This window comes from Schistocerca nitens, chromosome 2 (genome assembly GCF_023898315.1).
Source record: "Schistocerca nitens isolate TAMUIC-IGC-003100 chromosome 2, iqSchNite1.1, whole genome shotgun sequence".
NCBI classification, from domain to species: Eukaryota; Metazoa; Arthropoda; class Insecta; order Orthoptera; family Acrididae; genus Schistocerca; species Schistocerca nitens.
Window position 1 is genome coordinate 1,064,120,518 of NC_064615.1, and position 72,089 is coordinate 1,064,192,606.

At 40.0% G+C, this 72,089-nt stretch overlaps 1 protein-coding gene across 1 annotated transcript; it reads left to right on the top strand.

Annotated features, from left to right (window-relative positions):
* The first annotated feature begins 7,795 nt into the window (after positions 1–7,795).
* Positions 7,796–50,123, top strand: LOC126237438 (general odorant-binding protein 83a-like). Its single transcript, XM_049947554.1, has 8 exons — positions 7,796–7,910; positions 23,296–23,371; positions 30,799–30,851; positions 38,888–38,923; positions 41,636–41,738; positions 45,763–45,827; positions 49,515–49,562; positions 49,887–50,123. The coding sequence occupies exons 1-7, from the start codon at positions 7,839–7,841 to the stop codon at positions 49,530–49,532; spliced, it is 423 nt and encodes a 140-aa protein (XP_049803511.1). The 5' UTR covers positions 7,796–7,838; the 3' UTR covers positions 49,533–49,562; positions 49,887–50,123.
* The last annotated feature ends 21,966 nt before the right edge of the window (positions 50,124–72,089 follow it).

Genomic DNA, 72,089 nt, shown 5'->3' on the forward strand with positions numbered 1-72,089 from the left:
ACGATGAAACACAGAAACTGCATCGGGATTGAATACAAAAGTCACAATGCCGACTTCTGTCCAGGCGCAGTAACGTCCAAACAGTCTGTGTTGGAACCTTTCCCAGGAGTCGAGTAGTAAATTCCTATCCACCAGGGCAGGTTGACTGTAACCCTTGGACCTTCACATTGACCATGAAACACAGAAATTGTATCGGGATTGAATACAAAAGTCACAATGCCGACTTCTGTCCAGGGGGAGTAACGCTTCAAATGGTCTGTGCTCTGAACATTTCCTGGGAATCCAGTATTAAATTCCGATGCACCACGGCAGGCTTACTTGAACCTTTGGACCTTCACATTGAAGATGAAACACAGAAATTACATCGGGATTGAATACAAAATGCACAATGCCTACTCCTGTCCATGGGGGAGTAACGCTACAAATGGTCTGTGCTTTGCACCTTTCCTGGGAGTCCAGTATTAAATTCCGATGCACCACAGCAATTTTACTGTAAGCTTCGGACCTTCACATTGACGATGAAACACAGAAACTGCATCGGGATTGAATACAAAAGTCACAATGCCGACTTCTGTCCAGGCGCAGTAACGTCCAAACAGTCTGTGTTGGAACCTTTCCCGGGAGTCGAGTAGTAGATTCCTATGCACAAGGGCAGGTTGACTGTAACCCTTGGACCTTCACATTGACCATGAAACACAGCAATTGTATCGGGATTGAATACAAAAGTCACAATGCCGACTTCTGTCCAGGGGAAGTAACGCTTCAAACGGTCTGTGCTTTGAACATTTCTTGGGAGTCCAGTATTAAATTCCGATGCACCACGGCAGGCTTACTTGAACCATTGGACCTTCACATTGAAGATGAAACACAGAAATTACATTGGGATTGAATACAAAAGGCACAATGCCTACTCCTGTCCATGGGGGAGTAACCCTTCAAACGGTCTGTGCTTTGAACATTTCCTGGGAGCCCAGTATTAAATTCCGATGCACCACGGCAGGCGTACTTGAACCTTTGGACCTTCACATTGAAGATGAAACACAGAAATTACATCGGGATTGAATACAAAAGGCACAATGCCTACTCCTGGCCATGGGGGAGTAACGCTATAAATGGTCTGTGCATTGCACCTTTCCTGGGAGTCCAGTATTAAATTCCGATGCACCACGGCAATTTTACTGTAACCTTCGGACCTTCACATTGACGATGAAACACAGAAATTGTATCGGGATTGAATACAAAAGTCACAATGCCGACTTCTGTCCAGGCGCAGTAACGTTTCAAACAGTCTGTGTTGGAACCTTTCCCGGGAGTCGAGTAGTAGATTCCTATGCACCAGGGCAGGTTGACTGTAACCCTTGGACCTTCACATTGACGATGAAACACAGAAATTGTATCGGGATTGAATACAAAAGTCACAATGCCGACTTCTGTCCAGGGGGAGTAACGCTTCAAATGGTCTGTGCTCTGAACATTTCCTGGGAGTCCAGTATTAAATTCCGATGCACCACGGCAGGCTTACTTGAACCTTTGGACCTTCACATTGAAGGTGAAACACAGAAATTACATCGGGATTGAATACAAAATGCACAATGCCTACTCCTGTCCATGGGGGAGTAACGCTACAAATGGTCTGTGCTTTGCACCTTTCCTGGGAGTCCAGTATTAAATTCCGATGCACCACAGCAATTTTACTGTAACCTTCGGACCTTCACATTGACGATGAAACACAGAAACTGCATCGGGATTGAATACAAAAGTCACAATGCCGACTTCTGTCCAGGCGCAGTAACGTCCAAACAGTCTGTGTTGGAACCTTTCCCGGGAGTCGAGTAGTAGATTCCTATGCACAAGGGCAGGTTGACTGTAACCCTTGGACCTTCACATTGACCATGAAACACAGCAATTGTATCGGGATTGAATACAAAAGTCACAATGCCGACTTCTGTCCAGGGGGAGTAACGCTTCAAACGGTCTGTGCTTTGAACATTTCCTGGGAGTCCAGTATTAAATTCCGATGCACCACGGCAGGCGTACTTGAACCTTTGGACCTTCACATTGAAGATGAAACACAGAAATTACATCGGGATTGAATACAAAAGGCACAATGTCTACTCCTGTCCATGGGGGAGTAACGCTACAAATGGTCTGTGCTTTGCACCTTTCCTGGGAGTCCAGTATTAAATTCCGATGTACCACGGCAATTTTACTGTAACCTTCGGACCTTCACATTGACGATGAAACACAGAAACTGCATCGGGATTGAATACAAAAGTCACAATGCCGACTTCTGTCCAGGCGCAGTAACGTCCAAACAGTCTGTGTTTGAACCTTTCCCGGGAGTCGAGTAGTAGATTGCTATGCACCAGGGCAGGTTGACTGTAACCCTTGGACCTTCACATTGACCATGAAACACAGCAATTGTATCGGGATTGAATACAAAAGTCACAATGCCGACTTCTGTCCAGGGGGAGTAACGCTTCAAATGGTCTGTGCTCTGAACATTTCCTGGGAGTCCAGTATTAAATTCCGATGCACCACGGCAGGCTTACTTGAACCTTTGGACCTTCACATTGAAGATGAAACACAGAAATTACATCGGGATTGAATACAAAAGGCACAATGTCTACTCCTGTCTATGGGGGAGTAACGCTACAAATGGTCTGTGCTTTGCACCTTTCCTGGGAGTCCAGTATTAAATTCCGATGCACCACGGCAATTTTACTGTAACCTTCGGACCTTCACATTGACGATGAAACACAGAAACTGCATCGGGATTGAATACAAAAGTCACAATGCCGACTTCTGTCCAGGTGCAGTAACGTCCAAACAGTCTGTGTTGGAACCTTTCCCGGGGGTCGAGTAGTAGATTCCTATGCACCAGGGCAGGTTGACTGTAACCCTTGGACCTTCACATTGACGATGAAACACAGAAATTGTATCGGGGTTGAATACAAAAGTCACAATGCCGACTTCTGTCCAGGGGGAGTAACGCTTCAAACGGTCTGTGCTTTGAACATTTCCTGGGAGTCCAGTATTAAATTCCGATGCACCACGGCAGGCTTACTTGAACCTTTGGAACTTCACATTGAAGATGAAACACAGAAATTACATCGAGATTGAATACAAAAGGCACAATGTCTACTCCTGTCCATGGGGGTGTAACGCTACAAATGGTCTGTGCTTTGCACCTTTCCTGGGAGTCCAGTATTAAATTCCGATGCACCACGGCAATTTTACTGTAACCTTCGGACCTTCACATTGAAGATGAAACACAGAAATTACATCGGGATTGAATACAAAAGGCACAATGTCTACTCCTGTCCATGGGGGAGTAACGCTACAAATGGTCTGTGCTTTGCACCCTTCCTGGGAGTCCAGTATTAAATTCCGATGCACCACGGCAATTTTACTGTAACCTTCGGACCTTCACATTGACGATGAAACACAGAAACTGCATCGGGATTGAATACAAAAGTCACAATGCCGACTTCTGTCCAGGCGCAGTAACGTCCAAACAGTCTGTGTTGGAACCTTTCCCGGGAGTCGAGTAGTAAATTCCTATGCACCAGGGCAGGTTGACTGTAACCCTTGGACCTTCACATTGACGATGAAACACAGAAATTGTATCGGGATTGAATACAAAAGTCACAATGCCGACTTCTGTCCAGGGGGAGTAACGCTTCAAATGGTCTGTGCTCTGAACATTTCCTGGGAGTCCAGTATTAAATTCTGATGCACCACGGCAGGCTTACTTGAACCTTTGGACCTTCACATTGAAGATGAAACACAGAAATTACATCGGGATTGAATACAAAATGCACAATGCCTACTCCTGTCCATGGGGGAGTAACGCTACAAACGGTCTGTGCTTTGCACCTTTCCTGGGAGTCCAGTATTAAATTCCGATGCACCACGGCAATTTTACTGTAACCTTCGGACCTTCACATTGACGATGAAACACAGAAATTGTATCGGGATGGAATACAAAAGTCACAATGCCGACTTCTCTCCAGACGCAGTAACGTTTCAAACAGTCTGTGTTGGAACATTTCCCGGGAGTCGAGTAGTAGATGCCTATGCACCAGGGCAGGTTGACTGTAACCCTTGGACCTTCACATTGACGATGAAACACAGAAATTGTATCGGGATTGAATACAAAAGTCACAATGCCGACTTCTGTCCAGGGGGAGTAACGCTTCAAACGGTCTGTGCTTTGAACATTTCCTGGGAGTCCAGTATTAAATTCCGATGCACCACAGCAGGCTTACTTTAACCCTTGGACCTTCACATTGACGATGAAACACAGAAACTGCATCGTGATTGAATACAAAAGTCACAATGCCGACTTCTGTCCAGGCGCAGTAACGTTTCAAACAGTCTGTGTTGGAACCTTTCCTGGGAGTCCAGTAGTGGATTCCGATGCACCACTGCGGGTTACCTGTAACCCTTGGAGCTTCACATTGACGATGAAACGCAGAAATTACATCGGGATTAAATACGAAACGTACAATGCTGACTTCTGTCCAGGCGAAATAATACTTCAAACAGTCTGTGCTTTGAACCTTTCCTGGGAGTCCATAGTAGATTCCGATGCACCACAACAGGTTTACTGTAACCCTTCGACCATCACATTGACGATGAAGCACAGAAATTGCATCGGAATTGAATACAAAAGGCAAAATGCCGACTTCTGCCCATGGGGGAGTAACACTTCAAACAGACTGTGCTTTGACCTTTTTCTGGGAGTCCAGTAGTGGAGTCCGTTGCACCACTGCACGTTTACTGTAACCCTTGGACCTTCGCATTGAAGATGAAACACAGAAATTACATCGGGATTGAATACAAAAGGCACAATGCCGACTCCTGTCCATGGGGGAGTAACGCTTCCATCGGTCTGTGCTTGTAACCTACCTGTATGCTGGGGGACCAGTAGCAAATTCGGATGCACCAATGCAGGTTTACTGTAACCCTTGGACCTTGATATTGACGATGAAACACAGAAATTGCATCAGGATTGTACAAGCGATGGGTGGGGACACCCAACATTAATGTCTAATAATACTTTCGATCAGGTAGTTTAACTCCTTCAGACCTGGTTTTTTTCCGGAAGTAGGAAAAATTTTCTTTATGCGGTGATATTTAATAATTTTAAATGGAAGATTTATAAAAAATATGTACGCGTTTTCAAAATACACTTTGTAGACTTGGCTTTATTTTATGAAGTTAAATAACTAATTACCTGGAACCGCGCGGCTGCTACGGTTGCAGGTTCGAATCCTGCCTCGGGCATGGACGTGTGTGATGTCCCTAGGTTAGTTAGGTTTAAGTAGTTCTAAATTGTAGGGGACTGATGACCTCAGACGTTAAGTCCCATAGTGCTCATAGTCATTTGAACCATTTTTGAACTAATCACCTAATATTCTCTATTATAATAAATAGTAAAACCATCATTCAATAATTAGCACGCAAAACGTCAATAACAATATTCAATTATGCAGTGCACTGTAGCGAGCCAACTACAACCGTGCATTGTGGTGGTCACGACCCACTGCACACTGCTCCACTGACTTGCTGATACTTTCATAGTGATGCCCAACAGTTGGCATCATTTGCGCATGATAAAAACTATGAACATTTACAGAAGTGTACCTCGGGTTTCCATAGGGAAAAAAATATTCTTGTTGCAGCTAAGACAGTAAAATTTAATGTACACGGTTCAAGCCAGACGATCTGAAAGGGTGAAATTGTTCAATTTTCAGAAAGCGTGGTAAACTCAAAAGGACAATATTAAACTAGAGGAACAAAATGGGTCTTAGCAGGTTACAAGCCGACCGATGTGGCCGAGCGGTTCTAGGCAGTTCAGTCTGAAAGCGCGCGACCGCTACGGTCACATGTTCGAATCCTGCCTCGGGCATGGATGTGTGTGCTGTCCTTAGGTTAGTTAGGCTTAAGTAGTTCTACGTTTTAGGGGACTGATGACCTCAGATGTTACACTACTGGCCACTAAAATTGCTACACCACGAAGATGACGTGCTACAGACGCGAAATTTAAGCGACAGGAAGAAGATGCTGTGATATGCAAATGATTAGCTTTTCAGAGCATTCACACAAGGTTGGCGCCGGTGGCGACATCTACAACGTGCTGACATGAGGAAAGTTTCCAACCGATTTCTCATACACAAACAGCAGTTGACCGGCGTTGCGTCGTGATACGTTGTTGTGATGCCTCGTGTAAGGAGGAGAAATGCGTACCATCACGTTTCCGACGTTGATAAAGGTCGGACTGTAGCCTATCGCGATTGCGGTTTATCGTATCGCGACATTGCTGCTCGCGTTGGTCGAGATCCAATGATTGTTAGGAGAATATGGAATCGGTGGGTTCAGGAGGGTAATACGTAACTCCGTGCTGGTTCCCAACGGCCTCGTATCACTAGCAGTCGAGATGACAGGCATCTTATCCGCATGGCTGTAACGGACTGTGCAGCCACGTCTCGATCCCTGAGTCAACCGATGGGGACGTTTGCAAGACAACAATCATCTACACGAACAGTTCGACGACGTTTGCGGCAGCATGGACTATCAGCTCGCAGACCACGGCTGCGGTTACCCTTGACGCTGCATCACAGACAGGAGCGCCTACGATGGTGTACTCAACGACGAACCTGGGTGCACGAATTGCAAAACGTCATCTTTTCGGATGAATCCAGGTTAAGTTTACAGCATCCGTGTTTGGGAACATCGCGGTGAACGCACATTGGATGCGTGTATTCGTCATCGCCATACTGGCGTATCACCCGGCATGATGGTATGGGGTGCAATTGGTTACACGTCTCGGTCACCTCTTGTTCGCATTGACGGCACTTTGAACAGTGGACGTTACATTTCAGATGTGTTACGACTACTGGCTCTACCCTTCATTCGATCTCTGCAAAACCGTACATTTCAACAGGATAATGCACGACCGCATGTTGCAGGTCCTGTACGCGCCTTTCTGGATACAGAAAATGTTCGACTGTTTTCCTGGCCTGCACATTCTCCAGATCTCCCACCAATTAAAAACGTCTGGTCAATGGTAGCCATGCAACTGGCTCGTCACAATACGCCAGTCACTACTTTTGATGAACTGTGGTATCGTGTTGAAGCTGCACGGGCAGCTGTACCTGTACACGCCATCCAAGCTCTGTTTGACTCAATGCCCAGACGTATCAAGGCAGTTATTACGGCCAGTGGTGGTTATTCTGGGTACTGATTTCTCAGGATGTATGCACCCAAATTGCGTGAAAATGTAATCACATGTCAGTTCTAGTATAATATATTTGTCCAATGAATACCCGTTTATCATCTGCGTTTCTTCTTGGTGTAGCAATTTTAATGGTCAGTAGTGTAAGTCCCATAGAACTCGGAACCATTTTGAACCATTTTGAGCAGGTTACAATGACAGCACAGTGATGTTTCGTAAACTCATAAATGCAACACTGTTGCAAAATGTCTGGTGAGGGAAATGTGTTTCAGAGGAGCAATTTGATGTCTCATAAGTTCGCTTCTGTTCTTGGACAGAATGTCGTCAGTCTCTGTGTGAAAAAAATTGCGTGTTTCCATGAGCTTAGCTGCGGAGGTGGAAGGGCGTCGAGGACAGCGCGCCCTAAAGACCCAGTGGTAGCCTGTGTTTTTGAGAGCCGCTAATGCGGGCTTGGCCAAGTGCAAATCCGGGAAGCGAGGCTGCCAAGGACGCGCAGACGTCGATGACGATCATTAGCCGGCGAGCTGCCGCCCCCGAGCCTTTTTAAAAGTGTCGCGCAGTTGTAGCGCCGACAGCACATCACCATCACACCACAATGAAGGCACACGCGGCGTCGCTGGCAGCGGCTACGGTGGTGATACTGCTCCTGGTAGCGGCGGTGGTCCGGGTGAGTACCGAGCGCAGTAGCCGGCTAGTACCGTGTTACCTACCATGCGCACGTTCTTGTAACTCGATGTCCGCCTCCGTAGCGCAGCGGTAGCGCAAGGGGCCCCGGGTTCGTTTACCGGCAGGGGATAGGGTGTTGTGTGTTCTTCGTCATCACTGACACACAAGTCGCCGAAGTGGCGTCAGCTATAAAGACTTGCAATACGGCGGCCGAACCCCGAAGGGAATATCCCTGCCAATACACGCCATACGATCATTTCATTTTGTAACTACATTACTGGCCACTAAAATTACTACACCAAGAAGAAATGCAGATGATAAACGGGTATTCATTGGACAAATATATTATACTAGAACTGACATGTGATTACATTTTCACGCAATTTGGGTGCGTAGATCCTGAGAAATCAGTACCCAGAACAACCACCTCTGGCCGTAATAACGGCCTTCATACGCCTGGGCATTGAGTCAAACAGAGCTTGGTTGGCGTGTACAGGTACAGCTGTCCATGCAGCTTCAACACGATACCACAGTTCATCAAGTGATTGGCGTATTGTGACGACCCAGTTGCAAGGCCACCATTGACCAGACGTTTTCAATTGGTTAGAGATCTGGAGAATGTGCTGGCCATGGCAACAGTCGAACATTTTCTGTATCCAGAAAGGCGCGTACAGACCTGCAACATGCGGTCGTGCATTATCCTGCTGAAATGTAGGGTTTCGCAGGAACCGAATGAAGGGTAGAGCTACGGGCCGTAACACATCTGAAATGAAACGTCCACTGTTCAAAGTGCCGTCAATGCGAACAAGAAGTGACCGAGACGTGTAACCAATGGCACCCCATACCATCATGCCGGGTTATACGCCAGTACGGCGATAACCAATACACGATTCCAATGTGCGTTCACCGCGATGTCGCCAAACACGGATGCTGTAAACAGAACCTGGATTCGTCCGAAAAGATGACGTTTTGCCAGTCGTGCACCCAGGTGGGTCGTTGAGTACACCATAACAGGCGCTCCTGTCTGTGATGCAGCGTCAAGGGTAACCGCAACCGTGGTCTCCGAGCTGATAGTCCATGCTGCTGCAAACGCCGTCGAACTGTTCGTGCAGAGGGTTGTTGTCTTGCACACGTCCCCGTCTGTTGACTCAGGGATCGAGACGTGGCTGCACGATCCGTTACAGCCATACGGATAAGACGCCTGTCATCTCGATTGCTAGTTATACAGGGCCGTTGGTATCCGGCACGGCGTTCCGTATTACCCTCATGAACCCACCGATTCCATATTCTGGTAACAGTCATTGGATCTCGACCAATGCGAACAGCAATGTCGCGATACGATAAACCATAATCGCGATAGGCTACAATCCGACCTTTATCAAAGTCGGAAACGTGATGGTACGCATTTCTCCTCCTTACACGAGGTATCACAACAACGTTTCACCAGGCAACGCCAGTCAACTGCTGTTTGTGTATGAGAAATCGGTTGGAAACTTTCCTCATGTCAGCACGTTGTAGGTGTCGCCACCGGCGCCAACCTTGTGTGAATGCTCTGAAAAACTAATCATTTGCATATCACAGCATCTTCTTCCTGTCGGTTAAATTTCGCGTCTGTACGACATCATCTTCGTGGTGTAGCAATTTTAATGACCAGTGGTGTACATAGTCCTCTAGGAACAGAGAAGTCGGTGAGCAGTCGGATGATTTCGGTCCGTACGGATTGTTTCCTCCCGTTGCGGAACTTAGCTAGGAAACAACACAGGGTGTTTCAGAAGTGGTGGCCAATATTCTGGGACATAACAGGAATGATCATTCGAAACAAAAAAGGCAAGTAAACATGGGGTCTAAAACGCATAATTTAAGAGCTATGAGCAATTCTTGATCTTCGATACTGTGAAACAAATCTCTTCTACTGCAAGCCATTTCCTTTCCATATTTTAGGAAGTGGTAGTATGGTCCAAACAAAGAAAAAATGTCCAGTAAACATGTGCTCGAAAATGCATGCCTTAAAAGTTATGAGCACTTGTTAATTAGAAGAGTTGTGTTTCAACATAGCGAAGATGAACAAGTGCTCATAGCTCTTAAGTTATGCGTTTTAGGGAACATGTTCACTGGACTTTTTTTCTTGTTTTAGTCCATACTACCACTTCCGAAAATATTGAAAGCAAAGAGATTGCAGTAGAAAGGATTTGTTTCACAGTATCGAAGGTCAACAATTGCCCATAGCTCTTAAGGTATGTGTTTTAGACCCCATGTTTATTTGACTTTTTTGTTTCGAATGATTATTCCTGTCATATCCTTGAATATAGAGCATCACTTCTGAAACACCCTGTTTAGCTGGTGAGAGAGCGTTACGGAGATGCTAAACAATCTCCATAGACATTACCAGAGAGGCGTTGTGCATCACGGAGAGAGCTACTACTGAAATTTTGAGACAATACTTTTCAGGAGGAGTCGAACAACATGTTACTTCCACCCACATACATCTCGCTTATTGACCACGAGGAGAAAATTCCAGAAATTAGAGCCATTACAGAGGCTTACCGGCAATCACTCTTCCCACGCACTATTCGCAAGTGGAGGGATCAGATAGTCGTACCGAAAGTACCCTCCGCTACACATCATTAAGTCGCTTGCGGAGTATGGTGTAGATGTAGCGCGCCATAGCAGTTACACTGATCGAAAGTGCCGTCGGCAGCTCGTGATCTAGTGGAGCCGACATGGTAGCTCAGCGTGTTCGGTCAGAGGGTTAGCTGCCCTCTGTAAGAAAAAACTGAGCGAGCGGAACAACGCCGCACACTCCCCCCCCCCCCCCCCAGTCCCACCACCCCTCCTTAGCTCTCAGGGAAAGGAAAAAAAAACGCAGTATAGTCAGCTTCCTTTTCTTTCAATAAAATGATTTTAAAGCGCAGATTTTTTACAGGGTCGGAACTGGAACTTTTTTATCACTTCTTAGAAGTCGCCATCCGTCTTCCAAAATATTAAAAATAATCCATACCTCCAGGGCTAGCATCCCCCCCTCTCACAAACTATCGTATGGGCGCCCTTGGCGAAAGGGATGCGAAAAAGCGACCTGTCGAAACAGGCACCGGTATTTTAGATATGAAAACCTGGTATTTTTCGGTACCGTATTTGTTTTGCCATGGTTATAAGAAGTGTTATTTTATTTTATACTAACAACTGGGTAAAAATACCGAAATATCAGTTAGCCATAGCAGCAGTTCTGAAATATTTGGTTTTGAAATAAACCTTAAAAAAACGAGTAGTTTTTATTCCTAAAATTTCCATTCATTTGAAATATTGCGTTATAATACAAAATGGTAAAAGCGGTCAATGCTATTTTGATAACAATAACGACAGAAACGATCAACGGAACACATGCCATAAAAACTGGCACAGCGTTGTTGAGACAATATCGTATTTGTTACCATGTGGCGTAGCCTATCAGAGGATAGGCGAATAAATGCTTTGTCCCATCTGGCCTATAAGCTATCTTCTGACTGTCGTCGCTCGGGCATCAGTTGTATTGCAGAATGACAACATCTCTATTTTCGAACTTGTCCAACATCTAGGGTATAGTATATGTACCTCAAAGGTTCAGGACGTAAATAAATAAATAAAAATAAATAAAGTATCCATCAAGTACAATGCTCCATTTCTTTTGAAAAATTAAAAACGGGAGGAGCCACAACGAAATTGCGGCATCATATGAGGAGAATAGTTCATAGTTCAAAGTTTACGATAGAAATAGAAAGCGGCTGATCTGCTGCCTGCGTCTACATAACATGCTTTTATCCGCTTGTAGCCCTTGAAATCGAACAAATTAACTCGGAAAAACCTGTTTTCATCCTTTAGCACTGACCTCATAACGCCCAAGAATTGATATGACACTCGATTACAACATGATTTTTGAGCAGAGTTTCAAAAAATTAGAATGAGTAGGAGAATACTGGTGATTTTTTCTAGTATTCAATCACTTATCACTTTTCGAGAAAAGCAGAGAACGTTGGACGCGCCAAGTTTCCTTTCATTTGCATATTTAATTTAATGTTTTGATTCTACGCATCACGAAACTAAGACAGTCAAAATTGTTCCATCTATGTTGTTGTTCCGTTTGTCTATTTTTTTACAGGAAATAAAAGGAATACAAAACCGAAAATCTTTATTTCAGAAATCTGTTATTTTAAGTGGTTTTAACAGTAGGGTCAAATCGGCCTTGAAGAAAACCTATATAACCGTAAACAAGTTATTTCAGTGATAACCACCATCCCTACTTGATAAGCGATGCTTGATGTGGTCTCAAGAGCGCCACCAGTGGACAGAGGGTGACTCGAAACGAGTGATGTGGAGTGATGAATTACCCCGTGGCAATCCGATATAAAGGTTTGGGTTTGCGAATATCTGCAGAACATTACCTGCCATCACGTGTAGTGCCAAAAATGAAGTGGTGTCACAGTACGGGGATGTTTTTAGTGGTTAGAATGTGGACCGCTTATTGCGCTTAAGAAAACACTAAATGGGAAACGGTATGAACACATTTTACAACATTGTTTACTGTGTATAGTAGAGGAACAGTTGTTTGTATCAGCACGACAATCCACCCTGTCATAAAGCAGTACTCGTGAGGACGGTAACGCTCCTGAAATGGGCTGGCCAGCCCAGAGGCTCGATCTGAACAAAATGAAACACCTTTGGCATGAGTTAGAACGTCGACTTCGACCCAGAACACAAGATCCATTATAACAACCTTCTACAATTTCGGAGCCTGAGCAAGAATGGTCTGCCATTCTTCAACAAACATTCAGAAACCTCGTTTAAATTGTCGTCAGCAGAGTTCAAGCCGTCACAAATGCGAAGGGTGGAGACAGCCCATATTAATGTGGTGGAGACAGTTCATATTAATGTCCACTAACAGCTGTCCAGATGCTTTTGGTTAGTATATATATACTATATGATCAAAAGTATCCGGACACACCCAAAACATACGTTTTTCATACTAGGTGCATTGAGCTGCCACCTGTGGTGTCACCGCCAGACACCACACTTGCTAGGTGGTAGCTTACATCGGCCGCGGTCCATTAGTACATGTCGGACCCGCGTGTCGCCACTGTGTGATCGTAGACCGAGCGCCACCTCACGGCAGGTCTCGAGAGACTGACTAGCACTCGCCCCAGTTGTACGACGACGTTGCTAGCGATTACACTGACGAAGCCTTTCTCTCATTTGCCGAGAGACAGTTAGAATAGCCTTCAGCTAAGTTAATGGCTACGACCTAGCAAGGCGCCATTTGTACCTTGCATGTATCTCAAGATAGTCTCACTTGTATCATCAAGAATGCTGTATACCAAAGGACGATATAAAAGTTAAGTGTTCTAGTAGCTACGTTCTTTTCTTTATCACATTCATCACGTATCCTGTTCCAGACTTCGCGCCAGTCGGCGTGTGTGTACGTGTGCCCTTTCGGCTACCCGTCTCTGTGGATTGGCTGCCTTGTCAGTCCACTACACCACCCACTACCAGATACTCTATATCAGCGACCTCAGTAGTCATTAGACATCGTGATAGAGCAGAATGGGGCGCTCCGCGCAAATTATCGACTTCATACGTGGTCAGGGAATTGGGTGTCACTTGTGTCATCCGTGTGTACGCGAGATTTCCCCACTCCTAAACATACCTAGGTCCACTGTTTCCGATGTGATAGTGAAGTGGAAACGTGAAGGGACACGTACAGCACAAAAGCGTACAGGCCGACCTCGTCTGTTGACTGACACAGACTGCCGCCAGCTTAAGAGGGTCGTAATGTGTAATAAGCAGACATCTATCCAGACCATTATACAGGAATTCCAAACTGCATCAGGATCCACTACAACTACTATGACACTTAGGTGGGAGGTGAGATAACTTGGATTTCATGATCGAGCGGCTGCTCATACGCCACACATCATGCTGGTAAATGCCAAACGACGCCTCGCTTGGTTTAAGGAGCGTAAACATTGGACGAGTGAACAGTGGAAAAACGTGGTGTGGAGCGACGAATCACGGTACACAGTGTGGCGATCCGATGGGAGGGTGTGGGTATGGCGAATGCCCAGTGAAAGTCATCTGCCAGTGTGTGTAGTGCCAACAGTAAAATTCGGAGGCAGTAGTGTTAATGTGTGGTCGTGTTTTTCATGGAGAAGGCTTGCACCCCATTTTGTTTTGCGTGGCACTATCACAGCACTGGCCTACATTGACGTTTTAAGCACCTTCTTGCTTCCCACTGTTGAAGAGCAAATCGGGGATGGCAATTGCATCTTTCAACACGATCCAACACCTGTCCATAATCCAAACCCTGTGGCGGAGTGGTTACACGACAAAAACAGCCCTGTAATGGCCTGGCCTGCACAGAATCCTGACCTGAATCCTATAGAACACCTTTGGGATGTTTTTGAACGCCGACTTAGTGCCAGGCCTCACCGACCGACATCGATAGCTCTCCTGAGTGCAGCACTCCGTGAAGAATGGGCTGCCATTCCCCAAGAAACCTTCCAGCACCTGATTGAACGTACACCTGTCATCAAGGGCAAGGGTAGGCCAACACCATATTGAATTCCAGCGTTACCAATGGAGGGCACCATTATTATAGTAATTGGGGAGAAAAGGAATTTGTGGCACAACTTGACTAGAAGAAGGGATCGGTTCGTAAGACACTTACTGACGCATCAAGGTATCCCAATTTAGTACTGGAGGGAAGCGTGGAGGGTAAAAATCGTAGAGGGAGACCAAGAGATGAATACACTAAGCACATTCAGAAGGATGTAGGTTGCAGTAGTTACTTGGAGATGAAGAAGCTTGCTCAGGATAAGCATACTCCGCGAAACATGCCGCGCTACGCAGGATTACTCCTGAATACCTATGGGATTTTAGAAAACGACTGCCCGAAAACTACAAGACATATGGTACAGAAAAATGACACATACCGGACGGATCCAGCCCGCGATTGGTTTCAGTCTGGGCCACGGTAGAAATTCACGGAGAGTGAGCAAGGCGATTACGTTATATTCCGACTGGGACGCACTTTCGGATATTTCCGCCGACTCTCGGCTAGCCTTGAGGTTTGTAGCTCATAATGCAGACCTGTGGAAGTTTCGCTTACTCTGTGCATGTGCAATGCCACTCCGCCGTAGCCGGATTTGAACAACGAAGAGAAACATGTTTCCAGTCTAAGTGCGACGTTATGGCCCATGTGCTAATGTGTGTGAGGAGAGTGAGAGGAACAGCTCACTACCTTAAAAGGGTCCGGGGTAAGTATTTTCACCTCTGAAATTGTGTTGACTCCATCGATAGGCCCCGGCAGCCCCTCGGTAGAGTCCGCGAGCGGTACGGTGGCCAGTTTTTGTCCAAAGCGCTGGGTGAGTTCATTCGTTTGTTCAGAAGGGAAGGACGGTAAGTGTTGTCCACCTTTCGGCCGGTCAGCGATGACAAACTCAATGCGCACGACTTGTAATCTTTCTCAAACGATTTTACAGAAGATATTTGGTAAGGGAAAAAAAATCATTTTTGTTTCACATGTCAGATTCATGATAAAGTGCCCGTCACCTCATTAATGGTCGTAGTTATTGTGATATTTACGTGGAAGTAAGACTGAGCGAAATTAGGAAAAGTTTGCAATGAAAACTATAGGTCACTATGATTTTGCGTTTGGTGCATATCATATAATATGTTGTCGCATATGAAATTTAGCTTTAGTATTGAATTTTTCTTTAGAATTGTCACCAATCTAGAGGAATCTGATCTGACGTAGCACACACATTTGCGGTAGCGCTGCGCCATCGATAAAGCCAGAGTGAAATACCCACAACATTCCTCGTACCGGTATTTCATTAACAGTTTCAGATATCGAAATGAGATTTTGGCAAATGATAGCACGCAAAGAGGAGAGTATTTTGCCATGCCATTTACGCAAAACTTCATTATCTACAGTGTCATTACACTGACTACAGACTTTCTCAATAAAAGAATATAATTTTTAAGGACCATCGACAGCTAGTGAAAACGAGAAGTGCTACGGGTTTCGGAACAACATAAATAAAGAAATTTGCACGTTTTTTGTACCAAGAATATGCGTTTTCATGAGTTACTGACCTTACTTCTCCTGGGTTCCTCACTAAATAAACTTAATAAACCACTGGCTCAGAATTCTCTCACAATTGTATCTACACAACATGTTAGTGAGGGGAGACTGTGTCAGCTCCGCTGTGTTTTGCCAAAGAAGCAAATCTTAACATGGCAACAAAAGGAATTTGTAGGTTATACTCAAAATTCGCAACTCTTGACACTTCTCTGAAAGTTACAAATGGTTAAAAAGTCAGACGAAAACAGATCGCGGAATTCTTTTTAGTTAGCGTACTAACCAAAGCAGAAGTGACAGATATTTTTGAATGGTCACCATTCAAGTGTGGGCATGGAAGGACCCCACTTAACATTTACAAAAAAATGTGAGGATAGGCTTCAGTTGTTCTAAAAAGCATTTTCCCTGCCTGTAAACCCCACCATTACTGTTCTCCCCATGCATGCCTTGCCGTCTGTGTAGTGTGCATTTGTCGGCCACAGGATGCTGTGTGAAAGCATAGTCGTGAAACCCTCTGCCACTGGTGTCACTGGATGCAGTATGGAGGGGCGTAGGATCAGCATACCGCTCTCGCGACCACTGTTATTTTTCATGACCTGGAGCCGCAACTAATCGCTCAAATAACTACAGAACTTGCCTCACGAGGCTGAAAGCACCCCATTCCAATCCTGACACCAAGAAAATATCCCAGGCAGTACCAAGAGCAGTCAGCCGCATTGCCCGCGCAGCTACAGAGACATACGCTAACGACACCAAAACGTTATTTACTGCTTACTGCCTACATCTGCATTACACCTTCACAGATCACGAATGTTGATAGCAGACGACAATGGCACAAAAATTATCGACTACCCCTGAAATGCGCCGATGTGAACAATAATAGTAGGGAGCTATAACTTATCAATTTTGCCGTCTTCCAGGTGAACATAAAATGAATGTACGCTTGAGAAAGAGAGTTTTGAGGCATAATTTATTAGTGTGACATGTCGGGAAATGGACGTTATTCATATCTTTACGTTTGTGGTACCCCATAAACATTAACGTCACAGATGCTATAGTTTTGACTTTATGCACTAGAAGCGTTGCTGCCACATCACATGATGAAGTGGCCTGCAAACTTAAGTAGTGCATGAATCGCGCCCACAGCTCACCAAAAGTTGCCCATGCCTGATATAGAGCATTTCTTCAATTTTCAGCTCATAACAAGCACTATGACATAGTAGAAGAGTGCACCAGTTGGGGCAGGTGTGTCAGAACATGTAGACAAATCATCTACTAATTACAGTCAGACTATGGTATAGTGGCATCAAATTATTTCGTACCTGCGAGTAGAGATGAACTGATTTCCGGGTGTTGTTGCACCTCCCTGAGCAGAAGTAGTGACTTCAGTGAATTGCACGCACATACTCTTCTGCCGATATTTATGTTTGCCACTTCACAAACAGTGCCCAATTTGAGCATCTGTAGTGTGAATTAAAAACTTGGATAGATGCTCTATCCACTGATACGCGCCTATTTTCCAAACCTGAATTTACATATGAGTAATCCTATATTGTGAGTATTGTAGGGGGTATATGTGCACAATGTTGTGGTCCCCATCTTTCAACTGCCTAGTCTGCTAGTGACTGTGAATTCTACAGAGTGGAACATACTTTGAAACATTTATTCAGATTGTGTCGCACTTTCATCTTCCTGGTTTCTACAGTGTCAAGTGCTGCTCATTTGGAGAGAAAAAGTTGTTATGTGCCAGACTTTGAATCCATAGGTCCTGGGTTTGACCCCTAGTTAATTCTAGGATTTTAATCCGTCACTTACCACTTATTTCACCTCTGGCAATGTCTGTTAGTGTAAAAAAAAGCCAAATTGAACTGTGGACTACATTAAACTGCAAGTCCCTTTATAGCTGGCTATGAAAATCTGATTAAAGCTCAAAGAAAGGCAATAGTGTACCCACTCCAATAAGACAATCCTAGTAAAGCACTGTGGTGTTCAAAATGACTTTCAGTTTGAAATTTCCTGGATGATTAAAACTGAATGTTGGACCAGTCTCAAAGCTGAAACCTCAGGCAAAGGAAAAATTATATTCTAGTCAGGTGTTTTCCTTGCAAGAAAATTATTTAAAGGTCTGTACTATGTAGGTTTTTAACTGGGTCACAAATGGAACTTTTTCATGGCTACTTTCAAGTTGCCGTTCATCTTCCACAATATTCAAAATACTCCATACCTCCAGGTCTATACCCCCAACCCTGCAAACTGTCAATGGGTGCCCTTATTACCAAATGATCTACCTGACCACAGTTCATGAAGTGCACTCACAACTTTATTTCCACCAGTACGTCTCTCCTATCTTCCAAACTTCAGTCCCATAGATTGTGGCTAAACCATTTCTTTGCAACATTCTTTCTTCCAGAAGTGCTAATCTCACAAAGTATTCAGGAGGTTGTCTGTGAAGCTTCAGAAGTAGGAGGTGAGGTACAGGTGAAACTAAAGTTGTGAGGACAGCTTGCAAGTTTTGTTTAAGTAGCTAAGTCGGTAGAGCACTTGCCTGTAAAGGTCTCACATATGAGTCACAGTCTGGCACACAGCTTTAATCTGCTGGAAAGCTTCAAATTGGTGCACACTCTTCTGCAAAGTGAAAATTCATAATGAAGCACTTCACTTGATGACAGCTTTAGCTTTATTTTGCCATGAATATGGCACTATGTTAGTATGAAGGGAAAAAATTCATTTAGACAAGCCTGAAATGGTTCAGTCAGAGATCACTGTTTCTCTGTGGTTATTTGCAGTCATGCTGCCTGCAGTACTTCCCATAGCTCAGCTACTGAAAAGTGTGTGTTGGAAGATCCGTACAAGTGACATAGCAGTTAAGATGATCTCAAAGATGTTGGCTAGGACCATGAAAATTTGAGGTCCAGGATAATATTAGGAACTGTACTGCTCCAGCCATTTGAGGACATTTCTAGCTGGCTGACAATGTCACAGCATAAAACTGTTGAGGCTTTCACAACTGCTTGACATGTTCCCTGTTGGCATTCATCTTGGGACCTTCAGCCAATAGCCATTTAGCAGTTTTTTTTCTGATGTTCTGCCAGCATAAGTGGCTACCATTCCAATCTGTCACCAGCAATGGAGAGTAATTCTTGGACAATGCTATGCACTTGTGATGCCAAAATACTAGAAAAATCACAAATTAATCATCAACCAGAGATCCGGAGGTGAACACTTCAACATTACTACATTTCATCTTGGTAAAAGATTACATCAATACCAAGGAATACAATCAGCATATACATACACATAATTGTAATCTCTGGAGATGAAATTATAATAAAATCAGTCATCAGTGTCTTCAAAGTAGGTAAATGATTCTAGAGAATGGGTTTTAAACAATGCCCTGACCACAAAGTTGTCATCATCACCTCTCACCAGTCACAGCAACTTCTCTTCATCCTATGATGAAGTAAACTTGACTCACTGCAGAAAGCCGCCAGTTGCCTATCACCAACAGACCTGTTTTGGTGCTCCATCAGTGTACAGCCCCTAGCATTGGAGAGAACACCATCTATGTGCTCAGAGCCCAAATGCAGCATGACTGACTGAAATACTGTGATGGACACAATACTGGCCCATACCTGATTTATTTATGTGGCAAGATGTTACATTGTAGTGCTTTGGTTAGCCTCCAAACATCATCATAATCATTATCTACTTCAACCATCAATTTACCCATGGAGTTCAGCAGTTAGCATGATGTTAGTTGCAATTGTTCCATTAACCCACTCACAAGAACTCTCACTGTTCAAGTATGCTAAATGATTACAAATTTTGTTGTTTCTACATTACTGCCTGCCTCCATCATCTGAAAATTGATGCAATATAGATAAATATGTCTGACCTTGCACATTATTATTATTATTATTATTATTATTATTATTATTATTATTATTATTATTACTTACCACAGTATGGAGGAGGAACTGGAAAGAGAGTGATGACTTCTTAATTGTGCTTTTAGCCCCCTCAAGACAAACTTTCATTTTTCAAGCATAGCAACAGTTCACACATTTGGCAATATTAATAAAAATTGTCCAAAACTGTGTAACTAAGATGTTATTTTATTTTATCTTGATGACAACCAGTTTTGGCATTCCACTATGCCATCTTCATGCCCCATATGCATCTTTTTTTTTAAAAAATGATAATGCCATACAGTGCCATATATCCCTGGGTTTCATGAATTCAAACTGTTTCACAAGTTCTTCACCTGAAGACTTGATAGCAACTCAACAGTTTCTTTTTTTTTTTTTTTTTTCCTTTTCTTTCTCTACTGTCAGTCAACATGAACTCCAACTTTGGCAATATTCTTAATTTCTCCAAAATGTGAATTAGCATTATGATTTGGATTCCATGTTGAACTCTGTGTCTCCAGTGATAAGCTGTGTGAATCAGTTCACAGGTTCAAAGGAACAAAGGGACCATTCCTCTGGAAAGAACTGTGATTTTCTAAAGCAATGTTAAGGAAGATGACTTTTAGATTATCATGTGGACTGTTTGCTTGTGCAGTCAGATATATTTTCTCCTTTGTTTTATATGTTTTAAAATGTGATTAAAGTTCATTAAGAAGTTTCTGGGGTACTACAGACGAAAGCTATCGGTTTTCTGGTCCTGATCCCTCCATCCTAGTGAATATATACAGACTGAGTAACCACTTCCTTTCCAATTAAGCACCACCTTCCTCAGATCAGAAAACAAGCAATCAAAATAATTCACTATTGAAGATTGCTGTTGAAGGAAATCTTAATAGCTCATAATGCCTTGTATCAAACCCAATTCTTTTACAGTTTATTTTATTCTCATGATTAAGGGTCAAAAATTTAATCCTGAATTAAATTTTCTGTTGATGTCTGCAGAAAGGGCCTCATGGTCCAGGGAAGACAGGCTTGAAATTAATATGAATGGAGACAATTTGTTGGTTGATTTTTTTCTTCATGCTGTCATCAACTTTTAGTCTCATATTTGCACAAAATTAAGCTCAGTTGAAACAGTATTTTTTCAACATAACACGAGATCACATTCATAAAAAGCTTCTTATTTATACATTTGAACAAAATTCAGCTTAGTTGAAACAATCACATTTTTCAGAATAATAGGAGATAACATTAACAAAAAGCTTCATATTTATACACAAAACAATGTGAGAACAAAGAAGCTGAATAAAGAACAGTATCTGTCTATATCAAATGTGAACTAAAAACTTACTTATGAACTGTGTTCTGGCTCACTTATTATAAGTATTTATGACATGTGACTGCCTGACAGAATATTCTCAAGATCTCTAATGTCATTACAGTTATTTTTGTTATACTTAGTTTTCACATAAGTTCAGATTTGAATGAAAACCGTTGTTTTCTTTGATAGAAAAATCAAAGAACTAAAATAATGACAATAGATATGTTAAATAATTATGATTTAAAGATAAAATGTTGCAGAATGGCATGCCTATGAAATTTTGTTTACATTTTGCAGTTAGAAGATTGTAAATTAAATAAAAATGTGCCTTGCAAAGTCACATACATTTTCATAATCAAAAGGTACCTTTTTTAAAAAAAATGATTAATAAATTTTAGTATGAACAACTTAAATGAAATGTCATGCTTTTGCAAATGTTGGTAGCATTTATTATTATGTGAACAAATTAAATACTGGAGAGTTACAGTGTTTCGAGAATGTCCCCACTTGTTCTCTTGTGTTTTAATGTGAAATGATAGTATGAACAACTTTGTGAAATATTATGTTTACCTGTTGGGACTGACAGAAACGTTGTTACTAATCACAAACACTAAATGGGATTACTGTTCTGAAAGAGCTGCAACTACCATGAGCTTCATCATAATCCAAGTGTCATAAGTTTACCCTACGAAGCTCAAAAAATGGCATCAGATAGTTAATTTTATCAAACTGGTCTAAATATTGTTCCTTTACAGCTGTTTCCTGTCTTTATTTATATTCTGGTCAGAACAGAACCTAAAAAAGGTGATATCTATGTCTTGTTCTTGTTGTGTGGGGTATGTTAAAAAAGTAATTAATGACACTGGCAACACTGTGCTTGTACTGACAATGCTGTTGCCTTCCCCTTTCCAGTTAGATTCAATTATCCTTTTGACTCATCTCAGTATCAATTTTAACTTGTTGCAGTTGCAGCATGGGAAGTGAGAGGAATTGAATTGTATTTGTCAAGTGTATTATGATCATGACTGACAAAAGTATGAGCAATGCTAAAGCATCAAATTTTTGTGCAAAGCTTGGCAAAACCAATACTGCAACTTACATAATGTTACAAAAGACATATGGTAACCATTCCTTATCCAAGGCACAAGTAGAATATGTGTCTGGGTCTTTTGGACAACCTTTAGAAGAATGCAGCATTCTTCGGTTACATCATTACAGATGATGAATCATGGATTTTTTAATATCATATCAAGACAAAATACCAAAATCAGAAGTGTCATTCAGCAAAATCTTCATTCCCATGAAAGCAAGAATGACTAAACTCAGAATCAGATAAATGCTCATTTATATTTTTTACAACCATGAGATCATCCACAATGAAATTGTGCCTGCAGGATAAACTTTCAGTCAGTCCTTGAATGACTCCGGGAATGAGTGGTATGAGTGAAACTAGGGATTTCAAGTACTTGGATGATCCACTATGACAATGGCTCTGTTATACAACAATCTTTGTTTATGAATTTTTGGAAAGAAATAGCATTTCTGTAGTTCCTTCCTGGATTCCAGTCCCTGTGATTCCTCTTTGTTCCCTCATCTCAAAAACCACTTAAACATACGTCAGTTTGGTTCTTTGGATAGTATCCAAAAGAGCACAACAACTGAATGGTCTTCAACCGTATGGATCCAAGAACTGCAGCAAAGATGGGAAACAATGCTACCATCAAAGTATAGCTGCCAATGTAACAGTTTTGAAGGGTAAAAACATTGGCATGTAAAAGGGATGAAATTCATACTTCAGAACAAATAAGTCTCATTACATTTCTAGCACATTTCATATGTAATGTAACTGATGATAAATAAATATCCAGTTCTCAATGTGATTTTCCTTTCATTACTGTGTTACATATATGATGCAAGGACATCATCTCATGAACTGTATCAGAATAACGATGATGTTTCGACAATTTTGAAAATAATCCATTATTGAAGTGACTATAAACTATTATTAGCCAAATACATCCTGAAATTAATTTTTTTTCTTGAGTAGGGTCAAGATGATGAGATGAAGGAAATGATGGAGCAGCTTCACCAGTCATGTCTTGGTGAGAGTGGTGCATCAGATGGTACGTTATTACCTGTGCAGTATACTTATAAATTGTTTTGTGTATTTTAAAGGAAAATAAATGTGACTGTATAAAAGAGTCTTGAACCTCTTATCATGTCAATTCAGAGTAAAACCTCAAGCTTTTGAAGATTAAATTCATTGTCTTTGTTAAGATCAACTAACTGTGAAAACTACTGCTGCAGTGGCTTTTTATAGCCCATAGATGACTTATGATTAGTCAGTAATTATGTAATGTCATCGCAGATAGTGTCAATGCCTGTGCTGGTGGTGCCACACTCCAGTCATAGCAGAAAACATTGTGACAAAAACTTTTGGTTCTTCTCTGCATCGAGAGCTTGCCTCCTAGCACAGCTATGATTATATCTTCTGTCACAGTTGAATATCTCCTCACATGTTATTTCTGCTCATTTCATCAAATAGTATTTTATGTTTGTTTGTGAGGCCGTGCTCAGCAAGTGCAGATGTGTCCAGTTCTCGATTTTTGACATGCTGTTGATGTTCTGCACAGAGGTCAGAAATCATCCAGCTGGACTGACCTATGTAATTGCTTCCGCACTCACAAGGTATGTTGTAAATCTCAGGGATCCTGAAGCCGAGACTGTCCTTAACAGGGCATAGTACCTCCTGCATCTTCTTAGGAGGTCAGAAAACAGTTCTTATGCCTTGTCTTCCCAGGACTCTGTCCATTTTTCCTGGATGTAGTGCCACAGAAAGGAAGGAATTCAGTCAGTACCTTATCACGAAAATGTTCAACATTTTCACATTTCCTTTTCTTGGAGAATGCTTACTTCATCTCATGTGACCCATAGCTCATCTTTTGGAACACATACTTTGGATGATTAATTTCAGAATCCAAGTGGTCTTTGTCAGAAACTGTTTTGCTCTGTATGCCAGTGTATTTAAAACTGCTCTTTTCTGGATTAGGTGCCAAGATATAAATCAGTATGCATCAGCTTATGGGACATCCATCAGACTTTTGTTGTACCACAACATCTAAAAATGGCAGCCTTCCCTTTTTCTCTGTCTTGACAGTGAACTATGTGTTTGGGTGCACACTGTTCATATGTTTATGGTAGTGGTCAAGAACTTCTACACCAAGTGGCTGGACCATAAATGTGTCATCAACATAATGATAAAATGAAGAGGAATGAAGGGGAGCCAAATTTAATGCACATTTCTCAAAATTTTCCATTAAAAAGTTGGCCATTGCTAGAGGCTGTGGTGAACCCATAGCCATTCCACCTGTCATTTCATAAAATTTACCACCAGACAGGAAGCAGATGGTCATCAGAACATGTCAGAACAAGTTTATCATTTCAGGAGGAAAGTGCTCTGCCAACATTTTTAATGCGTCCACTTCAGGAACTATTGTAAGTAGTGAGACTGCATCCAACATGGCTAAATATCTCTTGGGCCAATGGACCAACCCTAATCTGTTTAATTTTCTCAATGAACATCTGAGATTTTTAATGTAGTGTTCACAGTCACCAGCCATCAAAATCATCTTAACTTAGTTAAATATTTAATCAACCTGTAGGTAGGAGAACCAATAATGCAAACAAATGGCCTCCTTGGAATACCTTCCTTGTGGACTTTAGGTAAACCATTCAGCCTAGGAGGTCTAAGAGCTCATGCTCTAAGATTTTTGATGATGTCCTGTGGTGGACCAGAATTCTTCAGGAGCTCCACCAGTTTTCTGCTGTATGACAAATTTGGGTTTCATTTCAGGCATTAGTATGTACTATTTTCCAACAGTAGGCCACTTTGTTGTCATATTCAGTGGTATTAAGAACAACTGTGTCATTTCCCTTGTCAACCAGAAGTACCACAAGTTCTTCATCTTTCTGCAATGCATGCAGCCCTCTCTGTCTGCTCTGCTGATGTTAGCACTATTAGTTCTCTTGTCTAAAGTGTGGCCAAATATTTAACTAAGTTGATGATTCCAATAGTTGATCACTGTGTACATCACGTCAAAAACTCTTAGATGTTCATTGAGAAAATTAAATAGGTTAGAGTTGGCCCAAAGAATATCTTGGCGTGGTCTCACTAATAGCAAGTGTTCCTATGGAGGACACATTAAAACTGTTGGCACAGCATTTTTCTCCTGAAAATATAAAGTTATTCCAATATCACATGACCACCATTTACTGCTTGTACAGCATTACATTTTGTGTAATGATAGATGGAAAGGCAATCAGTTTTTCACTGACTCCAACAATGGTCAACTTTTTATGGAACATTTTGAGGTATGTGCATTAAATCTGACCCCCCTTTTCATCCATCTTCATTTTATATGAGGGTTGGAACTTAAATAGTCGCAACTATTTATTCACAACTGATACAAAAGAGTTACATGTTTGCACCTGTTACTGTCCTTCAAAGTACTCACCAGCATTGTGTAGAGCCCATTGCCAGTGATGTGGAAGGTACAGTATACTGTTAGCAGAGCTTGTTCTGTTGATGCTGTGAATGGAACGGTCTACTGCTTGTTGAATCTCTGGAACAGTTCTGAAGCGAATGCCACGAAGTGGTTCCTTCATCTTTGGAATCAAAGTCACAAGGACTTACGTCTGTGGAGCATGGTGAATGGTACAGTACTTCCCAGCCTCATTGACTGAACAGAGCAGCCACAGTTTGCGCTGTATGTGCCAGTGTATTGCCATGTAAAATGATGGGTAGGTTGCACAGGAAGTGTCACTACTTCATTCACAAAGCTGGTTGCAGGTGATGCTTCAAAAATGAACAGTACTACTGTTCATTGATGGTCTGCCATGGAGGAACATAATGCATTAGGATAACACCATCACAGTCATACACAAGAATCACCATAACTTTAGACCACTCCATTCAAACCATCAACAGAACAGGCCTGACTAATGGTTTACTACGCCTTCCTCATTGCTGGCTATGGGTTCTACACAATGCTGGTGTTTACTCTGAAGGACAGTAACAGGTGCAAACATGTACCAGTAACTCTTTTGTATCGGTTGTGAATATATAGTTCCCCACTATTTAAGTTCCAACCCTCATAGTTATGTTGACAACACATTTATGGTCTGGCCCCATGATGTAGAAGCTCTTGAGCACTTCCATAAACTTATGAACAGAATGCACCCAAACATCCAGTTCACTGTGAAGACAGAGAAAGAGAGAAGGCTTCCATTTTTAGATGTTTTGGTATAATGAAATGTGGATTGACATCTTGGCCACTCACTGTAGTGCAAGTCGATGCATACTGATTTATATCTTAGTGCCCAGAGTTTTCACCATTCACTCCAGAAGGGAGCAGTTTTAAATACACTGGTACACGGAGATAAAACAGTTTCTCACAAGAACAACTTGGATTCCAAAATTAATCATCTGAAGTATGGTTTCTGAAAGAATGGCTATGGCTCACACAATATGAAATCAGCATGCTCCAAGAAAAGGAAATATGAAAATGTTGGACATTCATGGGATAACCTGCCAATTGCATTCCTTCCCTTCTGTAGCACTACATCCAGCAAAATTGGCAGAGTCCTCGGAAGATGAGGTATGAGATCTATTTTCTGGTGTCTTAAGAAGATAAAGGAGATGTTATGCCCTTGCAGGATACTCAAATGCTACTATAATTATAAACATGGGAATAACTGACAAAAAAGGACAACTTGGTAAACAAAAACATCTACATACAAATATCACAGTAGACAGAACTTGTACAGTAATCTAAGACTGCTTTACACTAACTATATAGGTACATAAAAACTAAATTGGTGTATAACTTATAGCTAGTTAATCTTGATACGAGACCAACTGAGGCTGGAAGATAATGAAAAGAGAGTACTCAACAGGTGTTGGCCTCTGGATCCCTGGGGTTTGCAAGCAGAGCATCAATGGCATATAAAGATTGAGAACTGGAGAAACTGCAGTTGCTGAGCACAGCCTCACAAACAAATACTGTTTGACAAATCAAAAGTTTTTTCCCAGGTTTCCACATACTGGAAATCTAATTAAAGAGTCTGCAGAAATAAGAATGTGTGAGCAGATCTTCAACCGTGACAGCAGATGTAATCTTAGCAGTGCATGGAAGCAAATTCTCAATGCAGAGCAGAGCCAGAAATATTTGCTGCAATGCATACACTTGGCTGGAGAGGCGACACCACCAACACACATGTTGACACCATCTGCGATGGCATTACATAATTATCAATTAGAAGCTATCCATGGGCTATATAAGGCCACCACAGCAACAGTTTTGACTGTCAGTTGCTCCTGATAAAAATAATAGAGGCAATCATTGAAAGCTCAAGGTCTTACCCTGAACTGACACAGCAAGAAGTCCAAGAATCTTTTATACGACAGTGTTATCATGAAAAACTTTGTTCTCAAGAAATGTGACTGTCTTTCATACTTTCTAAATCTTCTGAAGGGCTGGTACCTATGTTTCAAAATTTTTAATCAACATATTCTCCACAAATTGTTTTAGATTTATATTTACTACAGTAATTTATTTACTCAGGAATGTTTGGGTTAGACATCTATCTCATAGCATGTAGACTTCCTTTTACCTTGATGATGATGATAATATGTCATGGCATGGTACCCATGACACACAAAATGCACTGGGGAGCCATTCAGATCCATGAACATTCACCCATCTCCCCGAAAGTTAAGAAATTGGTTGGAGACAAATACAAAGAGCATACATATGTTTGATGGCACCCAGCTGTGCTCAATGGGACTGATGTCAGGTCATCTCATGGCCCATATAAGCAGGCACATATCTGTGTTCTTCAAATGGTTCTGATACAATTAAGGAACAAGGACATGGGTCATTGTCTTGCTGAAGGTACATAGACTATAGACAAATAGAGCAAGGGAAAATGGCTGTTCGTATGCCTGAAGTCATGTTACAAACTAATTTGGTGATATCATGTACCTTGGCTATTAAGATGACAACCATTACAAGATAACTGAAGAAAATTTTACAAGCCAAGATCACTAAAAATGCATCTTGTCAGGTGACCAGTTTTTACAGAGCTATGTTGTCATCATTGGATCTGCAAGAGACGAACAGAAGTTGATAAGAAAATATTCTACAATCATTACACTACAACTTGATAAACTGTTTTGTTAGACAACCTATGGAATTATAACATACCTGCTTCAAAAATTATACAATATATTGTACATTAGTGTTGAAAGTCACTTCACAGTACATACACATTTCCCACTGCCATGAAGATCACTATACATCAGCACGTCAAATATAAAGGTATTATGTACAAACAGAAACAGAACTATATGGTGCCATTTACAAGTGTTCTTGTTCACCAGCAGCTGGCAACTGACAGAAAAGTGATATAAGCACAATGACCATTATTTACATCCACCAGCTGGCACTGTGGTGGTTGACTGGATTATTGTCTTGCATACAGCATAAAACATAGATACATAATTCCATATAATTGGTAATACATTATTAAGGATCATTTTTATTTACATTGTTATACAATCAAACTCAGAGAAATATAGAAATTTTACACATAATTTTGTGTGTACCTATGATAATTTTATAGGATAAAATATGTGTGATGTATGTTAGGTAACAAGAACTAGACTCACAGTGTGCTGAATATAGATGAGTATTTAAAAAGAAATGCTTCTGGTAGGATGTCAGTGTTCTGGTATACTCTGTGTCCTGTTTATAAGTTACATCTGAATTTCCATAGTTATGTTATGAATTTCTCACCATAATAGGTAGACAATGTATTTTTCTATTTTTTATTCTTAAAAAAACAATTCTATAAGCATAGTATTACAAAAAGATCACTGTTTAAAAAAAAACCTTATATCATTTTAATCATGGAATTACAATATTCGTCTACACCATGTATGTCACCCAATGTCAATGGAGGTATGTTGTTCAACATTCATCATGATCTGTCTCATCAAATGAAATTAAAATGATGTTGACTTGTACTTAGAATTTATATAGTAAATAATATAAATCTAAATGATACATCAAATTCAGAACAATTTTTATCAACAATATCACACTGAAGAAGGTTCTCAGAAACTGTTTAATACATTTTATAAATCTAAAACAATAATCCAGAATTACTCCATTATATTATCAAAATTAATTGGGTTATTATAAGTATTCCTTGACATCCAATGATGTGATTTAAATCAAGAGCAACATACGATTGCTACCTTCATTACATCTTATATACAAAAGAAATCATGTAAAAAGATGGATGTTAATCATATATTTAGAACATCAGCATTTATTGTTTACAACAAATATTTTCCAGTCAATTTTTGTTCATCTTCTTGCAGATCCAATGATGACAGCATGCTTTTTTTAGTGATCTTGGCTTGTGAAGTTTTCTCAGTTAACATACATTACATATCACCCATAAACTGACAATGTGAGGAATATATAACCACTACAAGATCTGACAACATTCCTGTTGCATACCAAGCTGAACTATTTATTTCAGTGTGACCACAAGGGCACTCTCTGTCTAATAAAGCAGCAATCTTGAACTGAATTGCTCATGCTTGAACATCAATGTGTATTTACTATTAATTTCCAGAAAGACGACTTTCTATATTACCATATGCCAGGAAACCAGACAGTAAATTAGATTTATCAATATTTTGCGTGGATCCTTAACTGTGTAGTTCAAAAAAATGGTTCAAATGGCTCTGAGTACTATGGGACTCAACTGCTGAGGTCATTAGTCCCCTAGAACTTAGAACTAGTTAAACCTAACTAACCTAAGGACATCACAAACATCCATGCCCGAGGCAGGATTCGAACCTGCGACCGTAGCGGTCTTGCGGTTCCAGACTGCAGCGCCTTTAACCGCACGGCCACTTCGGCCGGCTGTGTAGTTCATACTCGGTTAAATTTTAACATTGTGGAGTACATACATAACTGTTTTGTTTGTGTAGCCATCTTTCATGGTTACAATAAGTGAGAAATAAATCATAATTTTATTGATTTTCTGCAACAAATATTTACTAACTGAAAAATCATATCGCTACACTGGGCTGCCACATGTAAAAATGAATTTTGACAGATAGTCACTGTTCATGTCAAAACATAAGTCATAGTATGCCTGCTGTGTTACCAGTACTTCCTTTTATATAATGGCCTTGATTGTCATTTCATATTTCAACTGTGTTTCTTATATGTGAGTCTAATGATTTAACTTCGTAATCATCAGTGCTATCACTGATTATCCCCACTGTATATTCCTCAATTCCAAATTTTACTTGAATTGTATATGATCTAAACATTAATGTATTTTCAATCTTCGTGAATTTTGAAACATACTAGTAAGCAAATAGAAAGTTAAAGGGTTATTAATAAATGTTTTTACAGTTATGTCCTACTTATTTATAACAAAGTACTAATTAAAATATTTGTCACAGCTAACATTGATGAAGCTAGGAAGGGGAATTTCATTGAGGATGGCAATTTGAAGGTATGTAATCATACACATATTTTAAATAACTGATTTCTGCTACAAGTCAACAAGACAGTTTTCTCTTTCTGCAGATGAAAAGCACATAGCACATGTACTTGTTTAAAACTCTTCAGGTCTCTGTCAATGAATAGAGCCCAAATAGAAATTGTTTAGTATAAATCTATGACACTGTAAAGATGGTTATAAATACTGAAATATGTCAACAATAACGCTACTTTCGAGGAAATGGTTTATTATTGAGCAAGATTAAATGTGTACTATACTTAACTGTCATGTTCACAAAGTTTGTTTCATATCTACATTTAACATAGGACAGAGGACTGAAATCATCAGTGTTGAAGACTTCAATTTATTCCACTAACTAATACCTTTTCCTTCTTTTGTCTGTGTGTGCTTAATATACTCATTTATATGAATACTAAATTAATCAAATGCTGCACCTTTTGCAACAACTATTCCTTCAGAATAATCATAATTTGGACTGTGAGCTGGTGTGGATGGATGAGAAGTACTACTGAAATTTGATCATCTCTTGTGTATGTTGTACCCCCTCACAGGGCAACATTACATGCTCCATGACATGATGACAGTAGCCTTCACTATTTGCACCATTAAAACACTGCAGCATGATATATCCAGACAATATTCAAACCCACTAAGAGATAGAAATATGGCCAATCTCTGCAGCTGTGTATACATTAACAATGGAAAACTAGCACCAGTTTATTAGTGAGGCAACATTTTGCAAGATAAAAGCCAGAGCATTTTACAAGTGTGTCAGTTTAATTTGCTTCCAATTTCTAGATTCTTATATTTTTGCATCATTTCCCCATTATCTTTCATTGATTCTGTCAAACCTTATGCATGTTATGATAAATTATATATTTTCAAACATGTATGACTACCATCAAATTCGTATTACACACACATCAAAAAAAGTTTTACATCACCCCAGTTCCCAGAACTCCTGAAGATATACATTGACTGTGGATATTGTATCTCAGAGAAAGTCTCTTTGACTGTTCAGAGATTTCGCTAAACCTGCCCAAAGATGTAAACAATCAAGCATGAGCAGCACCTATTAGACGAAGAGGTTCTGACAGCCAATCAGTTCCAGTCATTCCACCAGGAACGAGGTACATGGCTTGTGTTGTCTGTAGTTCAACCATACCTAGATGGTCAATACCGAAGTTCGATTGTGTCCACATTGTTACTTTGTACCAGGAAGGGCTCTCAACAAGGGAAGTGCCCATGTGACACGGAGTTAACCACAGCAATGTTGTTCGGACATGGAGGAGACAGAGCCAAGAACTGTCAATGACATGCCTCGCTCAGGCTGCCCAAGGACTGCTACTGCAGTGGATGACCACTACCTACGGATTATGACTCAGAGGAACCCTGACAGCATTGCCACCATGTTGAATAATGATTTGTGTGCAGCCACAGGACATCTTGTTACGACTCTAACTGTGTGTAATAGGCTGCATGATGTGCAACTCCACTCCCGACGTCCATGGTGAAGTCCATCTTTGCAACTATGACACCATGCAGCTTGGTACAGAAAGGCCGAACAACATGCCGAATGGACCGCTCAGGATTGGCATCATGTTCTCTTCACCGATGAGTGTTGCATATGCCTTCAACCAGACAATGGTCAGAGAAGTGTTTGGAGGCAACCCAGTCAGGCTGAATGCCTTAGACACACTGTCCAGTAAGTGCAGCAAGGTGGAGGTTCTCTGCTGTTTTGGGGTGGCATTATGTGGGGCTGACATATGCCGCTGGTGGTCATGGAAGGCGCAGTAATGACTGCATGATACATGAACGCCATCCTCCAACCGATAGTGCAACCATATCAGCATCATATTGGCGAGGCATTTGTCTTCATGGACGACAATTTGTGCCCTCATTGTGTACATCTTGTGAATGACTCCCTTCAGGATAACAACATCTCTCAACTAGAGTGGCCAGCATGTTCTCCAGACATGAACCCTATCGAACATGCCTGGGATAGATTGAAAAAGGCTGTTTATGGATGATATGACCCACCAACCACTCTGAGGGATCTACGCCGAATCACCATTGAGGAGTGGGACAATCTGGACCATCAGTGCCTTGATGAACTTGTGGATAGTATGCCATGATGAGTGCAGGCATGCATCAATGCAAGAGGATGTGCTACTGGGTATTAGAGGTACCGGTGTGTACAGCAACCTGGACCACCACCTCTGAAGGTCTCGCTGCATGGTGGTACAACATGCAATGTGTGGTTTTCATGAGCAATAAAAAGAGCGGAAACGATGTTTATGTTGATCTCTATTCCAATGTTATGTACAGGTTCCGGAATTCTCAGAACCGAGGTGATGCAAAACTTTTTTTGATGTATATATATTGTCAGTTGCAAGCTACATTTGTTTTTTTCTAAATTTTTGCAGTAGTGTTGCGATGATTTCTGCAGTATTTCCAGCTTTTTATGTACATGGACTAGTTTTATTTCTAAGAATGTGTTCAATAATTCAAGGCTACAATGAAAATATAACCCATATGAAGTCAACTGCTGTGTTGTATTATTGTGTCTGCAAGTATTATAACCTGTCACGTCATGTCTTAGCTAGTTTATCCCTTCAACGCTAGAGTATATGGTCTGTTTATCATATAAAATTCTGCTTTGTATGTATTTCTTATGATGCCTGTTAGGGAGTTTACTTCCATACCCAAACTCATGAACCATTTCAGAGAGTCAGTAAATTTTATGCCTGAATTTTCTCTTGTTATAAAACAAATCAGTTTCTTGGACAGTGTAGCGTCAGATCTACAGAGATCTGTCAATTCTGAAATAAAAAAATAGCAAGGCTCATTTTAAGTTAGGCCTTAGTTCTTAACTGTTTAAAATTATACATTGAACTAGTCAGCATGCAAGAACCACTGTGAATTCTGCTCTTGGATGCGGGAAGAGTTAGTAGCTGTTTGTAAGCAACTGGAAATCACCCAGACAGCTCTTAAATCATTGTAAGTTGCTGCAAGTGGGTGTGCTGGGTGAACTATTGAGATCCATGTAGCAGAGATACTAAAGGTACCTCACATACTGTCTTCTCCCATGAAAACTGTCTCCTCTCCAGGAGGTACAGGACTATCACTGGACTAAGAGAAGTCAGTGAGAACTCACTGTACTACATTTGACCCTCTTACTTACAGGTTTTGGATGCAGTCTCTAAAGAATATTGAAACTGAGCTAGTGTGACACACTGCAGCTGTAGCGAAGACTTCTGTGTTTTGTGTTGGGGGAAGCAAAGGCAAAAGGGTTGGATCTGTTGACTGTTAACAGTTCAGATATGTATTTGAGATGTAGCAAGGTTGAAGAGCTCAATTTGGTACAATTCTATTCCTCAAATAAACATTTTTGCTGTTTTCTATTATATATATAATGCATATTCTATGAGTACCTTAAATTGCTAAATTCTTTTTCATTCTGTGTTTCATTAAACTTTATTATTCACAGGAAAGTTTTCTGATTACTGACAATAAAGGTGTATTTAATTAATATGGAAGCAGTTCATTAAAGGGAATATTTACAATTTTAAAGTTATGAGCCCACTAATAACTTTTTATTTTAAGATTGATATAACTTATTCCATTTCCTAACAAATATTTTACTTTTCCAGAAACTCAAGATTTCAAAAGTTGTTGTTTGTTGTTGTGGTCTTCAGTCCTGAGATTGGTTTGATGCAGCTCTCCATGCTACTCTATCCTGTGCAAGCTTCTTCAACTCCCAGTACTTACTGCAACCTACATCCTTCTGAATCTACTTAGTGTATTCATCTCTTCGTCTCCCACTATGGTTTTTACCCTCCACGCTGCCCTCCAATGCTACATTTGTGATTCCTTGATGCCTCCGAACATGCCCTACCAACCGGTCCCTTCTTCGTGTCAAGTTGTGCCACAAACTCCTCTTCTCCCCAATTCTGTTCAATACCTCCTCATTAGTTATGTGATCTACCCATCTAATCTTCAGCATTCTTCTGTAGCACCACATTTTGAAAGCTTCTATTCTCTTCTTTTCCAAACTATTTATTGTCCCTGTTTCACTTCCATACATGACTACACTCCATACAAATACTTTCAGAAACGACTTCCTGACACTTAAATCTATACTCGATGTTAACAAATTTCTGTTCTTCAGAAACGCTTTCCTTGCCATTGCCAGTCTACTTTTTATATCCTCTCTACTTTGACCATCATCAGTTATTTTGCTCCCCAAATAGCAAAACTCCTTTACTACTTTAAGTGTCTCATTTCCTAATCTAATGTCCTCAGCATCACCCAACTTAATTCGACTACATTCCGTTATCCTCGTTTTGCTTCTTGTTGATGTTCATCGTATATCCTCCTTTCAAGACACTGTCCATTCCGTTCAACTGCTCTTGCAAATCCTTTGCTGCCTCCGACAGAATTACAATATCATCAGCGAACCTCAAAGTTTTTATTTCTTCTCCATGGATTCTAATACCTACTCCGAATTTTTCTTTTGTGTCCTTTACTGCTTGCTCAATATACAGATTGAATAACATCGGGGAGAGGCTACAACCCTGTCTCACTCCCTTCCCAACCACTGCTTCCCTTTCATGCCCCTCGACTCTTATAACTGCCATCTGGTGTCTGTACAAATTGTAAATAGCCTTTCAATCCCTGTATTTTACCCCTGCCACCTTTAGAATTTGAAAGAGAGTATTCCAGTCAACATTGTCAAAAGCTTTCTCTAAGTCTACAAATGCTAGAAACGTAGGTTTGCCTTTCCTTAATCTTTCTTCTAAGATAAGGCGTAAGGTCAGTATTGCCTCACGTGTTCCAACATTTCTACAGAATCCAATCTGATCTTCCCCGAGGTCGGCTTCTACCAGATTTTCCATTCGTCTGTAAAGAATTCGCGTTAGTATTTTGCAGCTGTGACTTATTAAACTGATAGTTCGGTAATTTTCACATCTGTCAACACCTGCTGTCTTTGGGATTGGAATTATTATATTCTTCTTGAAGTCTGCAGGTATTTCACCTGTCTCATACATCTTGCTCACCAGATGGTAGAACTTCGTCATGACTGGCTCTCCCAAGGCCGTGAGTAGTTTTAATGGAATGTTGTCTACTCCCGGGGCCTTGTTTCAACTCAGGTCTTTCAGTGCTCTGTCGAACTCTTCACACAATATCGTATCTCCCATTTCATCTTCATCTATATCCTCTTCCATTTCCATAATATTGTCCTCAAGTACATTGCCCTTGTATAGACCCTCTATATACTCCTTCCACCTTTCTGCTTTCCCTTCTTTGCTTAGCACTGGGTTTCCATCTGAGCTCTTGATATTCATACAAGTGGTTCTCTTTTCTGCAAAGGTCTCTTTAATTTTCCTGTAGGCTGTATCTATCTTACCCCTAGTGAGATAAGCCTCTACATCCTTACATTTGTCCTCTGGCCATACCTGCTTAGCCATTTTGCACTTCCTGTCGATCTCATTTTTGAGACATTTGTATTCCTTTTTGCTTGCTTCATTTACTGCATTTTTATATTTTCTCCTTTCATCAATTAAATTCAATATTTCTTCTGTTACCCGAGGATTTTTACTGCCCTCGTCTTTTTACCTACTTGATCGTCTGCTGCCTTCACTATTTCATCCCTCAGAGCTACCCATTCTTCTTCTACTGTATTTCTTTCCCCCATTCCTGTCAATTGTTCCCTTATGCTCTCCCTCAAACTCTGTACAACCTCTGGTTTAGTCAGTTTATCAAGGTCCCATCTCCTTAAATTCCCACCTTTTTGCAGTTTCTTCAGTTTTAATCTACAGTTCATAACCAATAGATTGTGGTCAGAGTCCACATCTGCCCCTGGAAATGTCTTACAATTTAAAACCTGGTTCCTAAATCTCTGTCTTACCATTATATAATCTATGTGATACATTTTAGTATCTCCAGGGTTCTTCCATGTATTCAACCTTCTTTCATGATTCTTGAACCAAGTGTTAGCTATGATTAATTTATGCTCTGTGCAAAATTTTACCAGGCGGCTTCCTCTTTCATTTCTTACCCCCAATCCATATTCACCTAATATGTTTCCTTCTCTCCGTTTTCCTACTCTCGAATTCCAGTCACCCATGACTATTAAATTTTCATCTCCCTCCACTACCTGAATAATTTCTTTTATGCCAACATACATTTCATCAATTTCTTCATCATCTGCAGAGCTAGTTGGCATATAAACTTGTACTACTGTAGTAAGCATCGGCTTCATGTCCATCTTGGCCACAATAATGAGTTCACCATGCTGTTTGTAGTAGCTTACCTGCACTCCTATTTTGTTATTCATAATTAAACCTACTCCTGCATTACCCCTAGTTGATTTTGTATTTATAAACCTGTATTCACCTGACCAAAAGTCTTGTTCCTCATGCCACCGAACTTCACTAATTCCCACTATATCTAACTTTAAGCTATCCATTTCCCTTTTAAAATTTTCTAGCGTACCTGCCCGATTCAGTGATCTGACATTCCATGCTCCGATCCGTAGAACACCAGTTTTGTTTCCCCTGATAACGATGCCCTCCTGAGCAGTCCCCACCCGAAGATCCGAATGGGGGACTATTTTACCTCCAGAATATTTTACCCAGGAGGACGCATTCATCATTTAACCATACAGTAAAGCTGCATGCCCTCGGGAAAAATTACGGCTGTAGTTTGCCCTTGCTTTCAGCCGTTCGCAGTACCAGCATAGCAAGGCCGTTTTGGTTAGTGTTACAAAGCCAGATAAGTCAGTCATCGAGACTGTTGCCCCTGCAACTACTGAAAAGGCTGCTGCCCCTCTTCAGGAACCACATGTTTGTCTGGGCTCTCAACAGATATCCCTCCGTTGTGGTTGCATTTACGTTACGGCCATCTGTATCGCTGAGGCACGCAAGCAAAAGTTATTTATATTTACAGCTGTAACATTCTGGAATATTCAAATATTAACATGTAATCCTTTCCAAAATCCAGTGTTATAGTTTTTCAGCCCCAATTTTTCTGTTTCCAAAAATGTATACCTTTCATAAAACAACACCTTAGTTTATAAAATATTCAAATTATAGTAATTAACTTCCTAGAAATTTCTTGGTGGGCCACTGCTCATTAAGATGTCATACAATAATACCTACAATTTTGCAAGTTTCTAGTTATGCAGCTTATAGCTAATAAAGACAACTTGACCAACTATTTTTATTTATGTTTTACCTTTTCTGCCTTCTGTGTTAATATCTAAATTGTAATAGCTTAGGCTGTCAATATTTGGTCATTTTTATACTTTTTGCATCCTTACATAGGCATACATAGAAAGCCATAGTCAGTTGGAAGTGAGTATTCAATCAGTTGTAAACAATGTTGATCTATGACATCATTATGCTATTAATCAATCTTTGGTGTGAATTCAGTCAGTAAAAGCTGTTTCATTCAGTGTCATTTGCCTCTTGTGGAATTGTGTGAGACTATTTAGAGTGAATGTAACTTACTAATGTGCATTTGCAAAATCTGTATTAATGCACTGCAAGAAGGCTGATTATTGTTTGCCTAGTATCAATAAATAAGAAGAGAATGAAAATGTGAACTCAGTTGTGTTGCATTCATTTACTTAATAACTGTTTATGATTCAAATAACCATAGAATGAAAATTTGTGTAGTTGAACATTCAGGATATTGAAGAGGCACAAAACTAGGTTGATTACATTATATGGTGAATAATGGTACTCCTGAGGGTTGTTTTTTCTACACTCCATACACAGGTGGAGGGAGGGAAAACGTTCTAAATCATGGTAGAATGCAAATACACTGTGCCATGTTCATCACAGTGGTATAGATGTACACAGCTTGTTTTTATTTGTTTTGAAATCTGTGTCAGTTAAATCATATCTCTGCATTAAACAGGAAAGCTGAAAAATGAAATTTTTTAGTTTTCTGAACAGTAGATGTCTAAGACCATTTGTTTTTGTACAGTAAATTTATTAAAAATGTACATTTTGTTCCAGTGCTACATGAAGTGCATATTCGTCCAAATGACGTGTGTAAGTAAAAATAAAATTCAAAAATTCTTTTTATATTATGAACATTTTTCAAATACTTACATATATTATTCTAAAAACAGTGGGTTACTTTAGTGATTAATGATCAGTCTCATGGAACAATTTCCTTAATAGTAATGATGACATCAGCAGTAGCCAGAAGAAGTGATGACTTTCATAGAGGTCTAGTAAAAGCATTTTCTGTCTCTTCCAGTATGATATCTTAGTTGAAAATGCATAAATGGGCAAACTGCAACTAATCCAAATATCATACATTTCAGTCTAAAATCTTTTGAAGTGTTAGATCATGGCATCATGTGAAACGTCTTCTCAGTCTTAAATTGTGCCTATCAGTTATAATTTTTTAATTATATGCTTGTGCCTAGGTAAGTACGAAGTATTAGGCCTACTTTTTAATATATACCTAAAGGAGGTAGTATTGGTCAAATCTAGAAGAAAAGTTTCATAACGATAGGTCTGGAAATGTAATCCTGATGAGATATGGGCCATTTCACTTGTGACAAGTAATATCTAGTATTTGGTGGTACAGACATCCTACTGTTGCAGTTCATTGCAAAAAGTAAATTATTACAGTCCGCAAATCCTCAAGCAATCATGGAGGTGAGGTGTGTCATCAGGATTGCTTCAGTTTGAATGTATGGACAGGAATTGTCGGTGACTGACTAGTAGGGCAATACACTTTACCAAACACATTAACAAGTGCTGTGTATTACTGGTTTCTATGCATTGGATTATCAGCACTATTGGTGAATTTACCCATGCAGGAAGACTACAACTGTTGCTTATGCACTAAGGGGTACCACCTCATTTTCTCTGGATAATGCAAAAGTACCTCACCACAAACTTTCACCCATTGAATTTCTGGCTAAAGAAACATATAAAAGTATTGGTATATGCCTAAGCCACTGACTCTGTGCAGCTGTTACAGGAGAGTTTGACAAACGAATGTGGCACAATTTGAATGGAGATAAGTGCATTTGAAAGAGTGTTTTATTCACTGTGATGAATGGCTGAAGATTTTGTCAGGACATATAGTAACCACACACAGCATTCCATATCATATCTACTTCTACTTAACACACAGATTGGAATGAGAGGACAGATTGGTCCATGTCTCAACAGGTGTACCTGCAAATATCATTTTTGGAACTTTTCTTCTAGTTTTGATCAGTACTACCTTCTTCTGTAGGAATACTTGACATCTATTTTTGAACATCCTGTATACAGTAATAAGGACAATTAATCACTCACCAGCAAATGACTTGTTGGTGATACATAGTCAAACTTTGAGATCAAATAACATAACTAACTTTCAAATTTCCACTCCTTCTTCAACTTTCAGTACAATAATTAAACACACACACACACACACACACACACACACACACACACACACACACACACACACACACACACACACAGAAAGAAAGAATACTCTTTCAGTTGTGATAACTCTAATTAAGTGGTTGCTGATTTAATTTCTGTGTTTTGTTTCCACACTAGGATATCCACTATAACAATATTTGTTCTTAGTTTCATATTAATGTTTAATTTTTTATAGATGTGTATTTACTTAATTGATATGTAAGATTTGTGGACAATAAATCTGATATACCATAACTGAAAAGCTCTGTCAGTAGCTGACGTTGTTATAAAGTTATATGACGTGTAATAATGTGCTATAACCAAGTCTCAGTATTTATAGATGTAAAAAATATTTCTTTGAAAAATAAAATTGTAATCAAGTAAACATTAATCTACTAATACCAGATAAACACCAGCTATAAAACAAAATAGAGGAGGAAATAAGTTTCTCTCCAAGTAGCAGTTTCTTACTGGTTTACTCAGTTATATTTAACTAGCATAAGTGTGAAAAGCATTGAGCAGTATAGTCATAGTTTATTGTTAATATGGTACTGTATATAGATTAAGTTTCTGTCATGTCTTTGTTTTTTATTAATGTATACACTGATTCATTCCACATTCCTAAAGGTTCTCCTCCTTGATGGAATCTGAGGAAGACAGTGGGTGAATGATTTAACTGTCCTCTACAACACACTACAAACTGTAACTTTGCTTTTACCATAATACAATATTTTCATGATACTTACTTTACTATCACATGTTGCATTAATTTTATGTTTCTTAATATTTTCTCTGTGGTTCTGTGGCAGTTATATTCATCCTTTGAGTTATCTTTATGGCAGATTACATCCAATCTGCATTCTGCTCTAGGGCCATCTACTTTCCTATAAACTTGTCTGTCTAGAAGCTTCATGAATTTACAAAAGTATGGGGTGGTGTCTATATTAGCAGCTTGTATATAATTAATGTGGGGAGGAAACAGAAACACATACTGTTCCTCACAAAAAATGCAAGGAAAGTGTTTGTACTTGCAGCTTATATTCATTTAACGTAGGGACAAAACAAAAAGACATGCTGCTCAGAGACTTTTTGTATATTTGAGTATGCTTTATGATAAGACATTTATCATGAAAGGATAAGTATATGAAGCATGTTAAACAAGTGCTTACAGAAAAAGAGAGAGAGAATGTTCATAGTTTATCACATTCTCTCACTATATTCTCAACAATCAAGTACTAATAAACAATATAAGATAATTTTATTATCTCTAAAATGCAAATATGTCTATAATTATTCTTTAATTATAAAATAGCAAATTCTGTGTTGCAGATGTCAGATGATGGAGTCTTTGATGCTGATACTGCAATTGCAATGTTGCCTGATAATCTCAAAGATGTTGCATCAAAGGCACTTACTGCCTGCAAGGATGAAAGTGAGTACATACATCAAGTTACTTTTATTATTTGCTCCTCACAGTATGTCAGAAAAATACACTGCCAACAATGTAGACACAAGCAAAACTCTACACTCTTGCTGCTTGACATCTTTATCTTTATGTACCATACTTACAAAGACCTCATCATGTTTCTAAAATGTACAGATAAAGATAATTTTACGGAAGTATTAGAGTTTACAAAACTTACTGCAATGACTGTATCATGTCAGACACATTTCAGCTCACATATGTAGTTTATTTCATCTGTTCAGTATCAAGATGCATTGATAACAATGAATATATTCTCCAGATATGCATCACATGAAATGATGTGATGTGAAGGGTAGACCTTGACAATGCAGCCTAAGGCCTTTAACAAGCAAAATGAATGCATACATTGTTGGCACATGATCAGAGGTAGATACTACCCTACATCTCCATGCAACTGATAAAATCTCAGAAGCATAAAAGGTGGAGACATTCGTGAGCCTTGAGATGGTGCTTTCTGACATTACACAGGCTAAATATACAGCAAATGAAGGAACCTCACAGCAATTACAGCACAGTTATGCACTTTTGAAGGAAACCTTGCAAAATAAAGAAATGATGATGAGTGATTCACAACATGGCTTCAGAACTGGCAGATCAACATAAACAGCTATTTTTGCCTTCCTAGCTAAAATTCTAACTGCAACAAGTAATAAACAACATGTCCCGACAATTTCCTTGACCTTAGCAAAGCTTTTGATGTAGTTGGCCATGACATCCTGTTTCAGAAGCTAAGTAATATGGAATACGAGGCCTACCCAACATGTGGATCCACTCTTACCTCTCAACAGATTACTCAAATAAAATACAAAGATATAAATGCACAAAATTTCTAACTTTTATAGTAATGCACAAAAAAATCAGATATGGAGTCCCTCATGGGTCAGTTCTTGGGTCCAGTACTTTCCTTCTTTATGTTAATGAGCTATCAGAAAAATTTACTAAAGAAACAAATGTACTTTTTGCAGACAACACAAATAGCCTAATTATATCATGTGATAAAGACAGCCTACAAAAAACAGCTGCTGATATAATAGAAAATTAACACAATGGTTCAGAACAAACAGGCTAATAATAATTTCTGAAAAAAGTGTCAATCCATTTCCACATTTCACAGAAACTCCACCTGACAAAACCAATTTTTAAAATTGACGGAAATAACTGTCTCATCTATGAATGCAACAAAATTTTTAGGCATACATGTCCAGAATAACCAGAAATGAACACCTGAATAATGTAAATAAAAAGTTAAATACACTTATATGTGCTGTAAGGATCCTCTCACAAAATACAAGCCATGCATCAGTGGTCAGAATGTACCATGACAGTATCCATTCACTACTGATGTACGAAATTATCTTTTGGAAGATTTCCATATGTAGCAGAAAAATATTTACGCAACAAAAAAATATTGTTAGACTTTTAAAACATGCTAAGTACAGAAACTCCAGTAGACCAATATTTAAAAGTCTTAGTATACTGCCCCTTCTTTTTTTTATATTCTATAAAGTACTAATCTTCATAAAAGCAAGCACACCAAAAGAAGAAAATATCTTCAAGCATATTTGTGGTTTCCACTCATGATACATGGCAGAAGCATTACTTGCATGTCAGTAGAGTAACATTTCGTAGGCTGTCTTTATCACAAAATTTACTTAAGTCTGAATTAAAACTAAAAGGGTACTTGCTGGAGCACTCCTTCTATTATGTATTTGAGTTTGTGGAGATCTAAGAAAATATAGTGTAATGGGTCACCTATTCTTGACCACACTATTGTTTCAATCATCTTACTGTTTTTATAATTATATTACTGACATTCAGCATGTATCGAATGTTGTTTTCTAGATCACAATATGTATAAACTTGTGCGTACTATTTCAAACTTGATTTACGCTATTTCATTTGTACAAACTATGTACTAAATCACAATTTATGGGATGAATAAAGCAATACAAACTACAGTACATTTACAGTAGATAAGATATTAGCCATAAAGAAATGCAAGTGGTAAACAATAACATTAATGTAGCTGACAGCTTTGTAAAGCCTACTGTAACAATTTCAAATCATTTACAGAAAATAATGCTATCATTAGTCTGAGTACATTTGTGGTACATAAATTAAGTAGGTGTCTTCTGAAAGATGAAGTATACTGACACTGCCATTGTTATTGGGCAACAGGAAGTGTTATTTATCTGACTAGAGAAGTTGTTTCTGCTGATCCACAATCATATTATTACTCTTATTGGTAATGTTGGGTTACTGTCTGTGCAGCTCTATTTACAGCGGTATACAACAATAAATGGTATCTTTCAGACCATTTTTACCCTCCCTAGTGCCTTATCCCACTGTCAGTTACAATACAAACTGTTGTGTGTATACCATAATCATTGAGACTTTCATTGTCAGTCCTTGATACATTGCCTGGCAACATTTGTTTTGAGTTCTTCAACCAAGAGCTGTTTGATTGATAATCTGTTGCTTCGTCTGTATGACTGAGTGACCCAAAAGAATTAGTCTCCATTGTTGCACCACAAGTAGTGGACAATAATTATTTGAGAATATCATTATGAATACTGCTGCTGTTTCTGCAGTCCTCCTTCCCAGCTACTGACTCACTGCAATTTACTGCTTGTGAAGTTTTTTATATCAGCAGTTCCCATTTCTTTACAGTTAGAATCATCTGACTGGTTTTTCTGTAGCCCCAAAATATTTTATATCCCATTCTCAATTATTCATGTAATCACTATGTCGCTGAAGTGTGCCCATTTATATTGGAAATTGGTGATCATAATGAAAATTTCACACAATTGAGAACTGTGTTCTTTATTGGGATCTGACCTGGAACACTGTATTTCAAAGATAATTTGCTATCAGTTGTGGCACCTATGTACATGTCACAGTCTGACCTAAAGTTCCAATGTGTCACTTGTTTCTCTCAATATCTCTCAACTTTGAGACAGTTCGGAGGCATGCAAGCAAAGCACAATTGGGAGAGCAGCAAGAGCTACCCAGTCACCTAAGCTGGGGGGGGGGGGGGGTGGTGAGGTTTTTCACCTTAGTGTTTTAGGAAAGGGAGGGAATGACTGAAGGAAACAAAGCACAACATCATTCAGAATAAAACTCAAAATACATACTAACACTGACACCTTATAATAGATACTATCTGCAAGGTATTTAACTGACCGAGTGTAATTTCTGTAAAATTTGTATGTAACATTTTGCTGCCAGGCAAGTAATGTTCAGGTACTTCTTAAAGATTTCTGTATTATCATTTTTAGTAGTTTTTGATACTGGCTCATAACAAGAGAAAAAAATGTGATTTGAAGCTATAGTGCTACTGGAAGCTTTTAACATACAGAGTCACCTGGAATTTTGAGTTTCAAGGAGAATAGTGGTCAAATGTGAAGTAGTTTTGAGAATTCATAACAATGGCACCTAGGTACACCTGCAACTAGTCATTATTCATTACATGTTCTGGCTTTCTTCAGTATTTTGCTAAACTGGTAAGATGTTTGTGTGGCTGGGCAGGATGCAAGTTCTGTTTGTAAATTTCAAACCTTTAAGGGGGGAGGCAGGCAGTTACCTACTGCTGCTGCTTGCTGGATATGTCCCTGGAGTGCAGTGCTTTTGAAAGGAAGTTCAAGTCCCACAGTGGCATTTAACTGGAATGTGTCACAGTTGTTCATTATGATGTATGGCCTGCTGGACTGGAAAATTTTTATCTAACTTTATTAGTTATTTAAGTAAATAATGCACATATTAGGCTACACAGAAGTGATACTGGTTATCTTTTGACCGTAGACATGCCAGAAATCAAATCAAAATTTTCTTTTTCAGCATTTTTACAAACGCAGCAAGTAGACACAGTCCATTTAACATGAATAAATTATAAACAATTTTACTAAAATATTTAACATAGAGAACTATAGAACTGATATAATCAATATATAAAACTACTATTTGTTCACAGAGGGCAGTGATGCTTGTGATACAGCATTCAAAATAAATCAGTGCCTCTTCAAGCAAGCACCAAAGGTAAGAATGCTGCTTCCTCAACTAATTGCTATTTAGTGTAAACTCAAGAATTTATTACCCAGAATTACTACTTTACTGCTTGTTTTTGCTTTCCCTTTCATTGACTACATGATCTAGCTAATAATTTGAATATCAGTATTCCCCCCCCCCCCTTCACCCCCATGAACCATGGACCTTGCCATTGGTGGGGAGGCTTGCGTGCCTCAGCGATACAGATAACCGTACCGCAGGTGCAACCACAACGGATGGGTATCTGTTGAGGGGCCAGACAAATGTGTGGTTCCTGAAGAGGGGCAGCAGCCTTTTCAGTAGTTGCAAGGGCAACAGTCTGGATGATTGACTGATCTGGCCTTGTAACACTAACCAAAACGGCCTTGCTGTGCTGGTACTGCGAACTGCTGAAAGCAAGGAGAAACTACAGCCATAATTTTTCCTGAGGGCATGCAGCTTTACTGTATGGTTAAATAATGATGGTATCCTCTTGGGTAAAATATTCTGGAGGTAAAATAGTCCCCCATTCGGATCTCCGGGGGAGAAAGAAAACTGGCTTTTTACGGATCGGAGCATGGAATGACAGATCCATTAATCAGGCAGGTAGGTTAGAAAATTTAAAAAGGGAAATGGATAGCTTAAAGTTAGATATAGTGGGAATTAGTGAAGTTCGGTGGCAGGAGGAACAAGACTTCTGGTGATGTGAATACAGGGTTGTAAGTACAAAATCAAATAGGGGTAATGCAGGAGTAGATTTAATAATGAATAGGAAAATAGGAATGTGGGTAAGCTACTACAAACAGCATACTGAACACATTATTATGGCCAAGATAGATACGAAGCCCATGCCTACTGCAGTAGTACAAATTTATATGCCAACTAGCTTCGCAGATGACAAAGAGATTGGTGAAATGTATGATGAGATAAAAGAAATTATTCAGATAGTGAAGGGAGATGAAAATTTAATAGTCATGGGTGACTGGAATTGGATAGTAGGAAAAGGTAGAGAAGGAAACGTAGTAGGTGAATATGGAATGGGAGTAAGGAATGAAAGAGGAAGCCGCCTGGTAAAATTTTGCACAGAGCATAACTTAATCATAGCTAACACTTGGTTCAAGAATCATGAAAGAAGGTTGAATACATGGAAGAACCCTGGAGATACTAAAATGTATCACATAGATTATATAATGGTAAGACAGAGATTTAGGAACCAGGTTTTAAATTGTAAGACATTTCCAGGGGCAGATGTGGACTCTGACCACAATCTATTGGTTATGAACTGTAGATTAAAACTGAAGAGACTGCCAAAAGGTGGGAATTTAAGGAGATGGGACCTGGATAAACTGACTAAACCAGAGGTTGTACAGAGTTTCAGGGTGAGCATTAGGGAATGATTGACAGGAATGGGGGAAAGAAATACAGTAGAAGAAGAATGGGTAGCTTTGAGAGATGAATTAGAGAAGGCAGCAGAGGATCAAGTAGGTAAAAAGACAAAGGCTAATAGAAATCCTTGGGTAACAGAAGAGATATTGAATTTAATTGATGAAAGGAGAAAATATAAAAATGCAGTAAATGAAGCAGGCAAAAAGGAATACAAACGTCTCAAAAATGAGATTGACAGGAAGTGCAAAATGGCTAAGCAGGGATGGCCAGAGGACAAATGTATGGATGTAGAGGTGCATATCACTAGGGGTAAGATAGATACTGCCTACCAGAAAATTAAAGAGACCTTTGGAGAAAAGAGAACCACTTGCATGAATATCAAGAGCTCAGATGGAAATCCAATTCTAAGCAAAGAAGGGAAAGCAGAAAGGTGGAAGGAGTATATAGAGGGTCTATACAAGGGCGATGTTCTTAAGGACAATATTATGGAAATGGAAGAGGATATAGATGAAGATGAAATGGGAGATACGATACTGCGTGAAGAGTTTGACAGAGCACTGAAAGATCTGAGTCGAAACAAGGTCCCGGGAGTAGACAACATTCCATTAGAACTACTGACAGCCTTGGGAGAGCCAGGCCTAACAAAATTCTACCATCTAGTGAGCAAAATGTATGAGACAGGCCAAATACCCCCAGACTTCAAGAAGAAGACAATAATTCCAATCCCAAAGAAAGCAGGTGTTGACAGATGTGAAAATTACCGATCTATCAGTTTAATAAGCCACAGCTGCAAAATACTATCACGAATTCTTTACAGACGAATGGTAAAACTGGTAGAAGCCGACCTCTGGGAAGATCAGTTTGGATTCTGTAGAAATGGAACACGTGAGGCAATACTGACCCTACGACTTATCTTAGAAAATAGATTAACAAAAGGCAAACCTATGTTTCCAGCATTTGTAGACTTAGAGAAAGCTTTTGACCATGCTGACTTGAATACTATCTTTCAAATTATGAAGGTGGCATGGGTTAAATACAAGGAGTGAAATGCTATTTACAATTTGTACAGAAACCAGATGGCAGCTATAAGAGTTGAGGGGCATGAAAGGGAAGCAGTGGTTGGGAAGGGAGTGAGACAGGGTTGTAGCCTATCCCTGATGTTATTCAATCTGTATATTGAGTGAGCATTAAAGGAAACAAAAGAAAAATTAAGAATGGGAATTACAATCCATGGAGAAGTAATAGAAACTTTGAGGTTCGCCGATGGCATTGTAATTCTGTGAGAGACAGCAAAGGACTTGGAAGAGCAGTTGAACGGAATGGATAGTGTCTTGAAAGGAGGATATAAGATGAATATCAACAAAAGCAAAACGAGGATAATGGAATGTAGTTGAATTAAGTCAGGTGATGCTGAAGGAATTAGATTAGGAAATGAGACACTTAAAGTAGTAAAGGAGTTTTGCTATTTGGGGAGCAAAATAACTGATGATGGTCGAAGTATAGAGGACATAAAATGTGGACTGGCAATGGCAAGGAAAGCGTTTCTGAAGAAGAGAAATTTGTTAACATCAAGTATAGATGTAAGTGTCAGGAAGTCGTTTCTGAAAGTATTTGTATGGAGTGTAGCCATGTATGGAAGTGAAACATGGATGATAAATAGTTTAGACAAGAAGAGAATAGAAGCTTTTGAAATGTGGTGCTACAGAAGAATGCTGAAGGTTAAATGGGTAGATCACATAACTAATGAGGAGGTATTGAATAGAATTGGAGAGAAGAGAAATTTGTGGCACAACTTGACTAGAAGAAGGGATCGGTTGGTAGGGTATATTCTGACGCATCAAGGGATCACCAATATAATATTGGAGGGCAGTGTGGAGGGTAAAAATCGTAGAGGTAGACCAAGAGATGAATACACTAAACAGATTCAGAAGGATGTAGGTTGCAGTAAGTACTCGGAGATGAAGAAGCTTGCACAGGATAGAGTAGCATGGAGAGCTGCATCAAACCAGTCTCTGGACTGAAGACCACAACAACAACAACAGCAGTACTTCAATACGAGAATTTATTGCTATATTCTAAATCATCATTGTACAAGGTTTTTGAAACTACAAGAGAAACAGAACAAGTACTGTGTGTTTTTAGTGACATGACTCCTGTTGTTCCCATTTCTGCCATTTTTGTAGCTAATTTCATTACATACTTTGTACTGTATGGTTTACTAGTTTTTATTTTTGGTATTTGACTGTGAATATTAAAAATTTAGTATCGTAGCTAGTAATAAATTTCTTATGTGGCGTTTTTTTATTATTTCAGGACTACATACTTGTCTAATACAGTGATGCTGAACTGAAGTACATTGAGGTAATAAAACTGATGGTATTACCACCTTATATGTTGTAGCAGTATTAGAGACATTTTAGTAGTGACAACAAAGAGGCACAACTGAGCACAATTCAAGGATCGTCAAATTAATATAAACATTTCAATTTCTCATCTTTATTAAATAATTTGTTAATTTGAAATGTGAAGTACCTTGTTCTTCCATTTAGTTTATTTGTTTGCCTCTTGCACATACATCTTCAAAATGTTGTAGGCATATGTGTAACTTTTTCTTTATTAGTGAATAGGTAGTGAGACATTAATTTTATAGTGAAGTAATTTGATGATACTCTGAATTTATTACAGATGCCATTGTTCCCAGATGTTGTCACCAAAAGCATATCTTGCTGCAGGAAATACACCTGTGGTTTTACCATTAACTATTTTGATAATATTCTTGAATATACTATTCATGAATATAATCTCTTTACAGACAAAAATGTATGCTACATCTATGATGTTTCTGATTAGACAACAATATTTTTTATGTGTGATGTACAGATATTGAGACAATAAAGCACACAATATTTTTATGTCATTAAACTCAGAGATATTTTATCCACAATTATGTGAAATGTATTAGCATTCCATTCTTCACGAATAAAATTTATCTTTACTGCTGTTTGATCACTCTGGCAATAAGATAGGCACTAAATGAGCAAAGGTTTATAAGACATCATATGTGATTAAGATAATGTAACTGATAACTAAGAGTTATTCAGTGGAATCAGGGTAGATGCAGAATGTGATACTCTTTGAGCAGCATGACAAGAGCTGGATGAAATTTTCTGTGAAATGTGTTAATGTAGATATCGGGGAGTCACAAAGGAAAAAGGGAAATTCACACGTTGTTGTGATTTTTTTCACCATTCAACTGAACACATAACAGATGGTATGATACACATTTGAACAACGTAACTGCTTAGTAACTACACACACATTTGCAACAATCAGTGGGAGAGAACCTGTCTTTATGGACATCTCGAAGGTAACAATCATATTTATTTTGACTTTTCCATGAAAAAAATAAGAAGCTTGTTGAACAGGTAAGATCAGCTTATCTTACCAGTACGTGTAGAACAAAACATCAATTGGAAGATGAATAAATTGAACAGGTGAATCTACAGGGTTGAAAGTTAATAATATTTCTGCAGGCATAATGTAAAGAAAGTGGTAGTGGCTATATATGCAAAAAATGAATTAAGTCCCAGACCATAACCCTAAATGAATTCTTTGAGAGCTGTGCTTGAATGATAGACAGGGAAACATACAGGATAAGTGAAGGCCATAAAAGGGAATATTTTGAACATGATTAAGCAATTATAGAGAATAATAATAAGTCATATTACCATCTGCATTTTTCTCTTTCTTGGATGTAAAGATGATGAGCTGTCCACCTGAACATATATTCAGTATGTTTTGTTGGGTAGTACTCATTAACGTCCATGTTAGTATTACCCAAATGTAATAAATCCACATGCTAACGGCATATTTTGGTCCTGGCCTGCAAAAAAGTGGAAATTTGTATGTTCCTTCGTATAAGCTACAAGAATACTTCCCTCTGCTTGAAAAAAATTGATTATTAATTATAATTAATGAGAAGAAACGGATAGGTTTCCATTGGGCTGATTCCAGGACTTCTTCCTCGAAATGTTCCATATAATTGTTGCTGGCAACATGGCAGATTCTTCTGTCTACTTGTAGTAGCCACCATCACAAAAATATTATGTCAGTGTTAATACATGTCTAAAAAGGCTGGTCATCTCTATGTCAAATTTCTGGCCAACATATTCTAACAACTCTTGTAAAGGCACTTTGGTAAAAAGAGAGAGAATGTCAAAATTCCCATTGTGTCCGTATCCATAAGCTTAAAATTGTTATGACATCCCACAAAATTCACAGAGTTCCGAATGTGATGTGAACACTTTCTGATGTAAGGACTAAGCAAATCCTTCAGTAGAGCCATGACTGGGAAACATGGATATCTGATTCTAAATTGAGAAGGGAAGTAGATACGATATTCAAATAGCACTACATTTGCAAGTGGTAATCCCTTGTATGCTCTATTAAATTATCTATAGTTCTGTGTGGCGATTTTAATATTGACCTCTTAACACACAGCCACCAAAGAGAAAAATTCCTTAATATTATTCAAGAATATAACCCGTGCACTAAAATAAACTCCCCTACACACGTAACAAAAACTAGTGCTACACTTATTGATCCGATCTTTGTAAACACTGACATGCACACCTCAGAAAACTTTAATACCGGCTACAGTGACCACAATGCACAGCTACTTGCCGTATGCGGAAGTGTTGATTTGTCTAGGAATGGAAGTGTTATCTACAAGAGAAAATTCAGCACGCAAAACATTGAGCACTTCAAACATATGCTAAGTACCCCCTCGTGGAATAAAATCTACAACAGTTACAACACAGATGAAAAGATGGATAATTTCATGGAAATTTACAGACATTGTTTCGAAATTGCATTTCCAAAAAAGAAAATAATTTGTAAAGGCCCCAGCAAACCCAAAACTTGGATTACATCAGGGATCAAAGTATCATGTAGAAGAAAAAGGGAACTTTTTGCACTATCAAAAACAGATAGCAGCCCTGAATTTGCTCACCACTTCAAAAAATACAAATTAATTCTGAGTCGTGTAATAAGGGAAGCAAAATTAAGGGAAAATGACAAACTTATTATGGAATCGTCAAACAAAGCTAAGACAATGTGGAATACGGTACAGAGACTTACTGGAAAGGTGGAAACACACAAAAATATTGTATTGTCACAGGCGGGCAGCAAGATCACTGATCCAAAATTAATTGCTAACCACTTCAATTCTTACTACACCAATGTTGCTCGTGAGTTAGTGAAGGAACAAATGGGAAAAACATCAAACAAAATATTACAGGAAATTTCTGGAAATAGTGTAACAAATACATCCATGTTCCTCCGTCCAATAAGTAGGGAAGAACTGTTAAACAGTATAAAGTCATTAAAAAATAAATATTCAGCCGGAGTCGACGATGTGCCAGACTATATTATAAAAGTATCAGCTGAACAGATACTCGCACCACTGCTAGATATATTCAATTCTTCACTATCCAGTGGTATTTTCCCACAACAGTTAAAAACTGCAAAAGTTGTACCCCTTTACAAAAAGGGCGATTGGCAGCAGATGGTCAACTATAGGCCTGTGTCACTCCTATCAGGTTTTTCAAAAATCATTGAAAAACTAGTTCTGCTACAACTAACTGATTTCTTTAACAAAAAAAATATGATTTCAGGATGTCAGCATGGCTTCAGGCCTCAGTGCAGTACTGAAACAGCCACTTTTAGCCTCATAAATCGTATTTTAAATTCAGTGGATAATCACAAAAATGTTTCGGGGATTTTCCTGGATTTAACAAAAGCATTTGATCTAATAGACCATGAAATTCTCCTAAGAAAGTTAGAGTGGTATGGTGTAAGAGGCCTGCCACACGAGTGGCTGAAATCCTTCCTAGAAAATCGCTCTCAGATAACAGAAGTAAAACACATGGGAAAAAACGAACTCCAAGCTTATCAATCGAAACCTTCCACATTAACCCATGGTGTACCACAAGGCTCAATTTTAGGTCCCTTTCTCTTCCTAATTTTCATAAACGACTTCCCCCTACACGTTCAACACTCCGAACCAGTGCTATTTGCAGATGACACAAGCATACTAATTGAAGGTGAAAATGAAATGGCTCTAAGTTTAAATGCTAAAGTCACAAGTGAAAATGTCTCAGAGTGGTTTATGAGGAATAAATTACTGATAAACCCTCAAAAAACAGTCGTCTTACACTTCCATACACAACAAAATAAAAACCCATTAAAACCAAACATGTCAATGGAAAACCAAAGAATTAACAGTGTCACTGAAGCAAAATTCCTTGGCATCTACTTACAAGACAATCTTAAATGGAATTCCCACATTACTTCATTAAATTCTAAACTATCCAAAATGACTTATGCGATGAGGATTATATGGAACAACACAAGTCCTGAAACAGTTAGAGCAGTGTATTACGCTTGCATACACTCCCTATTAAGATATGGCATCATATTCTGGGGAAATTCTCCTCATTGCATAACCACATTCCGGAAACAAAAAAAGATTGTGAGGGTAATGAAAAATGCCAACAGCCGAAAATCATGCAAACCATTCTTTAAAGAACTGGGGATTCTACCCCTACCATGTATCTATATACTAGAAGTTGTAATGTTCCTAAAAAAAAGCATGCTAAAAAATGGAAATGTATTTATTCAAAATAAATCTGTACATGAACACCATACAAGGGCAAATAGTGACATACACAGACATCATTGTTATACCACACTGTGCAAGAAAGGTGTATATCACTCAGGTTCACATTTGTTTAATAAGCTGCCAAGTAACCTAAAGGCCATAAACAAAATCCATAGCTTTAAAAAATCTGTAACATCATATCTCTTGGAAAACTGTTTTTACTCAGTAGCACAGTATCTTGAAAAATAAGTTGGCTGTAACAATATAAAAATGTAATGTAACAATATAGCAATATAAAAATGTAACAATTTATAAATGTAATGTGTACACCAATGTAACAGTATATTAATGTAATATCATTTTGTCCAACATCTAAGGTATGGTATATGTACCACAAAGATTCAGGATGTAAATAAATAAATAAATAAAAAGGAATGGAAATGTATCAATTACAGAAAGGAAAAGCTTAACCCACATTACATATAGTCATTTAATGTTGTTTTTAGGTTGTTCAGTATAAAAACAGTTTAATTACCATTGACTCCTACACAAAACAATATCAAATGATGATCACTGTTCATATGGGATCGCTAATATTATATCTACAATTCTCATGTGCATGGACCATGGAAGGAGGAAGGAAGGAAGATTAGGTTTAACGTTCCATTAACATTGAGGTCATTAGAGATGGAGCACAAGCTCATATGTGGAAGGAAGTCGGATGTGCCCTGTTGAAGGAACCATCCCAATATTTGCCTGGAGCAATTTAGGGAAATCATAGAAAACCTAAATCTGGATGGCCAGGTGTAGATTTGAATCATCATCCTCCTGAATGCAAGTCCTGTGTGCCAACCACTGTGCCACCTCACTTGGTATGGACCATGGGGAAAGTGGGAGGAGTGAAAGAAATGTCAATGCATTACTCTCCAACTGTTGGGGGTCAATGCTAGCATAACCAGATAACATCAGAAACAACTGCACAGATTGTCATATTATGACTAAGAGATGGTTATCAACACATTAAAAGAAAGTCAGAGCCACCCATTTGCCATTTTTATGATCAGTTTTGGGAGAGAAGCATTGGGATATGAGAAGTTAATCCACAATCCATTTGTAAACTATGGATCAAAAATTTACGGAGATCGATGAAACTTACCTGATGAAAGATTCAAGTATCAGAGTGAATCAAACTTAATCACACCTCTCACACAACTCGCATAGCAACACTTACTACCAAGGAGTTGGTGTCAACTCTGAAATCAGCACTGCCATCCATTGGGACCCAAAATCTTCCAAGTCCAGCTGCCCGAAGACATCCACACCTAAATAAACATGTGGTGGAATGTACTTCTGGACCGCTAACTAGTCCTCCCCTGTTCCACTTGTGAATGGTGCGAGGGAAAAATGATTGTCGGTAAGCCTCTCTATTAGCCTAATTTCTCCAATTTTCTCATTGTGCTCGTTTCTCGATGTATGTGGGAGGAAGTAATACGCTATCTGACTCTTCCTAGAAAGTGCTCTCTCGAAATTTCAATAGTAAGTGTCTCTATGCACAATACCTCTCGTTTAATGTCTGCCACTGGAGTTCGTTGAACATCTCCGTAATGCTCTCGTGTCGACTAAACAAACCTGTGATTAATGTGTCGCTCTTCATTGGTCTTCTCTATCTCGTCCATCAGTCCTTCCCGGTAAGGATCCCAGATTGATGAACAGTACTCAAGAATAGCTCGAACAAGCTCCTTGTAAGCCACTTCTACGGTGGATGAGTTACATTTCCTTAAGACTTTCCAACGAATCTCAGTTTGACATCTGCTTTCCTTAACATTTGTTTTATGCTATCATCCACTTACGGTAGCCCTGGATAGTTATTTTAGGGTAGATAGTTATTTTAGGGTAGATACTGTTTCTAGCAATTCGTCACCAATAATGTAGTTTTACAGTAGTGGAGTTCTTTTCCTAAGCGTACACAATATGTTACACTTATTTACGTTCAGAGTCAATTGCCAGAGCCTGCAGGTCATTCTGCAAATCAATATTGTCTTCTGGTGTTGGTACTTCCTTATAGACAACTGCGTCATCTGCAAACAGTCTTAAAGAGCTTCTGACACTTTGTACTAGATGATTTGTACACACTGTAAACAGTAAGGATACTGTCACACTTCCTTGGGGTACTCCGAAATTACGTTTATATCAGTCGATATTGAGCCAATAAGAGCGAAGTATTGAGTTCTGTCTGAAATGAAGTCTTGAATCCAGTCACAAATCTCATCCGATACTCGGTAAGCTCGTATTTGTTTCACTAAACGGCAGTGTTGAACGGTATCAAGTGCCTTCCTCAAGTCAAGGAAGACGGCATCAATCTGAGAGACACTGTCTCATCGCTACGTATCTCATGGAGGAATAGAGAGAGCAATTTCGTAAGATCTCAGTTTGCGGAATCCAAGTTGATTTTTATAGAGGAGATTTTCGTGCTCCTAAAAAGTCATAATTCTTGAGGGTAAAACGTGTGACTGACGTCAACAATATACGCCTATAATTATGTACTTCTGTCGTACGACCCTTCTCGAAAATGGGAATGATCTGCGATTTTTTCTAGTCGGTAGGTACCGTTTGATGCTCTAGCGATCTACGCTGCTGCTAGAAGGGGAACAATCTCTTTTGCTTAATCTTCGTAGAATATTGTAGGTATCTCATCTGGTCCTGATGCCTCTCCACGACTAAGCGAATGTAGTCTGTGATTGGTTATCTCAATATCTGCAATTTCGATGGTCGTACGATACAGTAGGTGAAACGAGGGACCGTGTTAGGATCTTCCGCACTGAAACAATTTCGAAACAACGAATTCAGTAATTCAAGCTTCTCTCTATTATCTTCCGTTTTCGTGCCAATATGCTCCCTGGATAAATAAAGAAATAGACGATTTAAAACCGGTTACTGATTTTACGCATGACCAAAACTCTCAGGGTGTCTACTCAGGTCAGTTGGCAATAATTTACTTTCAAAGTAATTGAACGCTTCTCTCATTGCTCTCCTTAACGCTCACATCAGCGTCTCGCGAACTTCAATGAACTGTGGATGAAGCCTGACCAACAGGCATTACATGCATTGATCAAAAATGATAGGGCATTGAGAATGGCTAGTTTCTAGCTGAAATCTAGATCTGCCAATAAAATTTAAAAAGGACGACTGATAGCTGAAATCTATTATTTACAAGCCAATATAACAGTCTCTGAGTGCAACAGCCTTCTGAATGGAAGGTAACCTGAAAAAACAGAAGAAGTATAAAAATATAAAAACAAAATATCTAAAATGGTGCTAGGTAATGCTAGACCATGTTAACGCAAAAAACAACCTCCATCATTTTTTTAAAACAGTCCAAATTGACATGGAGAGTATCAAGACCATATGATGGATCTTAGTGAAAGCAGACCATAGCTGACAAAGGCAAATTCATGGACCAAAACCCTCTTAAAACAAATCTCTCAAAACCGACCAAACCTCTGTGGGTGGGATAGGGTTAGGGAGGGGGAATGGGAGATGCTTGGGAGTAGAGAAGGAATACAGGAGAACTGGATCTATGCGACAGGAACAATTATTTATCCAGGATGGATGGAAACACACGTGGACCCTATCAGTAGTGAGGAGACTGTAAGTACTCGTCGAGTCAGTAACAGACTCCGATGTCTTAGGTCCGACTAGCTGGCCCCGCAACACAAAGGAGTTTAAGAAAAGGGAAAAGAAATGTGTGCCAACCAGTGACAGCCCTAAAAATGTGTATCTCTTCTAAAATATCTAACATTGTCCCTTTACTCTAAATGCAAAAAAATCTCAGGGTTGTTTTCCACATTCGTTACCGAATATCCCGTTTTCCTGACTGTAAATCGTTTGTTTGTCCTTAAGATTATGTACATATCCTTTAGCTCTTGTCACCTCCACCTATAAGGTTATTCGTGTATTAGATAGAGCACGCTGTCGCATGTGTACTGATATTCACCAAATACATTGCTTTGCAAAACTTTCAGACCGGATATATAATGTAGCATATCATATTAACCACTCGGTGGAAATGAATGTGCTGGACGATTTTGCCAGAGGTCTCCCAGGCGTGCGCAGAAAAGTTGGACGTCTCACAGATTGAGGTCAGCTTGACGATAGCGTCAAAGGGGGCTGGCCCCGCAACACAAAGGAGTTTAAGAAAAGGGAAAAGAAATGTGTGCCAACCAGTGAGCAGTTACGGTGGACGATGGTGTTCTTTATTACAACGCGGTCCGGAAATAACATTTGCATGACTTCACTTGAGGAAGTACCGTGGAAAACTGGGAGAAAGGCGAAGTGTGAGGAGTGTAGCCGACGAGTCTGACATTGCTCACAGGACTGTTTCAAGCGCATGGGGAGAGTTGCGATCCACAGGCACAGCTGCCCGTAGGAGAGGAGGTAGGCGACCGTGATCAAATATAGTACTATATGGCAGCTACATTGTGCAGTAGGCAAGAAGGGAGCCATGTTAGAGGGTGCAAATTGCAACCATATTTAACAGGGCTGCAAGACACGAAATCTCACGCTCCACAGTGGCACAGCGACCGCATGGTGATGATATCTTTGGCTGGCGATCAGTACGTTGTGTTCCTTTGACAGCCGCCACACCAACGGCAGCGTTTGATACGGTACCAAGAACATGGTGCTGGTCCAGCGAGGAATGGGATCGCGTACTCTTCTCGTATGACAGCAGATTCAGCCTCACTAAAAACTGTGAATGTACCCTCATCTGGCGAGAGTGGGAACACGTGATGCACCCAGGAACAATGTCGAACACGATCATTTTGGTGGCCGAGACATTATGATGTGGGGAGGCATAATGTTGCATGGGTGTACTGACCTCTAAATCTTTGAACAAGGTCACCCACCGTCAACGTTATTATTACACTGTAGTTACCCCTCGTGTGCGTATTTTTAGGCGTCCCTTCGACACAGAACTCATTTTTATTCATGACGCTGCGCGACCACATCGAACAGTGCAGGTGGAGGAACTCTTAGAACGAGAGGAATTTTGGCCAATGCATTGGCTGCGCATTCCGCCAACTTCAATTACACTACTGGCCATTAAAATTGCCACACCAATTAGAAATGCAGATGATAAACCGGTATTCATTGGACAAATATATTATACTAGAACTGACATGTGATTACATTTACATTTACATTTACATTTACATTTACATTTACCCCTCGTGTGCGTATTTTTAGGCGTCCCTTCGACACAGAACTCATTTTTATTCATGACGCTGCGCGACCACATCGAACAGTGCAGGTGGAGGAACTCTTAGAACGAGAGGAATTTTGGCCAATGCATTGGCTGCGCATTCCGCCAACTTCAATTACACTACTGGCCATTAAAATTGCCACACCAATTAGAAATGCAGATGATAAACCGGTATTCATTGGACAAATATATTATACTAGAACTGACATGTGATTACATTTTCACGCAATTTGGGTACATACATCCCGAGAAATCAGTACCAAGAACAACCACCTCTGGCCGTGATAACGGCCTTCATACGCCTGGGCATTGACTCAAACAGAGCTTGGATGGCGTGTACAGGTACAGCTGCCCATGCAGCTTCAACACGATACCACAGTTCATCAAGAGTAGTGACTGGCGTACTGTGACGAGCCAGTTTCTCGGCCACCATTGACCAGACGTTGTCAGTTGGTGAGAGATCTGGAGAATGTGCTGGCCAGGGCAGCAGTCGAACATTTTCTGTATCCAGAAAGGCCCGTTCAGGATCTGCAACACGCGGTCGTGCATTATCCTACCAAAATGTAGGGTTTCGCAGGGATCGAATGAAGGGTAGAGCCACGGGTCGTAACACATCTGAAATGTAACGTCCACTGTTCAAAGTGCCGTCTGTGCGAACAAGAAGTGACTGAGACGTGTAACCAATGGCAACCCATACCATCACGCCATGTGATACGCCAGTATGGCAATGACGAATACACGCTTGCAATGTGCGTCCACCGCGATGTCGCTAAACACGGATGCGACCATCATGATGCTGTAAACAGAACCTGGATTCATCCGAAAAAATAACGTTTTGCCATTCGTGTACCCAGGTTCGTCGTTGAGTCCACCATCGCAGGCGCTCCTGTTTGTGATGCAGCGTCAAGGGTAAACACAGCCATGGTCTCCGAGCTAAAAGTCCATGCTGCTGCAAACGTCGTCGAAGTGTTCGTGCAGATGGTTGTTGTCTCGCAAACGTCCCCATCTGTTGACTCAGGGATCGAGACGTGGCTGTACGATCCGTTACAGCCATGCGAAAAAGATGCCTGTCATCTCGACTGCTAGTGATACGAGGCCGTTGGGATTCAGCACGGCGTTCCGTATTACCCTCATGAACCTACCGATTCCATATTCTGCTAACAGTCATTGGATCTCAAACAACGCGAGCAGAAATGTCGCGATACGATAAACCGCAATCGCGATAGGCTACAATCCGACCTTTATCAAAGTCGGAAACGTGATGGTACGCATTTCTCCTCCTTACACGAGGGTTCACAACAACGTTTCAACAGGCAACGCCGGTCAACTGCTGTTTGTGTATGAGAAATCGGTTGGAAACCTTCCTCATATCAGCACGTTGTAGGTGTCGCCACCGGCACCAACCTCGTGTGAATGCTCTGAAAAGCTAATCATTTGCATATCACAGCACCTTCTTCCTGTCGGTTAAATTTCGCGTCTGTAGCACGTCATCTTCGTGGTGTAGCAATTTTAATGGCCAGTAGTGTACATCGCGGACGTTGGGATACCGTGTGGAGGCGTAGTGCAGCTCACCAAATGCTCCGACGACCGCGCTACTGGAGGACTGGAACGCCCTGCCACAAGAGCTCCTTACAAACTTCGTGACCAGCATGGGAGCACGCTGCAAAGCACCCAGTGCCGCCCTTGGTGTTCACGCACTCTTTTAAGAACCATTCCCTGCCTTCTGTAGTGTCCAGAGGACCATCATAAATGGCGGTGAATTCACGGTAATTTTTGCGTTTGAATGAAAGTCTCATTTCTCTTTGTCTGCGTATTTGTTTCAGTGACTCTCTGCACTATACTGTAGCAGTTCTTTCGATACGTAATGTATGGTCCATGCGCCAGTTCCTTGAATTTTCATGGGCTTAGTAGACATTCTTCTTCTTTATAGTAAGAAGCACGGAACCTCACATACATATCAAATGCGAGGCTGTATGTATTTTCATCTCATTGCAGGTGTAAATCATCATACAGGTATAATTCGGAGTTCAGGTAGATTCTATCATTGGTTAACTTGCAGTTGTGAAATTTGGTGGAATCGTTTGCTATATTCCCTCTTCTATTGGGCTGAAATGCAAGTATGATGAATCTGTGCATCTCCAGTTGAACAGTGGTTTACATAGCCCACGTTTGTCTGCTTGCAGTTGGAAGCACTGGGTACTCTAAAAATTCCCGTGAATGGAAAGCTAATAGTAGAAATTCCCCAGCATTCAGAACGTTTAAAAGTTTAAAATGCTGCTTATCTGATACAGTGATGTATGGCATTTTCCATATTATTTTGATGGTGATCTTGTTCTCCTGATGAGCTCCTTGAATGTTTGGGTTGTTATCTGTTGCACTTCATACCAGAATAAGTTCCTGTTTAGCATTCATAATAGTTCGCTGCATGTCTTCAGAGTATCCCATCAGCAGTTTTAGAGGTATACATGCAGTAAATATCCCGTACTCTTACGCTGTTCTACCCACACTGGCTCATCTATGAACCACCCAGCATTTTCTAAATCGTCCAGACCTGTGCATGTACTATCAATCTCGACTCTGTTAAGTTCATAATATTGTATCTCATGAAACAGGAACGCTAAAGCATTATGTGTAAGGTTCGATCTCTGTGTAGCAGAACCACCCCTTTTCGTTAATGATCCATCAACATACATGAAAGTCTTGTATACAAGAGTTAAAACTTCTTGGCGTTGGATGACAATCCTAATTTCATCATTCTTGTTAAACGTGGTTGAGGCATAAGGTTTACAAAAGAAGTATTCCTGACATATAAATTGCTCGTCATTATTCTATATCACTGGAAGGTTTCAAAGCTACTGATTTAAGAAACTCATAGTTTGCATGTGTTATCACCTTGGTGTTTTGTTGTGAAGTGCAGCACTGAGTTGTGTGTGGCGGTTTCATACCTTACACCAATCCTGTCTTCATTGGCAAAATGTGGACGCCAGGAATCTGGATGCTGCTGTGAGTCCCAACTGGTTGAAGGTCACCAACACTTCCGGTCCCCAACAGGTTCCAGCAAGCTGACAGTCGTTGTTATCGATTCTGTCTTCGACAGTGCCCTTCACAATTGAAGTCACTGCCAGTACCACTTTAGATGCATTCATACAACAATTTCCTCGCCACGAAAGTCAGTGAGTTGATTATCCTGGTCCACAAGACACAACTCCAGATAGTCCAATGTCTGAAATGTTACTGAGAGGTAAATAGCGTTGGGAGGGTTCTCAACGATCTTATAACCTGTTCCAGTTGATGGGAAGAATCTGTAAATTGTGTGAATCAGTGTATTTTTGAGGTAGGAGTTTGTTGCAATGTTACACTCGACACAGATTGTGCTTACAGGAAGTATATCCACAGACTAGTCGGATCTGTTATATTAGGGCCCTTCATCAAAACCTGTCAGTTTCTGGAACCCAGTAGTCATCCTACAGAACAATTCTGGTTAAAGTCAGTCCTTGCATTCAGTGTATTTATTTCGGATTTAAGGGTATTGATGTTTGCACATGGCTCAATCCCTATTCCTGATTGTTTTAAAGCGTCATTTAAATCGTCAATATCGCATGCACCAGATTCTATTTCCATAATTTATTTTCCACGATTAGTTTTCAGATGAAGTTTATTATTAGACTCTGTGATATTCAGAACGCTGTTGTACGTCTCCAGTCCAATCAGTGCAATATGCCACTCCGCACTGCTTAAATCAATTGGTGGGGATTAATTCACGCGTAATACTGACACTCATTCTTTCAAAGTCAAAGTATACGACATTGCATCTGAACGTCAACTGATGTTTAATGCACATTCTTATAAATCCTTCTTTGTAAACGTTAGAGGGTACATGATGCACAGAGGTCCACACAAGGAAATATTAACGTCGTGGTAGCGATGACAATTATCCTTGTGATGGTGAAGTATCATTGGAACTCTCCGCCGGCCGAGGTGGCCAAGCGCTTCTAGGCGCTTCAGTCTGGAACCGCGCGACCGCTACAGTCGCAGGTTCGAATCCTGCCTCGGGCATGGATGTGCGTGATGTCCTTAGGTTAGTTAGGTTTAAGTAGTTCTAAGTTCTAGGGGACTGATGACCTCAGATGTTAAGTCCCATAGTGCTCAGAGCCATTTGAACCAATTTTTTGTAACTCTCCTGGTGGCTGCAGGTCTCCAAATGAGTCGCAGTAGTGGACATTATTTGTAATTTTTTAAATATACGCCACACAGTGGGTTCCGGTCCTCCAGCCAGTGGTGGTTACATACGGGGGCGGGCGGGGCGCCCCGCCCCACCCCCCCACCTTGCGAGGCCGCCCGAATTGCCACCCTCGCTGCCCCCAACTTGGGACCCTATTCTGTATCTTTCCGCCGTTTTACTGATCATTTCGATACGCGAGTGTACCGAATGGTCTAGTTTTCGAAAGAGAGCCCCTGCATTATTCACCGAGCATTTCGAATGCGATGCCGAACGGTCCTAGTGAACCGAAACGCTGTTGTCAGCTCTCCTCGTGCCAACCAATGAAAAGAAATATACCTCAGATTTGCACTGCAGCGCTACAGCGGCATGAACTCGAATCGCTAGCAGCCGACACAGGCATGCATTCTTCACAGTACCGTAAAGTGTGGTTATAATATGTAATACTGTTCAAATTTCGCTGAGCACATGCTTCCATGAATGCATGATAACGGTAGAATATAGACTGTGTTCTGGAAACTGTCATAAATGCCACATTATGTCATTTTATTCTCATTCTCATGGACGTCTTGTTTTGGGTTTTAGAATATGAGTTAGGAATGGAGTGTAGTACCACATTGTACAAATACATTTATTGAAATACCAGAAAAATTCGTCATTTTTTCTGTTTTCCGTCATTCCTTAGTTGCTTCAAAATTCATGGAGGTATGTTCTGTCTATGCAACTAATTGAAGGCAGTTTGTTTTTGCTATACGCGTTCCAGTTCCTTTATTCATGATGGTGCTTTACAAATGCAAGAAGCGATATGTGTATGGGAATAAACTGCCTTCAATTAGCCGCATAATGGAACACATCTCCACAAACCTGAAAAATTGTTTAAGAGTGTCAAAGAATAACAAGATGCATAGAATGTGGTCGTAACTCGTTCCTAGAGATCCAAATGATGAAGTAGCCAACTTCCCTATATGATACATCAACGATTTAGTTCATAAAAATAAAATTTGAAAAATCGCCTTTTCGAGAGCATGTGGCAAGTTCAGCTATAAAAGTTCGTTGTAGTTTATAAGATGCATCTGATGAATGAAAATGTTTCATATAAGGTGGTATAGTCTGAAAATATTGTGGCGGGAACCTTTCATCTCTGTCTACTGTTGTTACGGATTCGATCGCAGATAAATACTTGTGACAAGCTAGAGTATAAAGACGATTGGTGCTAGTTTCATTCGCATTAATTTACGTTGTGCTCTTAGATTCCTGTCTGTCCACATTCTCGGAAATCGCTACATATTCCGAAAAAAAAGATGAATTATTTGTGACAGGAAGTAGTATAAATGTCCTTGCCAGTTGTTTCACGCTCAGTAATTTCATCTTTCATTTCTTAGAAATATGGAAGTCACGAATCGGATACGCTCATTACTGAGAAAGCACTCTCTTACGCGTAAATTACAACGAATATTTCAGAAAAATGCTTAACTTTGACGAAGTCTCAGAATGTGTTGCAAACACAAAGAGGAAAAAAAGTATTTTCGCATCAAGTAGTATACGAACCTACACTCTTTGCCACGGCAGTTCGTCGCCTTACGAACTTCACTACTACAACATGCAAACTGAAAGCGCTTTATTTTATATAATTCCAGTCGAGAGACTTGCAGGCTGACTTCGTTGCTGAATGATGCAGGCATAAGCCGTAAATGCATGACATTTTGGAAAGTTTCCTCTATTAGATTTCACAAAATTCCTTTGCATTGTTAATTAAAAGTTTTAAACCCGTTTCGATAATTAATAAGTAAACCATTTGCAGAAAAGAGTATGCAAAGTCACTAGTAATTTCAGCCAATACTCATGTGATATACGTAAGCATAGAGCCAACCTTTGGAAATTTGATGATTTTTTAAACTCTTAATTATGTATCAATAACAGCTGTTCTGTGAGAACTTTGACCGAAACAATTTTTTTTTTGTGTTATAATCATTCACAATAACAACAATACAAACCATATTTCTAACAAAGGAAAATAATTTATAATGAACTCACTTTCCACGCAGATGTGTCCTGGTGATTCTTCAGTGACACAGTCACTAAATCCGAAGCTAAAACCGCTCAATTTGTTTAAAATAACAAATTGTAGGAGTAAATAAACCACACCGAACCGAACGAGAGGGCCATATTGAAATTCAAAACCTCTTGGTACATTTGTCGAAAAATCGGCAGGGGGACCGATCAGTATCAGGTCTCAGAAGCTTACTGAATAGGAACTTCGGATAAAAAACAGAAATTGACGTCACTACCGAGGCTAACCCACTGCACCGATCGGTATGAACGATACAGAATAGGGCCCCAATCAGCCCGCACGCTATTCGTTCGTTTCTTTTGTCAGTCGACGCGACTGAGTCGAGTTATCGAGTAGTTGTACTTTCCTATGTAGCACGCGCGTCCACGTCATCGTATAAACGTTTCTATCTGCACATAGAAAGCTAGCACATACCTACGAGAAAAGTCGCAGCCATTCTAGTGATCTCGATACGTTATTCTGTCTGGCGTTTGTTCGAGAAAAGTCGCGAACATTCTACTGTTTCCTTGTACAGAGAACCTTCGATACATAGCGTTATAAATACGGACTATTCGCCGAAAAGGAAGCTAGTTTACATTCAGAAGCAGAAATATTAAGTCTGACGAATGAATAAGTAAAAAGTCCTAGTTGTAGCAAGTGCAAATGTGAAGATTAGTGTAGAGTGAGAGTCATCAGTTGATTGTGAAGTATTAATAATAGTAATTTAATTTCTCAGTAAAAATATTGTTATGAGACTCGTAACAATATTTTTACTAATAATGTAATAATAGTTTCCCGTACCTAACTCGTAATACGACTTAGGCATGGGAAACTATTGATGCATATATCTCCGGTAGTAGTGACTTTCGAGAAGATTCCTAAAAACGTTTTGTTACTATATACACCCTCTATCGATTGCACTAAAAAGGAACGGAATCGACAATAAAAGTTCCACACACACAAATTCACGATGACGTCGTCATTGGAAACTCGTCGTAAGGTACGTATTGGCTTGTCACTTTCACAGTAGGTATTTGTTCAAGCTCCATAAAAGTCTGGAAGCGAACAATCTGGCAACGAATGTTCTCGAAACAAACAAGCCCGATATATAAGGGAAGCAGAGTCGCTGCCAGGTAGTCAGTTTGAAAACAACAATCGTCGTGATAACTTGGAAGTGATAAAAAGTGAACAACTGCAATTACTGGATATTACCACGGACTCCAGTCAGTGTTGTGCTTAGTGATATTAGAAATACGCGGAGTGTGACCGTGTGTGTTTTAGTGCTAGGTGTACTAGTGTTGCATTTTTCAGTGCGAATAAACTGTTTATTCGAGAATAATTGGCAACCAATTTACCTACGTCGAAACAATATAATAAAATGGATCGTTATCGTTATATACTGAGAAAAAGAAAATCTGAAGATTCCGGCCACCATTCAGCCGCAAAAACACCACCAGATGTATAGGCAGAGCCCAGCACTTGGTCGAAACGTCCACAACAAAGTTCATTGACTGGTTCCTTTAATCCCACGGATATTGGCAATTATTAGGATATATTACCCTCAGGAAATATTAGTGATGATATAAAACACAAGCTTCTCACAGCTCCAAGGAAACCTGAAAGAGGTTATATCTTTCCTACTTCCGAACACAACAATAGGGGACAGGTTGATCACAGACAAGTGCACGTCGCACGATAATCACTTCAAACAGTATTCATGGCCGTTGTTCCTATAAGTTAATGAGGGACTTCTTTGCATTAACTGTTCAGTTTTTGTGAATAATTAAATGGTTGGGTGAAAGAAATTCACTATCGCCAAGAAACTTGTGATTGAACCACTAATAAAGTTCACCAAACTTACTGGTAAAGATGGTGACCTTGAAACCCACTCTCAGCTCAAGTACCACTTTGAAGCAACAGACGCAAAATTATTTTTGGCGACACGACACAACCGTGCACTTGAGGTCATAAATCAATTGTCAAGTCAGAGAATGGAAAGCGTTAGGGGAAACAGAGATCGTCTTGTAATAAAAACAATCATATTTCATGGAAAGCAAAACATTCCTCTGCGGGGGAAAGAGGTGATGGGAGTCTATTAGAAAACGAAAATGATCGTGAAACTATAGTGAGTAACGAGGGAAACTTTAGAACTCTTCGAAGATTTAGAGTTGACGCTGGAGACTTGCAACTAATACATCACCTTGAGACCACTAAAGCGAATGCCACTTACATAAGTAAAACAACGTGTAACGAACTTTTTTCATGTTGTGAAACAGTGATGTTATCGAGAATACTGGAGGAAATCAAAGATTCTCGTTATTACAGTATAATCTTCGATGAGACTACGGACGTAGCGCACATCACCCAATTGAGTTTAGCTGCAAGATATGTTGATGGTGACGGAAAATTACACGAATCATATTTGGGTTTCGTTGACATCCATAAAGACAATGATTGTAGTGGAAACATTGACGATGAGCCTCAAGAGAGTGAAGATGAAGAGCGTAGCGTTACTGGTGCTACGATTCTAAGGAGAATGGAAAGCCTTTCTCTGTCACTGGAGAACTGTGTGGGTATGGGCTGTGATGATTGCTCAGTTATACTCCAGAATTGAAAGGAGCTGTGGCTACAATAAAACAGAAAGCTATCAACGCACAAGTAGCACCGTGCCGAAGTCATCAGCTCAACGTCGTTGTCTCTCGCAGTTGCAAAAGTTACAAGTGTGAGAAACTCACTTGGTACTATTGAGGACGTAGTATCGTTCTTTACAGCGTCTAGCAAGCGGTTCGCAACATTGAAGAGTTACTTAAAATACTCGCTGCAGTCACGTTGTCAAACGTTTTCAGTGGATGATATGCAGCGTTCATGATTTGCTTGAAATTCTCATCCACGCCATACTTAATTTTATAATGCGTCATTTTATCAACTACAAGTGCTGCAATGCGCTGCCCTATACCAATATCCTTTCTCGACATATTGCCTTGGCTGTATCAGGTAACGTTTTTATGTTTTGCATACGCAGTGTCATGTTCCAAACACGCTCGTCAAGCAGGTTAATCCCCTTCTCACAATCTGAACATTTTTGAAGCTTTGTATCAGGTTTGCAATAATTATATCCCAGAATGTACAATCGATTGGAAGTTTTTTGAGAATACCACCACCTCCTATAATGTGTTTCCTATTGTGAATGTTATGCTGCTATGCTGGCTGTGCTCTATGCACCCCATTGTACAGCAAATCGTCAGCGTCGATCCCACTGTTTTGTGTTGTGGGAAAACCAAGGCATTTAACTAGTGCTCTATACCCACCACGTCTTGTGATACACTCTATGAGAAACACGAGGTTCTGAGCTCTTCTGCATGCCCAACATGTATGTGTTTTCACCACTGACACCGGATGATTTATCTATTCTAGCATCGCTGTGATGGTTAATGAAAGCAGCAACGCAGTCATCATTGTGTATAGTCGCTGAGAATTCATTGAGAGATTCAGTAACTGGTTTGAAGGTTTCTCTTAGTGTCTGCTCTCGATCCAAATGTCCTAACCTTAGCAGTCATAATTTCTCTCAAACAGCCTTCCATGCTGCAATGACCTTATGCTTGGTCGACATCTTGTTGTATACGAAGCAGACTCGTTTGCAGGGTGCACCTTATATTCATTCCGTCCAATTCTGTCGACCTTTGTAGTTAAGTCGTGTACCTCAGTTTCAATTCCATCAACTTTCACAGCTAAGTCATCTATTTTCTTTCTCAGAATTATCCAGGATATGTCCCTAGTTCCTTAAGCCTAGCGACTGATTCGTTGATCAGTTTTAGAATGGTCTGGATGTATGTCTCTACCTCCGTAACTTTATGTTCGAGAGACTGAAAGTCTCCATGTATGTGTAGACACATTCATTGTCTATGCACAGCTTTCTCTCAGGCTGAGTGCCTGACATACAAGCGAACTTGCCTGTGGTGCGATGTAAACTAGTGTATTCATCACTTTTGTCATAGCTACATATAAAGAAACTCCTGGTAGTTCATCTATAGTCTGCTTGATTTATCAATGACAATACACCCGTATAGTGTATGATTCCAACAAACTGTGTATATCTTAACAAAATCATTGAATGACATGTCGTTTCCTACATGCACCTGGGACAAGTGCTTTAAATTCAATTTGTCTTGATTGAAAGCTATAATGAGATTTGCTTTTACCCTCACCAACCGTTTAAGGATTCTGGAATATGTTTGACTCAAAGTACACCAACATCCATTTGACAGTCAAAACAGAAATATCGTAGAATTTGATCCTGATTTCCACAACAACGCTGTCAAATATGAACACTGTGTTTGGCTTTACTTTTTGTGGTGGTGGTGGTGGGTGGGCGGGGGGGGGGATGGAGGGAGGAATTTGACTGCTTTGACTGGATGTCGTGTATGTTACACCATCTGCACCCTGCAGTACCTTTTGCAGTAGCTAGTACTTGGGTTGAAACAGCGTTTTTGAAAATACACATACATGTTCAAGGCAGACTCCATCTGCTTGTGTTAGTGGTGACACGTGTTTCTGCAGTTGGATATCTGTCCAATTATCAGACATATATGATTGGGTAGGAGTAGCCTATCCTTGTTACTCTTCCAGTCTTCTTCGGCACCATCACAGGACCAGTTAGTTACAACAAAGTCCTGATGCTTCACCCACCCTGCCATGATACCGACTACATTAGGTTTTTGTGTGCAGTGGGCTTTCATAGAAAAATGAACATCTGTAATAATAATAAAAATAACTCCACTATACTGGTCGCAAGCCCAGGACCTCATCTTACATGCTATGAATGAGGAAGGAGGAGCAGGAGGAGTAACACCTCTTAAAAAAACTGGGGTTCAGCTTGCCCGGCTGATAGCACCCTGTAAGGGCCCCTGCCTAGGGTACAGGTGAAAACTGGTCTACAGCTTCCAAGGTGGATGAAGATGGTTGATACAATCTCAACGGCAAGGAAGGCAGAAGAACAACAAGGGGAAGGTTGGTCTCCATAGCCTGGGAAGGCAACTAATCTAAGGGAGTAAACCCTGAAATCAAACCTACCAGAGCTTACAACCTCTGTAGTAACATGAGTAGGTCATAACAATCCTAATCCACCCAACAACATTTTCAACAAAAGCATGGAGGACAAACTTACAGATATAATTACCCCAGGTTGTACTCAACCCACTGTCGCCTTAGACAACGTTAGTGGGCCTGTGGATTCTGGGAAGCCCACACCAACATGCTACAAGGATGAGTCGGAGCATCCTTAAACCTCTAGAAACAAGATACGGCATAAACAATGCAACTACTTCACCACACATAATGTTAACTCCTTGCTCAAGATGGGCAAGTTGAAGCTTCTAACTGACTCTCTGACACAACACAAGATTCTTATCACAGCGGTACAAGAGACCAGGTATATAGATGAACATGCCTTTGAATCTCAGGGTTATAGAATCTTCAAGTGCAAAGTGGGACATAGGAAGATGAAGAACGTCCCTTGCCTGGGAACTGGATTCATTGTCAGTAACAAAATACTTGGTCAGTTATCGACTTCCATTCACCTAATAGTCGAGTGTCTCTATTAACAATTCGATGCTCTAGCAAAGTCTACACCATTGTGAATGTACTTGCACCTATTAACCACGACAACAAGAAAAATCTTGAAGGCACAGACCAATTTTGGGAAGAATACGAGGACACTATCAGCAAGATCCCAGAACGGAATACAGTCATATTATTGGGTGATTTTAACGACCAGTTAGGGAAAGAAAAGAAGTATAAATATATAGTGGGGGAATACCCAGCTCACATATACACTAACAGAAATGGAGAACGACTTGCGGGACTCTGTAAAGCATTTAACCTAGTAATGAAATCAATGGCCTTTAAGCAACTACCAAGAAAACGGAAGACATGGACTTCACCCAATAAACTCATAGGAGAGTTTCAAATAGATCATGTGGCCGTTTCAAGAAAGTCCTGTAGAGAAGTCCAAAAGTGAGAGTGTTAAGAGAGGCGAACTACCACTACCTCTCAAAAATAAAGTTCTGATTTCTACCTAGGAATACAAGAAAGTCTCAATCTCCCACACTTACCAAGTCTGACTTGGGAAAACTAAAAACCTGCAATATGCTTACAGAGAGAATGCAAGCACTAGATCATTAGTGCAACAACTGGGACCAACTAAGGGACGAATTAGTAAAAGCCCCAACAGAAGTTGCCCGACTAAAGAAACAGAAGAAACATGAGTGGTGGACAGGTACCTGCGACCAATCGATCGCAAAGACACAAGCATCTTGGCTAAGATGGAGCTCACAGAAGTCCGAAACAAATAAGGAGAAGTTCATAGAACAGCGCCGGCTAACTGACAAAACCATCAGGCAGGTTAAACGTCAGCACACTCAGGACCAATTGACTCAATTAGATGAAGATTTCAAGAAGAATAACACTAGAAACTTCTACCAAACTTTCAAGTGAAGCCTTAGAAGCTATGCCCCACCCAGCTTACACTTCATAGGACCAGATGGAAATATAGCCTATAATGACAAGGACAACTGCAGCATATTGGCCAAATATTTTCAGAATCTCCTGTGAGTCCCCTAAAAACTCCTTTATCTATCAAGACAGTCCCAGACAACCAAACTCTCACCCTCCAACAGAAGAAGAAGTGAGAAACATAATTC

Excerpts from the sequence above, each read along its gene's own strand:
- LOC126237438 (XM_049947554.1), top strand. The coding sequence starts at position 7,839 with ATGAAGGCACACGCGGCGTCGCTGGCAGCGGCTACGGTGGTGATACTG. Across the intron at positions 30,852-38,887 it reads TTGAGGATGGCAATTTGAAG|TGCTACATGAAGTGCATATT; the intron begins GTATGTAATCAT and ends ATTTTGTTCCAG. Across the intron at positions 41,739-45,762 it reads TACTGCCTGCAAGGATGAAA|AGGGCAGTGATGCTTGTGAT; the intron begins GTGAGTACATAC and ends ATTTGTTCACAG.